General features: G+C 34.0%; 1 protein-coding gene and 2 long non-coding RNA genes across 3 annotated transcripts; 1 reads left to right on the top strand and 2 right to left on the bottom strand.

Moving 5' to 3' along the window:
• The first annotated feature begins 13,301 nt into the window (after positions 1-13,301).
• Positions 13,302-40,690, top strand: LOC141394484 (short-chain dehydrogenase/reductase family 16C member 6). Its single transcript, XM_073968935.1, has 4 exons — positions 13,302-14,231; positions 39,411-39,528; positions 39,587-40,187; positions 40,325-40,690. Exons 1-4 carry the CDS (start codon positions 14,082-14,084, stop codon positions 40,425-40,427), a joined length of 972 nt encoding a protein of 323 aa, XP_073825036.1. The 5' UTR covers positions 13,302-14,081; the 3' UTR covers positions 40,428-40,690.
• On the bottom strand, positions 23,642-24,858 carry LOC141393028 (uncharacterized). Its single transcript, XR_012409981.1, has 3 exons — positions 24,650-24,858; positions 24,459-24,573; positions 23,642-24,382 (listed from the first exon to the last, which is right to left on the bottom strand). It is a non-coding gene; the product is annotated as an uncharacterized lncRNA (long non-coding RNA).
• Positions 33,466-35,330, bottom strand: LOC141393026 (uncharacterized). The gene is made up of 3 exons (XR_012409980.1): positions 35,122-35,330; positions 34,931-35,045; positions 33,466-34,854 (listed from the first exon to the last, which is right to left on the bottom strand). It is a non-coding gene; the product is annotated as an uncharacterized lncRNA (long non-coding RNA).
• Positions 40,691-65,586: the final 24,896 nt, after the last annotated feature.

The raw sequence follows: 65,586 nt of genomic DNA, 5'->3' as shown, positions 1-65,586 counted from the left end.
TAGGGGATAAATAAATATTAAAGACATGAACTGTTATAACTGAACGCATCAATTCGAATGTTTTTTTGGGTTCAGTGAGTGGAATGTACGAGGGCTACTAGAAAAGTTTCCGACCTAATAATGAAAACGCGAATATTTATAAAAAATAGTTTTATTATATTCCAAATATTTATTGCAAATAGTTTTGTTATATTGAAGCGTGTTTGTGGTTATTTCAAAACTAGGTTTAAAATACGAGCTTTAAACCAATTTATTTCCCGCAGGGAAGTGTTAGCTTGTTACAGTTTTAAATTGGTGCGGTACTGATTAAAAAGGGAGGGAGATAGAGAGAGTAACATATTTGCTTTCCTATGGTTAGTTTAAACAAATACTTACATATTATATGTGCCTACAACATCCCGGAAGGGAGAAGGCATACTTCTTCCATATCAATGAGTGCACAGCGATTCATATTGGCACACTGATATGGGACCTACTTTTATCGCCGAGTCCGAACGGAGTATCTTACGACACAACTTGTAAATAAGTTTTCATGGAAGGGAAAAGGGATACTTCTTCCGTATCAAGTCCGAGCCCGAACGGAGCATCTTACGACACGACTTGTAAATAAGTTTTCATGGCTGAAATACTTAGGCCACCACCGCCGAAAATGTTGCTGTTCTGGTCGCGGATTGACCTTAAGAGAATAATACCTTCAAAAGCCCTTAAAACGACGCGTCACTTTGTAAGGTATGGGTTGTTCCAAGCTGAATGGACCTACAATACATTTACCGAAGTATTATCCACTTACATACTTCGGACATTAAAGTCATTTCCACAGAAGTACAGTCATGGGGCTATATCGGTGTAGAAGCAGGCTGATAAAGAACATATACACTTTATATGATCTTAAATTATTATTTCGAGGAGTTACAAACAGAATGACAAACATAATATACCCTCCATACCAAATTAAACGATTTTGTTATTCCTAATGGTTTTCATAATGCAGAATTTGTTATTGGTCCATGGAATGATTCTGAAGAAATTCGAAATTCACATTTTTGATTTGGTTTGTAGTACTCGGTCCAGTAGCACCATGTCTACCCAGATTTTGTATCCTGACTTTCGGGTCAAATAAGTTATAGGTGCATTATATGTGCATATCATTATTATGTGACTTTTAGGAACGCGATATCTTATAGAGAATTTTACGGTCGTTGTCTTTTGCTTTAGTCTCTTTTTGGTAAGGCTCACAGTTTTTGACATATATAAAAAAACCCAAAAATATGACCTATGACCATGAATAAGTTTCTTTGCTCGCATGGGATCAACCGAAATTTTTAGGACCTCATTTGTAATGAAAAATCCTACATTTCCACCAAAATTCAGCTCTGTGGGAATTTTTCTATTTCAATTCCTTTTTTGTTTGGGCTACATACAATAAATACTTATTGTATCACACCAATATCCATTTATATCAGTTTGTACAAACCAGATATAAACAAATATGTTCCTTTTTTTCTGTCTATACCAACTCATATCATACCTGTTTGAAAAAGTATCAGTATCAACTTGTAACTGAAACTACATTCTACATATCCATACTCACTCAATGTTGAAAAATGTCGGAACTGATATATTCAGTTGTATCCATGCAGGTGTTTAATGTAAATCAATGTTTTGCGAAATTGTATTATGAACATACCGGTGTTGGAATTAGTGGCATCACTAAATCTCTTAAATGTGTACGACGTGTGTAAACGTATTTGTTTGAAACCAAAGATAGCTTAATTGTTATTTTTGTATTTTTTGGAATATACAACTTTTTGCCAATGACAATTAGATATATGATGATTCAAACATTTGAACTTAACCACAAGTTAGAGATAAATGTCATTTTTGTAAAAAAAAAATTAAAAAAAAAAAATATTGCTTCATAATTTACATTATTCGCTATATATACGAGTCTGTATTTTGAGATGTTTATATTATGTTTAGAAAGTTACTGGATATTTTGAAACATCTATTTAAATATTGCCGATGGCGTGGTTAATTAAGTGTTGCAAATTTCATTTTTTTTAATCATGGCTTTGAGTGGACAAAGCTTCTTTTTTATACATTTCATTTGTCAGTCGGCTATTAGTCCAGTCAAAATAGACATTAAATAGCAAATATTCCCATACTAAGTTTACGTTCAGATCTTCCAAGAGGAAATGCTAGTCATGTATATTAAAGGCCTTGAAGCTGATACAAATCAACTTAAGTGGTTCTGAGAGGCCGGTAGTTGTATTTGTCGACAGCCCGGATGCACTCTTGTTACCCATATGCTGGTTTATCAAATCCAAGGTTGTTAACATGTGTAGAGATCTGTTAGGAAGGCTACAGAACGAAATCACTTTCCTCCTTTACTTGTGAACATTTTCGTACTATAATTTTACACAACTTTCGACGTGGATTATCACGGCAAGAGTGCATCGTTCAAACTAACTCCTTGTATGCCCATATAGGACCATCCTATAGCTCTATGAAAAACTGGTTTAATGTATTCAATCGTGGCCGGCACTTGCCTAAAAACGAAGGTCGAGAGGGTCGCCCAAAATCGGACGTTGTGCAAGAAAAAAATATGCCGTGCGTGAACGGATAATGCGAGATCGCCATGTTGTATACTGTGGGATAGAGGCATCCTTGGGCATTTCTTCCACCAACTTACACTTGATATTGCATAAACACCTGGCCGCAAAAATGGATTCTCGTTAGATCCAGCAAAATTGGACAATCGGGCCAAAAAAGGCTTTTGTGGATTAGTTTAAAGAAATTGTGCATAAAATCGATCGCGGTGCTCCAAACGACGTTTATAAGATCGTCACAGAATACGAATCTAGGATCTATGTTTAGGAGCCCAAATCAAAGCAGGAATTGGCCGTTTGGGTCTTCTAAAACGAGCCAAATCCAACGCAAGTTGTTCATGTAAGAAGCACTTCGAAGAAAAATGTAGCCTGTTTCTTCTGCAAAACTGACCATGTGGCGACTATACAGCTTCGGAAATGTAGGACGGTTAATTCTGAGTGTTACACTACAATTTGTGTGCCTGAAGTCTCCTGAGAAATTCGAAAAACGAACAAGAGATGACGAATCATTCTGCATCATGACAATATGGGCTCTCACACATCGATTCAAACCAGGGCCTGTTTGACCTAACAAAACGTAGAATTGATGGACCATGTGCCTTACTGCCCTGACTGGGGATCCAATGACTTCATTTGATTCCAGCACATCAAGAAAAAAAGACACATTTATTTGTATGTCAATTTTCATTAAAATCGGGTATATTATATAGCGTGTTTAATGCATAAAATACATGAAATCGGCCGAAATTATATATGGGAGCTATATCCAACTCTGAACCGACTTCAATATAATTTGGCAAATTTATTTCTAGACCAAATTCCTTCACACATCCAAAATTTGGAGACATTATCTTTCACCATTCTATACACGCAGAAAAATATATGTTAGAAATATGTTTGGATCCAAACAAATATTTGTTTGGGACTGGTGACATATCTCAATTTTATTTGTTTGGGTACCAACCTGCGGAATGCTATAATAAAGAGCAGTGTGTATGGTGTAATAGTAGACGAAGAAGCTTTTGTGGTGTGTATACGGCCAAACACGTGTGTTTCGTGCTTTGTTGTTGTTAACCAACGTTTTTTTCAGTTTTCTAAATACAATCATTTAGTAAAGACGGTAAAATGAGTAAATAGATCAGTGTTTTGTGTTTTCTTAAAGAAATTGTGTTTTTTGGTAAATTAAATGCCCAATACATTTCATAATTGGAAATTTTATAATTGAATCAAAAAGATGAATGGAAATATTTTATTGGACAAGGAAGAAATCCCATTTAATATTGGTAATTACGTCAATACATTTTTCACATACATACATATCGACACCTTAAATGCCCAAATACGTAACCCTTTGAGGGTTACGTCTTTGGGCAATTCAGGTGACGATATGTATATTTGAAATATGGATGTACCTATTTATTACTTTATATAATCATTTGATTCCAAATGCCGATTTCTCGTTGATGATTTCAACTTTGAGGAAAGAGTGTTTTATTTCACAACTAAGGAGAAGCGTTCAACGATGTTTCTATATTTTTTTCTTTTTAAAAGTGTGACTTTTTATAAATTATTTCATTCAGTTTTTTTATTAAGGTTTGTTGCATATGTATTTCTTTGGAATTTGTTATGTACCAATGTATCCGTTGTTGCTTTGTGTTTGATATTTCTATGCCTTTCAATAAACCACCACCATTTATAAATGTGTGTATATGTTAGAGACAGCCAGTGAGCGCTTACTGAGATCAAGTGAGCATACACTTCAATGTGGTTTACATTGAAATTTACGCTCCCTTGCCCTATTTCGTGGAATTTAATTTCAAGGAAATTCGTTACCCATTGAACTAAGGAAAAAAAGCAAGTAAGAAAAGGTTATAGTCGGACGTGGCCGACCATGCGATACCCTACACCTTTATCACTGGGAATTAGCTCTTCACAAATCAAAATTTCTTTATGGAACAAATAAACTTATTGTAAGAAATAACTTTGTGGATTCTGGTACCGTATCACACCAAGCTTAAATAATAATATTATAATTGTTTCACAAACATCTCAGAAGGGACAAGGGAGACTTCTCTCATATTAATGAGTGAGTGTACTCCGAATCATATTCGCTCAATGATATAGGACCCACAGCTTATATCCGAGTCCTAACGGCCCTAAGACACCACTTGTAGAGAAGTTTTATGTGGCTGAAATACTCAGAAAATGTGGCAAACCTTACTGCAGGATATTTTGCACCCGTTGAAAATTTGGTTTTGCCTGGCTGGGGAATCGTTTTGCAAAAAGGTGGCAAAGCGACCCATGCTGCAAAACGTTAGGGCACCATGTAATTTGCAATAATGCAAAAACTGGGAATAGGAAAATGTGGTTCTCTAAACACATTATATATTAATGGGTACTTTACACGATATGTTTTTTACATATGAGCTGTCACTTTGCATATATATTTGGTATAGGAGAAGTGACAACTCATATGTAAAAAACATATCGTGTAAAGTACCCATAAGCAGTAGGTCCGTTATCTAGCACACACGTGATTTCAATTTTCATCAGGGGGAAGATTAGTAGTTCAATTTCCATATGTAGTCTACTTTCCCGGCATATGCCCTCCAGGAAATAAAACATTGACCAAAAATATTGTTTTGTATTTTTCATACAAAAGTAATGGTCCATTTCACCCGCTAAATAATATCAGATCATCATATAAATTTGTAAGTATCTTCTTCTACCTAAACTTTTACCTCGTGCAAAATTTCGGGATTATTGGGCTATAATTGTGAACTCTACCGTGTTTATGATAACACTACAAACAAATAACTGGGTATATTAGGCTATAACCCTGTTATCTTATCATGTACGCCAAGACAATTGAAATCAATAGAAAGGTCAAGCGTTCCTCTTCCAAGTATATGTAGCTTACTTGCCCGGAATGTCTCTCCCAGGAAAAAAGATATAAACTGTATATTAAAAACTTTCACAATTTTCACACAAAAGTTGTGGTCCATTTTACTAAATATTATCTGATCGCCATCCTTACCTTATTATTGCGACCTACAGAGCAGCTACAAAATCGGATAAAAATTATGTTTTTGGTCCATTTCACCCGCTAAATATTCCACGATCATCACCAATTAAAATAGCGATCTATTCCGATGTTAAACCGACCTCCATACCAAATTTCGTGACGATCGGTCCATAATTGCGGCTTGGAGTTTGATTACAATTTACAATGGACAGACCGACACACAGACGAACGGACGGACACACATCTCAAAATCGCTTTATCTCGCCGAGATATGAAGATTGGTATACCACATTGGGGGTCTCCGACGAATATTTCGCAGTGTTACATGAATTTTTACCTCCCTCTCTAGAACGCGAAGATCCTTCTTGATGTGCCTGGGTGTATCGGGTCTAACACCCGAGCAAGTATTACAACGATGTTCTTAGGGCGATATTCTGACAAGTTTGAATATTATTCCATTGTGTATCACATAAACTCACGGACCAAACTGGCGCTATATAATTCACCACTGACCGACCTATCGCGTTATATGTGGTCAACAGGGTTTCTTTACCTGCACCCCAAGTTCTGCCGTCTAGTGACTTGAGGCCATGCCACAGATAGCTATGGCATGCGACGATGACGTGTATGTGCTGTAGACCCCTAGAATTTCGGGGCAGGTTGTGGTCGGAATTCTGCTACCATCGACCACGACATTCAACTCTCATCCCACTTGCGCCGTCCAGAGTGGCCGTAGATTTAGTAGCGGATATCTGCATATTCCTCGCGTGGGAAAAAATGGTAAGATGATTGTCCAACGTTTCAGACTTGACCGAAAGGTTGTCTGCTCAATGTCCTCAAACAGATTGGAGTGCCTGAGAGTATCACACGGCTTATCTTGGATTTTTTATATTCTAAATAAGCCCACAAAAATATATGACGATCGGTTAATAGTTTTCGAGCTAGAGTTAAGGGTCATTTGCCACAAAACTACATAATATCTTTCAACAAAAAAATCAGACACTAGATTATGATGTGCCCTTTCAGATGAATAAAAAATCTACCAAAAAATTTTGTAGTTTTCTTGGAAAAAAAATCATGAAAAATTGCCTTGTTTGAGCTTTACAAGTGGGGCTCACCCCTTAATTCAAACATCGTACTTTTGCTGGAGGAGGTTATAAAATGAAGGCAAAATATACCGACGCACAGTGGTCCAGATATGTAAATTTTTAAACGGATAGAGATATTTTCATGTATATATTGTTTTTTTTTTTTTTTTTTTTTTTTTGTTCGACTGCTTACATAATCAGCTTTCCGATGCATTAAAACATTCAAATTCGAGTGTTTTTGAGCTTTCCATTTGTTCGAACTATTTAAATAAAAAATAATTAAATAAAGTTTTGACTCTAAACCACAACATTTTCATTTATTCATAATTTTTGGAACGAAGTTGAAATACGAAATTAATTCGTTCATAAAGTGTCGCTAAAGCTGCCAAAATATCTAACGTTCCATGAGGCAAGATATTACATCTTAATAAAAAACAAATAGTGCAACGTCCTAAAACAAAAACGCAGCATATCCCCACCGCCCCATTTATGTACATTCTATCCGCTAATAATCAATTTTTGCTTATTGGAAAATACGTAATTTTTGCAAATTTCTGGAGAAAGAAATAGCTGAGTTTTTATAAGTTATATGAGTTTCATGAAAATCCAAGGAGGATTTTTTAATTTTAGAAAAAAATTCAATATTCTGAAAAAAATTGTAAAAACTTTTTCCATTTTTATACCCTATACCACAATGTGGAAAAGGGTATTATAAGTTTGTTTTGGTAAAAATTCATGTAACACCGCGAAATATTCGTCGGAGACCCCCAATGTGGAATACCAATCTTCATATCTCGACGAGATAAAGCGATTTTGAGATGTATGTCTGTCCGTCCGTCCGTCTGTCCATTATAAATTGTAAACACGCTCCAGGCCGCAATTATGGACCGATCGTCTCGAAATTTTGTATGGAGGTCGGGTTCAGATCAGAATAGATCCCTATTCTTATTGGTGATGATAATGAAATATTTAGCGGGTGAAATGGACCAAAAACATAATATTTGTCCAATTTTCTAGCGGCTCTGTAGGTCTCAATAATAGTCCGATCAACGCGTAATTTTAAATAAGGTAAGAGTATATCACAAAGGAGAAGCTTGCAATTTGAGATGGCTATGGGATAATATTTAGGGGGTTAAATGGACCAAAACTTTTGTGTGAAAATTGTGAAAATTTTTAATATACAGCTTATATCTTAATTCCTGGAAGTGACAAGTTAGATATACTTGAAAGTGGAACGCTTGAACTTTCAATTGATGCCAATTATGTTGGTGTGCATGATTAGATAACAGAGTTATAGCCTAATATATTCCGTTATTTGTTTGTAGTGTAATAATAAACTCGCTAGAAGTCGCAATTATACATCAATAGTCACGAAATTTTGCACCGGGTAAGAGTATAGGTCGAAAACGATGCCTATAATTTTGAATGATGATCTGATATTCTTTAGCGGGTGAAATGGACCATTACTTTTGTATGAAAAATATAAATATTTAATTTTTGTCGATATTTTAATTCCTTGAGGACATATATAATTCGCAAAGTAGCCTACATATGGAAAAAACTACTGACCTTTCCTCTGATGTAAATTGCAATAAAGTGTTTGCTAGATTACGGGCCTACTGCCTAATATATAATGGGTTCTGTGTAGAGAACTACATTTTTATCCCATGCTACATATTGTCTCTCCAAAAGTTTATGTAACACCACGAAATATTCGTCCTAGACCCCTTATTTGGTATGCCAAAATTCATATCTCGACGAGATAAAGGAGTATGGGTTCGGGCCAGAAATGATTAGTTTTTGGTGATGATCGTGAAACGTTTAGGGGATGAAATGGACCAAAAACAAAATGTTAACCAATTTTGTAGCGGCTCTGTAGGTCAAAATAATAACCCGCAAAATTTTAAACAAAGTTTGAGTTTATGATGAAGAAGAAGCGTACAAACCAACGTGAAGATCAGATAATACTTAGCGGGTTAAATGGACTGAAACTTTTGGGTGAAATTGGTAAAAATTTCAATAACGTAGCGGTTAAACAACGGAAGTAGTAGTACTACATAAGTGGGTTTCATTACATTTTAATTTGTGTGAACTAAATTTTCTTTTCCTGCTACAAAAATGTTTTTGTCATGCTAGATAACTTTTTGGTTTTGGTCATAAGTATTATACATTACATCTCTGATATTTGATAATTAAATTTTCACAATCATTGAAAAGAAGTTCCGTGGAGAGCGATTGTCCAGGGTAGTGGTATAGGGTATCCCATGGTCGGCTCCGTCCGACTATAAACTTTTCTTACTTGTTTTTTTAATTTTTTGTATTTTTATGTTTGGTTTATTGGTGTTTGGCTTTTTTACAGTGTTTTATTTAACTTGCTTTGGTGTGTGTTTAGTTCAAATCTGATAACTCATTTTTACACTGTTTTACAGTGTTTTATCTAATTTGCTTTTCAAATCTAGTAACTAATTTTTCACAAAGTTGCAGTTGACCAATCGAACTTAAAATTTGCAAACATTTCAGATTTGGATGACAATACATGAATATGAAATCAAAACCAATATTGGTCCATTCTTACAGTGTTTTTACGCTGTCTAACTTAACCCCCTTTTCAAATCTGGTAACTGATTTTTAAAACGGTTGCAGTTGACCAATGGAAGTAAAACTTTGCACACTTTTCAGATTTAGATGACAATACGTGAATATGAAACCAAAATCAATATGGGTCCATTTTTTCCTATAGCCCCATATAACGGTACCAAACGATTTCCGGTATTTTGCTTTTCAAATCTGGTAACTCATTTTTCACACAGTTGCAGTTGACCAATCGAACTAAAACTTTGCAACGTTTTCAGATTTTGGTGACAATACATGAATATGAAATCAAAACCAATATTGGTCCATTTTTACAGTGTTGTACAGTGTTCAATTTTACATGCTTTTCAAATCTGGTAACTCATTTTTAACACAGTTGTAATTGACCAAGCGAACTAAAACTTTGCACACTTTTCAGATATGGATGACAATACATGAATATGAAATCAAAACCAATATTGGTCCATTTTTACACTGTTTTACAGTTTTTTATCTAATTTGCTTTTCAACTCTGGTAACTCATTTTTCACACAGTTGTAGTTGACCAATCGAACTAAAACTTTGTAATCTTTTCAGATTTGGATGACAATACATGAATATGGGTCAATTTTTTCCTACAGCCCCCATATAGCTGTACCACCCGATTTCAGATATTTTGAGGATTTTTTCTTCGTTTTTGCCCGAATTAGCAGTCATTCGGCATTTGGGATTTCCAATGATACAGACATTTCCCCACCAAAAATTGTGAACATAGGTCCAGGTTTTGGTATAGCCCCCATATAGCGGTACGGCCCGATTTAAAGTGTTTTAAGGATTTTATCTTCATTTTTAGTCCGAATTGGCTGTACTTTAGCATTTGAAGTCCCCAATGGTACAGAAACTTCTCCAGCAGAAATTTTTGACATAGGTCCAGGTTTTGGTATAGCCCCCATATAGTGGTACCACCCCATTTCGAATGTTTTAAGGATTTTATCTTCATTTTAAGCCATAATTGGCTATAACTTGGCATTTGGAGTTCCCAATGGTACAGAAACTTCCCCACCAAAAATTATGGACATAAGTCCAGGTTTTGGTATAGCCTTTATATAACGGTACTATACGATTTCAGGCATTTTAAAGTTTTTATCTAAATTTTCGGCCTAAATTGGCTATAATTTCGTTCTCAGTGGTCAAAAAATGTATTTACTAAAAAGTTAAAAATAAAAAATAATTAAAAATATTAAGTAACAGTGTTTTATTTATAAATGCACTTAAAAGTAGAAAATAATTTTTCATGATGGAATCTCTCAAATAAAACGCTTGCCGTTCAACATTGTCACAATTTTTAATTCAAATGCAAGCGTTTTATTAGTTACTAGATTTGAAAATCAAATTAGATAAAACACTGTAAAACAGTGTAAAAATGAGTTATCAGATTTGAACTAAACACACACCAAAGCAAGTTAAATAAAACACTGTAAAAAAGCCAAACACCAATAAACCAAACATAAAAATACAAAAAATTAAAAAAACAAGTAAGAAAAGTTTATAGTCGGACGGAGCCGACCATGGGATACCCTATACCACTACCCTGGACAATCGCTCTCCACGGAACTTCTTTTCAATGATTGTGAAAATTTAATTATCAAATATCAGAGATGTAATGTATAATACTTATGACCAAAACCAAAAAGTTATCTAGCATGACAAAAACATTTTTGTAGCAGGAAAAGAAAATTTAGTTCACACAAATTAAAATGTAATGAAACCCACTTATGTAGTACTACTACTTCCGTTGTTTAACCGCTACGTTATTGAAATTTTTACCAATTTCACCCAAAAGTTTCAGTCCATTTAACCCGCTAAGTATTATCTGATCTTCACGTTGGTTTGTACGCTTCTTCTTCATCATAAACTCAAACTTTGTTTAAAATTTTGCGGGTTATTATTTTGACCTACAGAGCCGCTACAAAATTGGTTAACATTTTGTTTTTGGTCCATTTCATCCCCTAAACGTTTCACGATCATCACCAAAAACTAATCATTTCTGGCCCGAACCCATACTCCTTTATCTCGTCGAGATATGAATTTTGGCATACCAAATAAGGGGTCTAGGACGAATATTTCGTGGTGTTACATAAACTTTTGGAGAGACAATATGTAGCATGGGATAAAAATGTAGTTCTCTACACAGAACCCATTATATATTAGGCAGTAGGCCCGTAATCTAGCAAACACTTTATTGCAATTTACATCAGAGGAAAGGTCAGTAGTTTTTTCCATATGTAGGCTACTTTGCGAATTATATATGTCCTCAAGGAATTAAAATATCGACAAAAATTAAATATTTATATTTTTCATACAAAAGTAATGGTCCATTTCACCCGCTAAAGAATATCAGATCATCATTCAAAATTATAGGCATCGTTTTCGACCTATACTCTTACCCGGTGCAAAATTTCGTGACTATTGATGTATAATTGCGACTTCTAGCGAGTTTATTATTACACTACAAACAAATAACGGAATATATTAGGCTATAACTCTGTTATCTAATCATGCACACCAACATAATTGGCATCAATTGAAAGTTCAAGCGTTCCACTTTCAAGTATATCTAACTTGTCCGGAATGTCACTTCCAGGAATTAAGATATAAGCTGTATATTAAAAATTTTCACAATTTTCACACAAAAGTTTTGGTCCATTTAACCCCCTAAATATTATCCCATAGCCATCTCAAATTGCAAGCTTCTCCTTTGTGATATACTCTTACCTTATTTAAAATTACGCGTTGATCGGACTATTATTGAGACCTACAGAGCCGCTAGAAAATTGGATAAATATTATGTTTTTGGTCCATTTCACCCGCTAAATATTTCATTATCATCACCAATTAGAATAGGGATCTATTCTGATCTGAACCCGACCTCCATACAAAATTTCGAGACGATCGGTCCATAATTGCGGCCTGGAGCGTGTTTACAATTTATAATGGACAGACGGACGGACGGACAGGCACACATCTCAAAATCGCTTTATTTCGTCGAGATATGAAGATTGGTATACCACATTGGGGGTCTCCGACGAATATTTCGCGGTGTTACATGAATTTTTACCAAAACAAACTTATAATACCCTTTTCCACACTGTGTTATAGGGTATAAAAATGGAAAAAGTTTTTATAATTTTTTTTTTCAGAATATTGAATTTTTTTCTAAAATTAAAAAATCCTCCTTGGATTTTAATGAAACTCATATAACTTATAAAAACTCAGCTATTTCTTTCTCCAGAAATTTGCAAAAATTACGTATTTTCCAATAAGCAAAAATTGATTATTAGCGGATAGAATGTACATAAATGGGGCGGTGGGGATATGCTGCGTTTTTGTTTTAGGACGTTGCACTATTTGTTTTTTTTTAAGATGTAATATCTTGCCTCATGGAACGTTAGATATTTTGGCAGCTTTAGCGACACTTTATGAACGAATTAATTTCGTATTTCAACTTCGTTCCAAAAAATATGAATAAATGAAAATGTTGTGGTTTAGAGTCCAAACTTTAGAACACATACAACGGCACCACCCGGTTCAATGAATTTTGACGGGTTTTAGTAATTTTGGACAAAAAAATTAAGATTTCTATGTTCAGAAAAAATCTTTCCTACATTTAAAACGCTGAATTTTCAAAATCGCAAACATGTTTACGAAGCCCCAAAGGTCATCAAGCTTTATGAAAATTTACAATGATTAATTATTAAGAGCAAATGTTTCATTTTCTACGACGGCTAGAAGAACTCCAAAAGCAACTCTAGCGAAAGTGAACATTTATAATTAGACCTAATTATCTTCTTACCAAAATTATCAAAATAAAAATTCAACGAAAATGGAATACTCCCCTCTCTCTTGTCATCACTTTTATTGAGAAACCTTATTTCATGACTTAGGCAATTATTCGAGGCTCTTACAAACTTGTGGGGTAGTAGCGAATATCAAAACAAATTCAAGTTTTCATTTCAACTGAACATCGCTTAGCAAACATCTTAAGTTAGTTGAACCGGCTACCATATTGTATGGTATACAATACATACAACATTAATCCGTCACATAGGCTTTTTCATTTGTGACGTCATTATACTACCAAACAGAATCAAGCCGTTTGTCAAGACATTTGTTTTTGTTCCATGTACCAATGTTTATGCATATTGGCCTGCCTCGCTCGATCGATCGCTTTGTAGACTCGTGCTACAACGTTAACTGTTAGTCGTTGACTGGCTTTCATTGTTTAGCGGAAACGTTAGTCTTGTTTGTCGGTTCCAACATTATAGACCAAGGCGAACGCATTAGCGCATAGACGCACATTCGGATAATCAAGCTTGGATTTATTTTATTCGACATAAAATCCAAAAATACTTGTTTACAGCAACTGTTTCGTTTTACATAGTCTTTCAAATTTTTTCCAAACGACTAGTTCGTGTGCTTGTGTCTGTGGAAAATGCAATAAATAACGGAAAATCAACCAAACGGAAAACGAATCCCACGACCGTTCGAAAAAAAAACATTGTTGAATTGCATAAATTATTGTAATAAAAAAATGATAATATTGTAAAGTGAACAAATTGTTGTGCTGTAAAAACGAAACTCCAATGCGACGACATTCCATCCATTGCCCACATTTGAAGTGAAAGTGAAAACTTAAAGCAATAATAAAACAACAACATTACCATTGTTCAACAAAGAAAATAGTTGTGGGTGTGTGGAAACGTGTTTTTTCTTCTTATATCGAATAAAATGGCATCTGATCTTTTGCACATGGAAAACCCAATACGGGCTATACTACTCTTTCTTTTGGATCTATTAATCGTTTCTTTCAAATCGATATACTATATATTGGAATCCATATATTATGGACTGGTACCGGATCGTTTTAGAAAATTAAAGGTTTGTTATAAAATAGTTGTAAAATAAAAAATATGAATCAGTTGCAAATATTTTAAAGGACATTTTCATGAGCATAATACAATACTATTATGCCTGTATGTTTACTCGATAATTTGTAATAATTATTATAAATGTTTCTAATTTAGAAAAGTTGCTTAAAAAGTGTTTCAGCAACATTTAGTAAAAAATTATCAAGTAAATGGCTGCAATAGCAAAATTTGGGCCGATTCAGTACCAAACATCCTACGGGTAATAGAAACTTCTGTACCAAATTATAAAGCTCTATCTTAAATATTGTGAGCTTTTTCTTGATTTTAACAAACGCACGGACAGACGGACATGTTTATATCGACTTATAATTTTACCCTGATCAAGAATATATACATATAAATATATTTTATAGGGTCTCCGATGAATATTTCGATGTGTTACAAACGGTATGACAAATTTAATTACGCACTCCATATTATGGTGGAGGGTATAAAAAGAATGGTTTTATCGACTTATAATTTTATGCTGATCAACATTTCAGTATATTTTCAGATTTATTTACTAATGGTTGCAGAGGTAGATATCGCACCTTGAAAAAGTCGAATTCTGCAAAAACTATATGCAAAGAAATATTCATAACTTCTTAAATATTGGTCCAATTTGAAAAACTATTTTGTGGTATTTTTTGCTTTTTTATCAGCTATTTAATAAAAAGTAGAAAGAAATTTGCATAGTGGGCTTGGATGCAATTTTCGCTATTTAATAATTAAAATCAATTTTTTTATACTTTAATTGTGTTTTTTCGGCTAATTGGTCAACTTTTTATAATAAATTAAAACTGATTTTATACATTTTTCTTCAACATTTCGTCAGCTTATTTCCGACTTCTTCAGGGAATTTAAAATAAATCATTATTCTTTAGTTATATTTATAAAAAAACTGGACTTCACAAACACACATTTTTGTATAAATAAATAATCAAATAATAAATAATTGTATAAAACAAACTTAATCTAGTATCGCAGGGCGTTTCACTTTAAGTTATTGCAACGGAATAATGTCAATTTTTATCAATGATTGTACTCTTCAATTTTCTTGCTTTCCATTTTGTATTAAACTACGACTAATTACAAAAATTTTAAGTCCAATTTGGTTGAGGGTGTCGAATAATTACAATTTTTCTAAATTTTTTTAAAATATGTCAGTAAAATTTTCCCCTTACTAAATGTAAAACATTTGATATTTTACCAACGGGCAAAATTTGATGGTTTGCGAGTAAAATAAACAACAAATGTCTTAAAAATTGCCACATCAGGAGGCCGCACGGGCTACGTCGCACAGTCAAAACTCTGTAACTTTTTAAACGGATAGAGATATTTTCATATTTTTTGTTGAACATTGCAGTTTCAGAATCCGCAAAAACTTCCCAGGTGTAAGCTCCTTTCATTTAAAGTTGGTTCAAGAGCACCGTGATCAATAAACAAACCATTAACAATACAAAAATAAATAAATAAAAAAAATGTGGGAAACATTTTTATAAAAAATGTTTTCAAAAAATTTATATTTTTTCGCAAAATTAAAAAATACTCCTTAGGTTTTCACAAAACACATATAACTTTTATAAAAACTCTTTTAATATATGAGTTTTTATAAAAGTTATATGAATTCCATTTGTGTAAAAAAGCTATAATTTATATGGGAAACGGTATGGAAAAATATACATTTTTACCCATGTAATTTCAAAAAATTTAAAAAAGTGTTAAGCGGACGGAACGAGACTGCTACAAAAGTATATATGGGCAGAAAGAGGACACTCTCGGGCATCATTCTGTGAAAACGGTACTTTGTTTCAAGCTGTCCCCTAAATGTTCTAGTCCACTAAATTTGGAATTTCACTAACATTTAGTACCTGAGGGAAAATAAAATAGATCATTTCGTGTAAACGCTACGGTAATCTATTGAAACGTTTCTTAAAGACAACAATCCTATCAACCTAACAGAAAAAAACAATGAACACAATATCTGTTTAGTTTCCTAGAAATAGCTATTTCTTTCTCCAAGAGTTTGCATAAATGACGTATTCTACAAAATTGCAAGAAATTGTCGACTTTACGAGCACGCCACGACCTAAATGTTTGGTTTTCTTAGTTTCAATATGTTTACTATCGAATCCCATACAGAAATGAAAAAGAAAAAAATAAATATTAAGGTGATATTTTCTCCAGAAGATGATTATTTGAACAGGAAAGATTTGAATTTGAAATATTAAATGACTAAACCTATCGTGGGCACAAAAAACGTAATAACCACTAATTCTGCTACAATAATTTGTAAACCATTTTAAAAATCGAAAAATGAAATAAATGCAATTTTCTATTTTTTGAAAAAATAACAAATGTTTCACCCTGGTATATAGGAAAAAATTTATAGACAAATTTAAAAAAAATGGAAATAAAATTATAATTATTCGAGTCCCACTACTAAATAGGACTTACAATATTTGTAATTGATCGTAGTTTAATACAAATAAAAAAAGCAAATGGTCTGTTTCTTCGGCCAATTCTGAGTGGTAGACCACAATTTATTTGCCAGAAGTCTTCGAAGAAATTCGAAAAAAAAAACGAACAAGAGATGACGAATCATTATGCTAGCTCTCACACATAGTCTCCAACCAGTACTTTTTGACCGGCCAAAATGTGGAATTGATAGGTCCGCCGTAAAACCCTGACTTAGCACCTATTAACTTCTAGATATAGATATTATATAGACACCAGCAGACAAACTACAAGTTAAGATTTCTGTTTGTGAAACCATGCATACATATCTCTTCTATTTTGTGAGTTGTTTCAAAAGTTGCATTTAGTTAAAGGGGATATGTATACATATATGTATAATAAAATGTTAGTTTAGCTGCATTATTTCGATTAGTGCGATTCTGTAACTCAATTTGCCGTTACTCACAAAAATTGTTAAAATCAAAACGCCTTTAATTTCGATAATTAACGAAATTTTCCGCTATTTTAGCTATCAAAATAATGTGGTCGCCAAGCTCTATCGATAGCAATACTCATGCCAAATGTTATTTAAAATTTTCATTGATTTTACCGATTTGTGCCGTTGGCCAGATAATCGAAGTCACAAAAACAAAATCATAAAATCGATGTAACTAAACAAGCACATATTTCTCATAAAAATTCACTTCCGCAAATAAAATGTATGTAAATTACCAAAAAATATTCAAATGTATTCAAATAGTCAATGACACTTTTTAATAACTCAAAGTTGTTTAGGATTTATTGCTTATATAAACATATATACATATATTCAATGGTGTGCTTTATTTATTGAACTTGTTTTGGCACAATTATTGCAAATCTCTATACCACTTTGTGAATATTATATCTTAAGAATAATTTCAAGGAATTTTCAAATTCAATGATAATTTAAATTTGACCTTATTTGTTATAATTTTTAATTGGATTCTCTATGTTGTTTTTTATCTTTAACTACTGAATATCTTAAAATAAAATAAATTTATATTAAAATTAATCAATAGATTTTTAATTACTTTTATACAAATCATTTTATGTAGAAGGTCATTTTTTATTCATATGTGGTTCTTCAAATACATACATACATACGTAACTAATATTTACAAAGTGAGATGTGCAAAGATATCAACTGAAATACTTCTTTCATATTTAATATATTTTTGGGAGAAGTGAAGGTATTGAAATATATTCATTTTTGCATATGATGTATTGAATTCCCTTCTATTCTTCGGTTATTATCACTTTTATTAAAAGTATTTAAAATAAACTTGAACCTCACATTTTAGCATGCTCAAAACATTTGCTACCGATACATTGTGTCCAAAACGTTTATAGATTTATTTTTGTTTGACCAGTAATAATTGTTTAAACCTTCTACGTTATTTTATTCTCTGCAATATTGTGTTTAAGGATGATTCGTAAATTCTTTGTTTTGAGGTAAACATTTCGTTGAGGTCCCTTAAAGCTCTTGATTGGTAGGACCAAATAAGTACAAAAACAAAATTATAAATTATTTATTATTAGACGACTTTAGTTTTTGGATATCATAATTATATCTATTTTATAACACATATATGTAGGTCAGGTCAAGATATATGGTCCTCAACGTCTTAAGGAGGTTAATCGATTCACCACTTGATCTGTGAGTTTGATTTATATTATAATTTCGGAAATTAACGATATTTTTTCAACAAGAATTAGAAGTCGTAAAGTTCTACCGATAGGAAGGTGCTGTCAACTTTTATTTTAACTTACATATACTTTTACTTCGCGTTATATCGTTTTGTTGAAGAAGAGTACTAGGTTCAAAACTTCACTAACAATTCTAAACATGTTTGTTAATAACCGACGCACAGTGAGTCAGAACTCAAATTTGTTTTTTGTCATCACCGATTTCTTATTCACATGTATGTATATGGAACTCGATAGTAAACATATTGCAACTAAGAAAACCAAAAAATAGGTCAATACATTGGAAGGTGTAGGCGTGGCGTGCCACTAAATACGACTATTTTTTATTTTGGAAAATGTGTATTTTCTAAAGGAAGAAATAGCCCTTCTTCGAAAACTATTTTCTATATTACAATACATTTAGTTAAAATTGCCATTTTAATATTTTATTTTAAGGATTCAGTGTTGGTAATACGGTTGGACTAAAATATTTTTCTTTATTTTTCTAAGACATTTGTTTACGAATACGTGGAGCTCCGTTGTAACTGCATTTGTTACATTCCATGATTTACAGAAAACAGATTTAATACATGAATCGAATATTTGCATTTTATGCTGTTTCGAAATTTGCGTTGAATACCATACTTTAGCGTGCTTTATTTATGCGATTTGCTACATCTCCATCCGTCTGTTGAAATTATGCTACCAAACTATTGGCGTCAACAATTTCAGCCCAATTTAGGATTAAAGCCGAAAACAGAATCAATATTTGAGTAAAATTTGCCTCGTTTTGGGCGTTTTTACACTGTTGGGTGTCTCGCCGAAATTTAAAATTCATTTGAAATATATGTATGTATATATGTATATCGCCAAACAGATCAATGTTGGACTTTGAATTAGAAGTTGTTTTGTTTTCTCAATATCCAACGCAAAACTTTACTAATACGTTCGGATTAACTGACAGCTATACCTAACTCTCAGCCCGACGTACAAAAATTATTCACCAACCTACCACAACAACGCTCTTTGAGCGTCCGTATTACCCAAATACGTTGAGTCCAAAATCACATTTACAACACAAAATCCGCGACCGAAACTTACTTAAATGTTTTCATTCGTAAAACAAATAATTTTCCTTTGCAATGAATTGCATTTCATGTTTTGTTGGGCTTTTGTTTCAAAGATGTTAATACATTAAGATTGGAAAACTCAATTGTTAACATTTGTCAATAGATGGAGTTAAGCTCTGTTGTTACGATATCATAACAACATTCTGTTAACTAGTTAACCATTTCAGGCGATTTTAACCGCTAAGTTAATACCCCATGAACTGGAAACTGCTATGGAATACAATCCTGAGTCCAACATTTGCTTTCCTACAATTTATATAAGCCGAATTGTGCTTTAATGTCTTTGAAACAAAGACATAGAACTGTAAAGACTGGAAAAGATGCATAGTGCAAATATGTTTATGAAACAAAGTATATAAAAATTTTATCAACAACAGGGGTATGTTAATGTTAAAAACTCCATTAAAGCGCATTTCGGCTTATACGAATTCTAGGAAAGCAAAAAGCTGAACTTAGGATTGTATTCCATAGCAGTTTCCGGTTCATTGAATATGAACTAAGCGGTTAAAAACGCCTGAAATTGTTAACTGCTTACCAGAATGTTGTTATGATATCGTAACAACAGAGCTTAACTCCATCTATTGACAAATGTTAACAATTGAATTTTCCCATCTTAGTATATTTACATCTTTGTTTGTTTTTAAAACAGGGCTGCTCAGACAACTACAAACATATTTTGTTATTAGGTGTGTCTTTTTACTCACTAAATGTTGCAGAAATATTTTTTTCAGCAACTTTTCCTTTATACAACTGTCAAAATCTGCAACATTAGTAATAATTATGGCTATATAACACCATATGCTTTTTCACATGTATGACATCAGCTGGTCTGTATATTAGTATAACCGAAGTGATATTATCAGTGGAGATTGACTAAAGATGCCCCCACCAGAAAGGCAAATACGAAAAATATATCACATATCATGTTATTAGAAATTGGATGAATTAATTACAAAATCGAGATCATTGATGGATTATTTGAAAAATCAAAAGAGTTTGGATGAAAATAATGTTATTGCATACATACTTTTGAACCGTAAGCAGGAACACCTTCTAAAGATCAACATACAATTTGTGTCGACGGCGAATATATGTGTGGTATGAAATTTGAGTATTACCAGCTATTGGCATAGAGCGGGATGATAGGTACTCCGATTTAACGAAAAATTGACAAATAAATGGACAAAGTGTGATATTCAAAATTGGAGGAAAAGGCAGGAATTAGAGGGATTTCAAATGTTCTGTATTGTACCACCTAAGCAAGTAACCACGAATATGTCTTTAGGGAGGTTGTGAATTTTATTAATATTTAACCTTAAATCAAATATTTCAAAAACTGTAGAAATGGTAGAAGCTTGCACCTCCATTTTGGTTTCTTGGTTTTTTGATGATACCTATATATCCTTGGTATGTCATGCAAATAGAGATTTCATTTCTTTGCTGACTTATAGTACATATTTAGCGGAGAATAACTTTGCCAAAACTCACATGGGGTTCGACCTTAACCCTAAAATGCATATTTCTGGAGTTTAGTTAAGATATAGTGCTTTGGTGTATTCTAGGACCAATAATAAAAATTGATGGCGAACAAATTTGTAGTATATTCTGATCTGATACGATCACACTTTATAGGAGAAGAGACCAAAAATATCCCTTTAATGACCGTCTGAGGGTTAACAAATATTAAAAATGGAACCAGCGACCTGTGCAGTGCCACATAAAAGAGCCATGAAGTATAGAACGTATCATATTATGTCTTGAGTAAAACAGAAACCAATTAAGATTAAATTTTAAATCTTTCTATATATTTTTTGTAGAATTTTCTAATCTATTATTGAACGATCCTGGTATTCAAACATTTTCATTGGCAATTTAGTTTCTATAAAACAATGTTGTTATTGTAAAATTGTTAGTTGTTATAATTCATGCATGCGCCTTACTTCTTACGACATGATTTTCTATAAAATTCATACACACATTCTTAAATTCTCAAAAATTTACACATACAACAACCAATGTTGGCTAGCAAATTTTATAGTAAGTGAACTGCTTTATAAAACCTGAATGTAGAATTTTAGTTGCATATATGGTATATATTAGGGCGATTCGTTTCTTAGCCACTGCAGCTTGTAGCATACAACGAATAAAAATGTGGCAGATGTTGCTGGGATACTCATTGGTAGGAATGCACGCCTGGAACCAGCCTTTTGCTCGTCGGAGGGGGGGTTCGTATACCTACAATGATTCCTTTGCCACTGAGTCTACATTTGAATATAAAAATTATTACGTGCATTTTTGTTTGGGTGTATGGGGAAAAACTATCATATGGAAAGGAAACGGAAACAGCTAAATGAAATAAGGGCCCTGTTAAAGATTAACAGAACGGAAAAGGAAACCGTATGGAAGGTAGAATTTAAATAGTGGAGAAATTCTAGCCATGTTGAAAAAAAAGAGAACTGATGGGAGCAAATGATGTGAGCAACATGATGTTTCGTTGCCAAAAGAGCCCACCCGACCATGACTGCAACATGTAGAATCCGATGCAAGAGTAATTTGTTGTTGCAGTCCCTGAAATGTCCATAACAAACCTTTTAACTACTTTATAGAGAACTCAAACAGATTTGGTTTAATTTACTCTGAGTTCATTTTATTTTCTCTTCATTCAAAAATTCAAAATATAACAATATGATCTCTTAATACTAAGTGAAAAGTATTACTTAATTCTGTCAATCTAGCTAGTATCATTATACAGGATTTCAGTAATCAAAATACGGAAAAATCAAATAATGGAAACAATAAAAAAATTTGGAAGATAATTTCATATAATTTTCCTTATCCTCAGAATGGGGTATTTTAAAGAAAATTTAGGAAATTATTTTTAAAATCATAATCAACGTTATAATAATGGAAATATTATAAAAGAATATTAATGTAACCAATATTCCAACGATGAACTTATAATAGAGAATGTATTAAGGTTAAGGAAAAAAATTAATTAAATAAATTACACGAAGAAAATGTTTCAATTAAGCTTTCATAAGCAAAGTATTCGAATATTAAAAGAAACTAAAATCAAAATAAAATATAACAATTTTTCATCACTGTGATTCGAGTGTTAAAAATCGTAATAAATCAATTTTTTTTTTTTTATATCTGGTTTAAATAACTTCTCTCAAAAACGGAAAAAAAACCAAAAAAATCATTTCAATTTGCATATTTTAATATTTTTATCAAAAATAACGAATATTCTGATCATCTGTTCATGTTGTGTATCAAAACGTTTTAACTTCCCATAAGGCAACCAACAGACAAAGAAAAGGTGACCATATAGCTAATCAGGAATCAATAACAACTTTTAAACTAAGATATAATTGAAAGTTATTGAAAAAATCGATATATTCTAACACCTGGAATATAATTATTTTTTTTTTAATCATATTATAATTATTTATTGTATTCATTATTGAAAATTCAAACCAAAAATTATCAGATAAATAATATCACAAATCATCTGTTTACATGGTCACTCTTTCTTACTCTCTTTTTACCTTATTCAAAAACAAATGTAAATAAAAGAGGTTAATGACTTACTTTGATTCTCGTTGTGTTTTCTCCTTCGTAGAAAGCGCTTTCGACGTCGGCAGAGCAGTGTTGATGATAACAGCAAGAGAACAAAGAGACTGCTGGCAATGGTTTCTCTGTTAATAATTTTCTCAGAGAATGTTGTTCTGTGGTGAGAGAGTGTGGTGAGATCTATCACTGTTGTTTAACAGTGAGAGATATTCAAAACTGGAGATTTATAACATTTTGCACACACATATTGTTAATTTGGTTCATGTTGGTTAGCATTTACAGAAGGAACATCACTTAACAGAGCAAAACAGCAGTAAGTTTTAAACTAGCTTTAATGATCATTAAAGGCCATAAAAATTGTAACAATTTGTATGTGCGAAAATATGTATATTAAGTGATGTTTCTTTCGCAAAAGCCAACGGGAACAATAAAAATGATCACTTCACTTCAATGCAAATTTTTTTGTATGCTTTCTTTCCACTATTTTTCAATATTTTCTTATGCAAATTTTCGTGATTTTTAATTTTTTTGTTGTGATTTCTATTTCTTTTTTTTCTTTCTTAAGAGAGCAATTCATGCAGAAATTGTTTTTAAATAAATAACACTCGAACACACTCGGAAAAATCGAAATATTATTTATAAATTAATTATATAAAAGAAAAAGGATAAACTGATTAAGGATAAATTTGATTTTTATGTACTTTTTTTTTAAAAAGACAATAATTAGGACCGACTCTCGATTTCTACGGCGATTTTTATATTCACAAATTACTTTTATATCTTCTCTCTCGTTTTCTTACACTTTTCCCATATATAGGATGCACACTTCTTTCTTGATAGCTAGGTAGCGAATTTTCTTTCTAAATTGGGCATATTTTTAAATCAAATGACACAAATTCTGAGATTTTCACAAATTCTTTCACTTCGGAATCCGGATTTTGAGGGTATTTGAGGAGGCCTATTGGAGGAAAATTTCCGTGTTTTCTTAATATTTCGGGGATTTAGCACAATTCACTTTAATGAGAAAAACCGATGCGGCAGCCAAACACGACGGTACTATCATTTAGTGATGCGTTCGTTGAGACGGCGAAGAGGAACTGAATTTGCATAGTCGATCACCACGAAATGAGTGGGTTCGGGATAGCAATAGAAGAAAAAAACAATTGGTAGGCGATCGCACATAACCTCTATTCAGCAGCTGGTACAAACATGGAGAGAAATTCAGCCAACAAATCTATAGAACCGAACAACAAAAAAAAATTAAATGAGAAAAAAATATAAATCTGCAGGGCAAAAGAAGAAGCAATTACCAATTTGAATTGATGAAGAATAAAATGGGAACAAAGAAACAAGAAAGCAATTTTATCTGCTCCAAATGATGAGTTCTCCAGAATATCCTGGCCAAAGAAAATCCAAAAATAGTAACTAAAAATGAAAGGAAAATTTTTTTTTTCCTTTAAGTTACCCAATAAGGTTATAAAAATGTGTCTGGCATACTTACAACCAAGGGAAAATTATGGAGCTTAATTGGGGATTAGCAATTGAAAACAAATTTAATTTTGTTTCCTTCACAAGAACTACTGTTCACTTAGATCAAACTTATGACTGATTTTTGTGTAGTGTACTGTAGGAGTTTCAGTTAACCAAATGGACGAGTTGCTGGCAGAAATTTTTGATGAAACCTTGGTAATAGTTTCAGCTAACGTTTCTATTCCAAAAAGTTGGTAGAAGTATAAAAAATAAATTATGGTAGAACGTCAACTGGCTGATAGACCATTTGTATACAGTTAAATATATGGAAAGCAGAGGTCGCTTTATTGAGCCGTTAAAATTCAAAAAATTAAAAAAAAAATAATAAGCAAAAAGATATATTGAAGGAAAAATCATCGGTAATGCAAGCGCCATTACAATTTCCCCCAGCCAAAATCAGCATTGGGGTAAAAATGTTTACACCAAAAGCTGATACCGCTTGCATTTAGAACAACTATTGTCTAATGTCTTTCGCGTGGTATATTCCTACTAAATTCCCCTGTAAATCTTCTAACTCGTAGTTGGAATTACCGACCTTTCGACGAACTCGAGACTTAAGGAAAGTTGGGGCTAATTTCGCACTGTAGCCTTGTGAAAAGTTGCTTTGTTTGAAATTTCGCCTATAAACTTCCTGACCTACATCATAGGACACCTCTTTGCATCGAAGATTATAGGTTCGTTGATTTCTCTCAAACTGCTTTTGCATCAAATCCTTTGCTTTACTTCCTACTACTGCCAGAGAATCATCCTTGCTAAATCTTACGGTCCTATCTTCAAGCATATTGAGTTGGCGTAAAAGCGGATAGGTTGATCCGTTTGTTACCATATGTTGGCCAAAAACTAGATAATATGGTGCTGTTCCTATGGCAGAATGGAACGAGGACCGGAGTGCACAGCAAATTCTACCCAGCATTAGATCCCAGTCCTTCTGGTTCGGAGAAATATATGATTTAATGGCCGCAATGACTGATCGATTTACACGTTCAGAGGCATTAACTTGAGGTGCATGAACCGCTGAAAACATGTGATGGACTTTATAACGCTGTAGAAATTTGCTAAATTGGTTTGATCTAAACTGGGAACCGTTATCGGACACTATAGTTTCTGGGACACCATAAGTATAAAATAGTTCATTTTCTAGGTAATCAATGACTATGTCAGAGGAGAACTTTTTCACTGGCTTTAAAAATGGAAATTTTGTCATATGATCCACAACTACAAATATCCCTACGTTTCCAGCTTTAGATCTGGGATAGGGTCCCAAAAAATCTATATATATTTTCTGAAAGAACCTGTGTGTTTCACTTGTTTTACCCATTGGTGGTCGTAGTGGTTGGTTGGGATGCTTAGTGGACTTGCAAATTTCGCACCCGTTGACATAATTTTTCACATCCACTACCATGTTTGGCCAAAAGAAAAATTTCCTTAAAGTATATAGTGTTTTATTTATACCGCCATGAGCTGATAAGGGGTCATCATGAGCCCTCTTTAATACCTCGGGAACCATTTCCTGTGGAATCCATAATTTCCACGCAAGATCATCTTGAACTTGTTCCCCTGTTGCGTGTTCCATACGTCGATAAAGATACCCATCAACTATTCGCAGATCTGGCATTTTATCCAAAGTCTTCTCTACCTTCCCTAGAAGCTGTTTATAGCTGTCGGATTTAAAACATGGAGAACTTAAGTCCACAAACATACCACTAGAATCTTGAGAATCGCCCGTCACTTCAAAAGTCGAAAGACTACTCACTTTAAAAGCCGATAAGTCCTCGGAGTTGGTTCGGGAAAGTGCATCAGGCACTACGTTCTGACTACCACGCCTATGTTGTATTGAGAATTTGTAGCCTTGAAGCTTCAAAGCCCATCGAGCAAGCCGCGTGCTGAGGTCTGTTTGGGACATGAGCCACTTCAATGACGCATGGTCAGTGATGACAGTAAACTCATGTCCTTCCACATACGCTCGAAATTTTTTAATGCTAAGCATTGCTGCCAAGCATTCTTGTTCGGTCACCGAATAGTTACGTTGGGCTTGGTTGAGTTTCTTTGACATAAAGGCAATTGGAAACTCTTCACCCTCCGCATCTTTCTGGACCAGTACACCTCCTATACCAGTTCTACTAGCATCACAGTGTATGTAAAACGGCTGTGAGAAATCTGGACTATGTAGAACTGGGGCGGTGCTCAGATGGGTCTTTAAAGTCTCAAACGCTTTTTGAGCATCATCGTTCCAAATAAACTTGCGTTTTGTTTTAGTGAGATCTGTCAAGGGCGTGGCAATAGAAGCGTAGTCCCTGATGAATTTCCTATACCACCCCGTCATCCCTAGGAATCTCCTTATTTGCTTTACAGAATTCGGCACAGGAAAGTCAGTGATAGCTGACACTTTTTCGGGGTCAGTCTTTATAACACCACCTCCAACTAAATGGCCAAGATATTTCACCTCTGCCACGCAGAAGTTACTTTTCTCCACATTGATGGTTAGCCCTGATTCGCGTATCTTACCAGCCACTAGCCTTAGAACTTCCAGATGTCTTTCGAAAGATTCCGAAACGATCAGCAAGTCATCAAGATAAACAAACACTTCCGTCCTGAGAGCCGGTGGAATGACCTTATCCATGAGACGCGACATGGTCTGAGGCGCATTACACAAGCCGAATGGCATGACCGTGTAATGGTACAACGGTCTCCCAGGAACGGTGAAGGCTGTTTTCTCTTTTGACTGCTGATCCAACGGAATCTGCCAAAAGGCATCCTTCAGATCTAAGGCAGTAATATACTCGGCTTTTGGCAGACGGCTTAAAATACCATCAATGTGGGGTAACGGATAAGCATCGCCTACAGTAACCGAATTTAACTTCCGACTGTCCAAACACAATCTATTTTTCCCCGGTTTCCTGTGAAGGACAACAGGAGACGACCATGGACTATTTGATTCTTCGATTACCCCAAGTTCAAGCATTCTATCTAGTTCATCGTATATTAATTTTTCAATAGCCGGAGAGACCGGAAAATGTCGTTGCTTAATAGGCTTGACAGAACCAGTGTCTATAACATGTTCAAGGACACGAGTTCTCCCTAATCCTTCCTTAGCAAACGACGGAAAAAGCGCAACAACTTTATTTAGTTTTTGCCTTTGTATCTCAGAAAGCTGAACTTGTGGGGTAACCTCGGATATCATAGCCATATTATCTGACAGGTAATCCTTGCAAATTAATCCAGTAGGAAGCAAATCAAACAGGTTCCAAAAATCTACCCCTAAAAAGAGGTCCCTGTCTAAACTAGGTATAATAAAGATTGTAATATCCTTTTCTAATCCTTTAAACGTTATCCTTGTGTCCACGAAGCCCACAATATCCTGGGTCTTGCCATCTGCTGTTTTGACAAACGATTTCAATTTTTTATAGAATTTCCCAGACTCTAAGTATTTCCTAGCAGCACCTGCACCAACACAACTTAAAGAAGCTCCTGTATCCATCAACCCTAACATCTTCTCCCCAAAGAGGATGACCTCAGCATATGGTCGAATATCGGAGGGCTTATCTAAAACCGAGCACACAAATTTCTTACTGAAACTTTTCACCCTCTTCCAGAAGTCTCGAATACGCCTAGCCGACCTAGATATCTTTGGAACTTCGCTAAATATCCTTTCTCGTGCTTCGTAATACTCCTTTACACGTACATGCAAAGGTTTGAATGTGTGTGTGGTTGGAACAGACCTATCCGAATCAGGTTCATTAAATTTTTTGGTACTAGTTTTGTTATTGTCACATTTGGGTATGGTATCATTTGTAGGTGTTTTTCGTCTGGGCAGTAGCTTTACTCCAGATCCGGTTTCTTTCTCGGTGCACTCGTTTGTGCACCCAAACGACAGTTTTTTGGGTTACATCTTTTGCACTGAGGTTTATAAGTATCAGGAGCACCGCAACCATAACAAAATATTGTCCTTTCGGACAGACAGTCCTGGTAGCGATGTCCTTCCTGATGACAATTCCAACAATTAAACGATAGGGCAGAGATTTGATCATTTTCGACAGCTGATGATTCAACTTCATCGTCCACTAGAACTTCATCTATTCCATAAACCTTTTTCCCTACCATTGCTGGTTTAGAAAATCCACTTCCATGCTTTCGTCGAATGTCCTGGAGAAAAAACTCCCTCCTCCTACATGTATCCCTTAGCTCTTGTATCGATGTAATTTTCAAATTCAAAATCTCGTGTTGGATTTCTGGTAATAAATTTCTCCTCAAAACTTCTACTAACATCTCATTCGATAAAGGCTCTTTCAACCTATCTGTTAATTCCACTACAGAGTCATAAAAGTTGTCGAAGCTTTCGCCTTGTTTTTGTTTACGGTCTCTAATAAGTTCCCTAATGTCAACATCAGATCGGGAATCGCCATATTGTTGTCGCAAGGCCCTGCACAAGTCACTCCAGGATACCATGGAGACCGAACGATGGTAGCGCCAAAACCAATCGGCGGCCTTTCCTTCGAAAAGTGAACTTGCGTTTCGACAAAGCAAATCGAAATCTCCATGCAGTGTTTGCACGGTGAGAGATTCAATCCTATAAATAAAATTTTCAACACTTAGACCACATGAATTACCCGTGAATTTTATCCTCCAGTTAGCAATGATGTGAAGGACTTTGTCGGGTCTTGATGACAAATCAGAGGAGGATGACTGTTGAGTGCCGGGAGGTACAGAATTACTTGTATTCAAGCGACCATTGTGCTGGGAATTATTGAGAGGATTTCCGAACATTTCATGAAATGTGCGTTCAATCTCCTCTGCAGTACGCATTCGGTTTGGAGGCGTTGGCTGGTTAGCGCCAGGCACAGCAGAAGCTGAGGTGCTTTGCCCGTTTAAGTTCAATCTGGAAAAATGTGACTCGACATTGCTCTGAACTAAACGAGTGATTTGGTTGTTAATGCTAGCAAGCAGTTGAGCCTGTTGTTCGGAAACAATCGAACTGATCATTCGGTGAAGATCGCTAGAACGTATATTAAGAGTGTTATCTGCAGTATTGATATTCGTTGGCACCGCTGAAGCAGAGCCAGACTGGTCGTCATTTGGTACACTGCCTGCTGGTTGAACAGAGGCTGCCTTGGATTGAGACCTAGTACAAGCACCGGACGAACTGGGGGTTGAAGGCTCGCTATACAATCTTAAATTGCAGACAGGACAGTATGGTCTTAATTTCTCACATTTTGCCAGACAGGATTTATGGAATGTATGCCCACAATTGGTCTTGACAAATGTAGTTTTGTTCCTAATCAATGTCGCGCATCCTCCGCATACAGGAGATTCCTCTGAAGGATCGTTAATCGCCTCATCATTACCTTGCACAAATGCCATAGTGGAAAAAATATATTGAATTTAGGTAAGCACAAATGATCTATCAGGGAATGGAAAATTCTCCTAACACTAACTACTAACCAGCAACCCAAATAAAAAAATAGGGACTAGAAGCAGTATTAATTTAAATAATTTAAGCGATTTGCTGTCAACTCCTATCAGCAGGAATGTCGAATTGAAACTAACAGAATATAAAAATTATGGAAAGAAAAATTCAAAAAAAACTTTGATCCAAAACTTGGCTTGATTCGGTTATCTTCTGAATACGTTGTTCCAAAAATACTCCTATACTGATGTCCAGAAAATAAACAAAGAATTACGTTTCTTTATTGAATACCAAATATTCGAAAAGGGAAAAAACCAGTGCAAACGTTATCTAGACTGTGTGGTATCCTCTTCACGACCTATAATCAAGTTCAATATTGAATAATGGAAACTGAGGAAGGAAGTAATTATTTTTATTTTTTCCTCTGTATAACCCTGGGCATTAAATTATATTAAAAAGGATTAGAAAACACTCAAAAAATTAGGGAAACAAAATGTTGATCCAAAATGTCGTTGATTTTAACCAATACAGGCAACTACAACGATGAATTTAATTTCTCTGTTCAATAACTTTGAAAACAATAAAATAAATCAAAACTGACTTTCAGAATCGATTCCAAAATCTCGTATCAGAATGATTTTAAATTTTCAAGTGTTTTTTTTTTCAAAATTAAGAAAATTGTTTAATAATCTTAATATCCGCTTGGTATTATAGAAATCGATTCCAGTATAAAAAATGGAAACTGAGTGAAAATTGGATGGAGTCAAAATTGGATGATGGAAAACATCAACGTAAACCACTAGAAAAAAAATAAACCGATTCAAAAAGAAAACTATCTCTCCAGACGTGAATACTTTTTTCGTAATTCGGAAAACAAACAGCGTTTAACTATATTTCAAATCACTCATTCCGAATGATTTCCAAAACAAAAAGAATTTTCATTAATCTCAGTATGCTTTTATTTCTCTTTCTTTTTCCTTTAGGAATTGATTTCAATATTGTAAAACAGTCACTTGTTCAATAGAAAAGTTCAAAAATGCAACAAAGATCAATACCATAGGGAAAAGTCTACATTTTGTTTATAAACTTAAAGAGTAAAGGTATTCAAATTTTTCACGAAAATATTGTGTTCAATTTATCCGACAAATTATCTTGTGTAATTAGTATGGTTCTGCTGCTATAATAATACGAATTTTCCACTATGGAATTAATAATAAAAAATTAACCAGTACTATCGATGACTAGATAACAATCAACTGGAAAAAAATTAATACACAGGCCTCAAAGTCTTGAGTGCTAGCGTTATCAAAAAAACTTAAAAAGGGTTATTTTGAAGAATTTTAAGAAAGAAGCAAAACCATTTGTGGATCCCTATCCAAATTCCTTGTGTATATATTGTATACAAAAATTAATGATCAAATCGTTAATGTTTTACACTCGAAGAAAAACTTTCGTATTAATGAAAAGAAAATTCAAGGATTTTAAAATAAAAGAAAAATAATAAAAAAATGTATATATTTCCAATCAAGAAAACGGGATACCTGATTTCTTATATCAATGTTAATCTGTTTGAGAACCCCATGGTAGCAAAGGTTTGTTATTGAGGACATCATTTGACTCAAGGAAAGAAAATAGAAAGTAGAAAGGGATAGAAAGAAAAACCAATACTCTGGTATGGAGATGCTACTCCATATTTCCAGAAGAATGATAAGGACTATGGCTATATTGATATAAAGTGTTGTCGGGTCAGATCTAGCTATAATAAAGTCCAGAAGCAGAATTCCACACCAACATCTAGTACCAATAACACCATAGGATAATTGGAAGGAAAGTATTGTAAACTAATGGCCATTTAGGGATGACTCATTGACCCAAAATGTATTCCGATTAGTTACTCAATACCTTAAAGGGGAGGAAAATGAAAAATGAGATAGAATGATAGTGTGTGAATAACTAAAAAAAGTTTGAAATTTTTTTTTTTTTTTTTTTTTTTGGTGAAGCCGAATAACGGTGGCAAACTGCCAGATGGTGATTTTTGAAGGATACTATTCTTATTCGGGCCCCACGTTGGGCGCCATTTTATATTATATACTGTAGCATACAACGAATAAAAATGTGGCAGATGTTGCTGGGATACTCATTGGTAGGAATGCACGCCTGGAACCAGCCTTTTGCTCGTCGGAGGGGGGGTTCGTATACCTACAATGATTCCTTTGCCACTGAGTCTACATTTGAATATAAAAATTATTACGTGCATTTTTGTTTGGGTGTATGGGGAAAAACTATCATATGGAAAGGAAACGGAAACAGCTAAATGAAATAAGGGCCCTGTTAAAGATTAACAGAACGGAAAAGGAAACCGTATGGAAGGTAGAATTTAAATAGTGGAGAAATTCTAGCCATGTTGAAAAAAAAGAGAACTGATGGGAGCAAATGATGTGAGCAACATGATGTTTCGTTGCCAAAAGAGCCCACCCGACCATGACTGCAACATGTAGAATCCGATGCAAGAGTAATTTGTTGTTGCAGTCCCTGAAATGTCCATAACAAACCTTTTAACTACTTTATAGAGAACTCAAACAGATTTGGTTTAATTTACTCTGAGTTCATTTTATTTTCTCTTCATTCAAAAATTCAAAATATAACAATATGATCTCTTAATACTAAGTGAAAAGTATTACTTAATTCTGTCAATCTAGCTAGTATCATTATACAGGATTTCAGTAATCAAAATACGGAAAAATCAAATAATGGAAACAATAAAAAAATTTGGAAGATAATTTCATATAATTTTCCTTATCCTCAGAATGGGGTATTTTAAAGAAAATTTAGGAAATTATTTTTAAAATCATAATCAACGTTATAATAATGGAAATATTATAAAAGAATATTAATGTAACCAATATTCCAACGATGAACTTATAATAGAGAATGTATTAAGGTTAAGGAAAAAAATTAATTAAATAAATTACACGAAGAAAATGTTTCAATTAAGCTTTCATAAGCAAAGTATTCGAATATTAAAAGAAACTAAAATCAAAATAAAATATAACAATTTTTCATCACTGTGATTCGAGTGTTAAAAATCGTAATAAATCAATTTTTTTTTTTATATCTGGTTTAAATAACTTCTCTCAAAAACGGAAAAAAAACCAAAAAAATCATTTCAATTTGCATATTTTAATATTTTTATCAAAAATAACGAATATTCTGATCATCTGTTCATGTTGTGTATCAAAACGTTTTAACTTCCCATAAGGCAACCAACAGACAAAGAAAAGGTGACCATATAGCTAATCAGGAATCAATAACAACTTTTAAACTAAGATATAATTGAAAGTTATTGAAAAAATCGATATATTCTAACACCTGGAATATAATTATTTTTTTTTTTTAATCATATTATAATTATTTATTGTATTCATTATTGAAAATTCAAACCAAAAATTATCAGATAAATAATATCACAAATCATCTGTTTACATGGTCACTCTTTCTTACTCTCTTTTTACCTTATTCAAAAACAAATGTAAATAAAAGAGGTTAATGACTTACTTTGATTCTCGTTGTGTTTTCTCCTTCGTAGAAAGCGCTTTCGACGTCGGCAGAGCAGTGTTGATGATAACAGCAAGAGAACAAAGAGACTGCTGGCAATGGTTTCTCTGTTAATAATTTTCTCAGAGAATGTTGTTCTGTGGTGAGAGAGTGTGGTGAGATCTATCACTGTTGTTTAACAGTGAGAGATATTCAAAACTGGAGATTTATAACATTTTGCACACACATATTGTTAATTTGGTTCATGTTGGTTAGCATTTACAGAAGGAACATCACTTAACAGAGCAAAACAGCAGTAAGTTTTAAACTAGCTTTAATGATCATTAAAGGCCATAAAAATTGTAACAATTTGTATGTGCGAAAATATGTATATTAAGTGATGTTTCTTTCGCAAAAGCCAACGGGAACAATAAAAATGATCACTTCACTTCAATGCAAATTTTTTTGTATGCTTTCTTTCCACTATTTTTCAATATTTTCTTATGCAAATTTTCGTGATTTTTAATTTTTTTGTTGTGATTTCTATTTCTTTTTTTTCTTTCTTAAGAGAGCAATTCATGCAGAAATTGTTTTTAAATAAATAACACTCGAACACACTCGGAAAAATCGAAATATTATTTATAAATTAATTATATAAAAGAAAAAGGATAAACTGATTAAGGATAAATTTGATTTTTATGTACTTTTTTTTTTAAAAAGACAATAATTAGGACCGACTCTCGATTTCTACGGCGATTTTTATATTCACAAATTACTTTTATATCTTCTCTCTCGTTTTCTTACACTTTTCCCATATATAGGATGCACACTTCTTTCTTGATAGCTAGGTAGCGAATTTTCTTTCTAAATTGGGCATATTTTTAAATCAAATGACACAAATTCTGAGATTTTCACAAATTCTTTCACTTCGGAATCCGGATTTTGAGGGTATTTGAGGAGGCCTATTGGAGGAAAATTTCCGTGTTTTCTTAATATTTCGGGGATTTAGCACAATTCACTTTAATGAGAAAAACCGATGCGGCAGCCAAACACGACGGTACTATCATTTAGTGATGCGTTCGTTGAGACGGCGAAGAGGAACTGAATTTGCATAGTCGATCACCACGAAATGAGTGGGTTCGGGATAGCAATAGAAGAAAAAAACAATTGGTAGGCGATCGCACATAACCTCTATTCAGCAGCTGGTACAAACATGGAGAGAAATTCAGCCAACAAATCTATAGAACCGAACAACAAAAAAAAATTAAATGAGAAAAAAATATAAATCTGCAGGGCAAAAGAAGAAGCAATTACCAATTTGAATTGATGAAGAATAAAATGGGAACAAAGAAACAAGAAAGCAATTTTATCTGCTCCAAATGATGAGTTCTCCAGAATATCCTGGCCAAAGAAAATCCAAAAATAGTAACTAAAAATGAAAGGAAAATTTTTTTTTTCCTTTAAGTTACCCAATAAGGTTATAAAAATGTGTCTGGCATACTTACAACCAAGGGAAAATTATGGAGCTTAATTGGGGATTAGCAATTGAAAACAAATTTAATTTTGTTTCCTTCACAAGAACTACTGTTCACTTAGATCAAACTTATGACTGATTTTTGTGTAGTGTACTGTAGGAGTTTCAGTTAACCAAATGGACGAGTTGCTGGCAGAAATTTTTGATGAAACCTTGGTAATAGTTTCAGCTAACGTTTCTATTCCAAAAAGTTGGTAGAAGTATAAAAAATAAATTATGGTAGAACGTCAACTGGCTGATAGACCATTTGTATACAGTTAAATATATGGAAAGCAGAGGTCGCTTTATTGAGCCGTTAAAATTCAAAAAATTAAAAAAAAAATAATAAGCAAAAAGATATATTGAAGGAAAAATCATCGGTAATGCAAGCGCCATTACAAGCTTTGGCTCCATAAAAATTACTATGTAAACAAAGAGCGCTCGGGTGGCACGGGTTAGAGTTCACCGAACACCGTAAAATTTTATATATAAGGGTTTTTGATCAAATGGAAAAAATTAGGGTTTTTGAGTCGCCCTAATATACCTTCATAAACAAAACTAGAAAAGAAGTTTCACTATAGAAGACTAAAAAGTTTTTAGGACCTGTTTTTAGGACCTGCAATCATAAGAAACGCTATTATGTAAAACAACTATACATGTCCACAGAAGTTCTTCGCGCAATATCTTTGAATTAAACGAGCTTCAGAAGCTTGCGTCCAAAATCGAAATTGAAAATGCAATCACAAAACGAAATCATATTTATATTCTATATCAGTTTGAATATCTTCATTAAGAAATTTAAACTAAAAGAATTAAATTTAAAATTTAGATGTTCTATTTGCAGTTCGAAATATTTTCATTTGTAATTAATTTAATTTTATAAAAAAGTTTTCATTTTAAAACGTTTTTTGCTTGATTTTTGCCAAACTTCAAGTAAAATAGCGTTGACTCATTGAATTTTCAAGATATCACTATGAAATTCTGACACAATATAAATTAGATGGATGTCTCCATAAGGACCCACTAAGCCTTACGAAATAAAAAACTAGTTTTCTCACTTTTAACCCTTAATCAGATGTTTATTGATATAAATACTAGTAAATATGTTCTAATTCAGTGAAATACAATGGGATTATAAGCCTAAGGATGCTTGTAGCAAGACCGTTGATAAGGGCGATTGGTTGCAATGGAAGCTCGGCTGATGATGATCGGGTACGACAATTGCAATGACTTGTTAATACTACATACTATAATTACTGCTCCGATCCCGTAAAAACTACTAGGTACGTTTTTGAACAGGGAACCCTCATTCCTATGAGGGAAAGTAGAACAGAAAGCCGAATTCTGTTTGTGTGACAAAAAAATCCGAAGTACGAGTATCTGCTTTGGCACAAATTTGTCAACACAACTTCTCACCCAGGATTGACATGGCGGTAGCAATATCATTTCAAGGGCGAAATTTGAAATAATAAACCCACGTATTATTTGACTTCAACTAGTTGATTTCTTCATTCATCGCAGATTTCCAATTTTCCGCATGCTCTGAATACATTGCTTCTTTGAAACTTCCTGGATCAGTTGAAACAAACTCCATTGCACAAAAACTTGATGACGGTTGATTTCTGTTTGCGATTCGTTCAGATCTGCGTATATACTCGGTTGGTTGTTATGTATATCCGGTGACCATGTGCTATCAGTTCGTCTTTCAGCATTATCACAATTCGAAGGCCAATCAGTGTCCAATACTATGATTTGATGGGACATCAATTGCTCCTAATGGGACAATAACTTCACTCTCCCCTGAATCGACACCACCGTAATGAACTAAATCAGGATAGTAGAAATATTGCACAATATTTTCTGTTGCCTTTACTTCCACGAAACAACATCTCGACTTATTATTATTTTGCCATCATGAGTGTTGTATATGGTAACATGGGGAGCCTTCGCCACGTTTTTGTTCAAAATGTTCTCATATGGACATCATTAAAGTTTTTCCAAATATTATTTTTGGTAGGAATATTAGCACGTCTTGACTATAAGTTTTGATATATAAATGATTATAATTTTGTTTTTAAAATATTATTTTTGAGAATTTACAAAATGCCTAAAAAGTGGCGAAGCCTCCCCACCCAAGGGGTAGCTTCGCCATCGACATAGGACATATATCAACGGACTCTAAAACTGGCATTTATCATACTTCCTCCCCAAATATCAACATTATGCATAAAAAGAACATGTTTTATATTTAATAATCAAAAATGATTCTAAAATGTACAAGAAGAAGCATATTCTAGCCGTTAATTTAAGTAGGTACCTTGAATTTAGGCATAGAAATTAAAATTTTGCCAAATTAGATAGGTTTATCACAATATTTGATTTCAACTTCACATTATAGCGTGGTATATCAATTTAAATTAAACCCGACATATTTCTCACATTAACCCACAACACCCCTATCATGACGTAGCCGTCCCACCCCCTACATAGTTCATAATATTGACATTTATAATTACTTTTATCATGCAAATTATCTGGATTTATATTCTTTAGTAGTTGGCGAAGGCGCCCCATGTTACCATAAATGATAACCTTTGCTTTCACTGTTGTATCCCAACATGATGCACTCGTTCTTTTGGAATGTGCACTAACGCCGGACAACCAAAAACTCTCAACATTTTTAAATTTTGTTTGCGTCCTGTCCATAATTCTTCTGGGCAAGGTATTAATTAAAAATGCGGACGTGGCTGCGGCTTCCGCCCAGAAACGATGATCGAGACCACTATCTAGAAGAATGCATCGAACTCTTTCTATAATGGTTCGATTCATCCGATCTGCAACGCCGTTCTGTTCGGGAGAATAGACACAAGTTCTTTGATGAATTATTCCATGTTCCTTGAAGAAATTTGAAAACTGCATATTCACGAATTTTCCTCCACTGTCTGTTCGAATAATTTCTTCTTTATTAGCCACAATTACCTTCTTAGATTCCACGTTTCTAATGTTGTGCATATCCCAGTTGCTATTGGTCATGTGGTTACTTGCTCCGCTATCTATAAACCAATAATTTGAATTTGCATTTACTTCAGTTCCAGCATTTGCACATGATGTTGCGCCTTTCGTTGTGAACAAAACTTTCGATATTTTCTGATTATTTCCATGACCACTTTGACGTCTTTGCTTGAAGTGCAGCTTGGTTTTCTGATACTGAATCAAATTTTGCATCCTAGAGTAAAAGGTTCTTTAACATATCGACAGTCAATTTTTTTTTTTTTTTTTTTTGAGTTCTCCGCAACCCTTACCAGGGGTTTGATGTCTTCAGTTAAACCGACCAACATCAATGAAGCCGTTAGTTCGTCATCTATATTCAAGCCAGCGTTCTTGACTTTTATTGCAATAATTACCAATTCGTTAACGTAGTCTTCAATCGTCCTGTAATTTTACATTTTTATGTTAACCAACAGCTTCAGAAGTTCAACCTTAGAAGTTAAGGCCTCGTCACATAAGAGGATTTCTAGCCTAATTCATTAACTTGTATGTTCTTCCGGCTTTAAATCAAAAGTCAAAGCATGCGAAAATCGTGTTTCAGCACACATTCAGCCGCGTAGAGTTGCCGCATCTTAATGAATTAAGCCAGAAATCCTCTTATGTGACGAGGCCTTTAGACCCGTATCTTCGTACGCCTTTGGCAAAGCCGTCCAACTTCCAGCTTCTTTTGCCGTTGTCGCTGCTGCTATGTGTCCATAATTATTTGGATCAACCATAAGCGTAATCTCCGCCAGCGCACGTTCATTCAAGTCCGTATTGGACATCGCCTCGTTAACTGCTTTCCAGCATCCTTTAATTACGAGCAAGGATTTCGCCTGCCTTTTCCAGACATCGAAATTTTATCTACCCCTCAGTCTCTCCACAGGACAAGATAGTTGAGCGCTTGTCATATTTTTAACATTTTTCAACAGCACAAAAAAACGATTTGAAAAAAATATTCCGTGTCTATAGCCCATAATCTACTGTGTTTAAGGTTTTTATTGAGACTGAAAAAATGTATACTAGTTTTGGAAAAAAACTTATACAATAAAATTCATGGCATACTATATCGAGAATAGTGTTTTAACAGCAAAGTGAACAATTGATTAAAACATTCTAATTACAACAGAATTCGAGCGAGAATTTTGAAGCTCTGTTTGGGAGCTACCAAATAATTGATTTTCATTTCTTGAAATTTTGCCAATTGCAGTTTTCATTAATTTTAATTGGATATAAAATACTTTTTCGTTTCAGGATGTTTCAGGCAAGATAGTTCTGATAACGGGAGGCGGTGGTGGGGTTGGCAGACTAATAGCTTTGAACTTTGCAAAATTAAACGCACGTGTAATTATATGGGATATTAACCAAGAAGGTAATATTTAAATCATTCATTTTTAAAGCCGTTTAACAAATAACCCTTTTTATTACAGCTATTAAAACCACAGTTGATCTGTTGGCACAAAATGGTCTGCACAATTGCAAGGGTTACGTTGTTGATATCTCTGACCGTGACGAAGTATATCAAAAGGCAGCTCAAATCGTTAATGATGTTGGTCAAGTTGATATACTGATCAACAATGCTGGTATAGTGTGTTGTAAACCTTTCTGGGACTTACCCGAACGAGTTATACAGAACACTTACAACATTAACATTATCTCTCACTACTGGACTGTTAAAGCATTCCTACCACACATGATGCAAAACAACAGTGGTCACATCGTTACTGTGGGTTCAGTAACAGGCATGCTCGGCACCTATGGCTGTTCGGATTACAGTGCAACGAAATACGCCTGCATTGGCTTTCATGAAAGTCTTTACACAGACCTTAGAACGCATGGATATGATAACATTGGCATGACATTAATTTGTCCATATTATATAAATACTGGCATGTTCTCCGGTGTAAAGCCCCGTATGATTCCAATGTTGGAACCACAATATGTGGCAGACAAAATTGTAGCAGCAATGCGTAAGAACGAAGTTTGGTGTGTATTGCCGAATTCGATAAGGATGTTAACACCCCTCAAATGGTAAGTTTTGGAACTTTTTTCAATTTGCCTTCGGTATTCACAAATTAAGGTTGCTTTACTGAAGCTGTCATAAAAACATGATTTATTTTGTTTATTGATTTTATTTCAATATGTATTTTTCTGTTTCTTTATTACAGCTTGTTGCCGGCTAAAATGTGTTGGGAATTAATGTCACGAGTCGTCCGTGGTCCAGAATCAATGATGATGTTCAAAGGACGTGGTCGTGTCGCTGCCGGTTAATAAATACGATGTATTCAACTTCTTATACATATGTTCAGAGGAACACATCATGCAATATCTATTGCCCTATAGAATTGAAATATTGGAAACAAAGGCCTTTATTTACATATAGAGAAAATGCACATTCCGATGAAATCGAGGCAATATTCGACGTTAATTAAAACTGCAATTTATTGAATTTGCCAAAAACCTTAGAATAGCACTTAAACTTAGATAACTATTTAAAAAATACATAATAAAATTTTAAAATAACAAATACAAAATATTCCTACATTTCACAGTGTAAGAAATCTCAAATTTAGCGGGCAAAATGTATATCTTCCAAACTAGTCGAATTAGAAGGGTAAAATTTTAATTTCAGAAATAACGCTAATTTTTTCGACATATGTAAGTACCGCCTCTTTTAACATATTTTTAAAAACATATGGTAAAAACCACTGTGTTGGCATCAGTGTAGAAAATGAGTTGAAGCCAACAATTTTTTATGTCTCCTTCCGATTTCTGGCTTAACCTTACATTTTATAGACCTACGCCCAAAGAAGGACTCAAAGAATACTCCATGGGTAACATGATACTAGTCTATGATTTTTCGATATATCCACTGAACCCATCTAAAATTTATGCTGACAATTTGAAGGCGGAATTTCGGGGGTTTTTGATTTTTTTTTTTAATAATCCGGACGCGCAACTTTTAATTTTCATATTTTTTGAATGATTGTAATTTCAATATTACTCTTAATTTCCTATTCTTATAACTTATCACTGTAAGCAACTAAGCCTTCGTGATTTTATACCATATTTCTTGGTTAAGTTTTAGCAGAATACATTTATTATTGTATGGGATTTTAGCGAAATAGTTGGAGAACTACCAAATATTTTTGTCTATTTTTTTCTAATCAAACAAAAAATATACATATGTATGTATGTACCCAGTTGTTCAATAAATAGCAACTGTATATTTTGACATAGGCATGTAACTACTTATTGATCCTAGTTATTTTACACCCAAAAACATAATACAATAAGAAGGTAGCATTATCAGCCCAGCTGATGGTAACATAATGTGTGAATTGCATTGAATTTACGTCAAATTTTGATATCTTATGTTACCAAAAACAGCAGTTGCTGCTACCTTCTTATTGTATTATTAGTTCCCTTTCGTTCATTAAAGTGCTAAGCTCTTTCGCCGCGTTCACTTTCTTCTTTCTCCGAAATACTAAGTTACAGTCACTACCTTAAGTCGTGGTCCTACACTGACAAATTTCTGGGGGAAAGTTCCGTAGCCTCCATATTATGGTGGAGGGTATAAAAATTGCCGTCCATATAACGGTACCACACGATTGCAGGCATTTGGAAGTGATCTGACACATTTTCGGCCTAATGTGGCTGTAGTTTAACATTTAGGGTTCCTAATGGAAACTTCTCCATTCAAAAATTGTGGTCATACATAGATGAACGTTTTGGTATAATTCTCATATAACGGGTTTATTGCATTTTTCACACTTCATTCATAAAAACATTGCCATAAAAAATATTTCTTTTAAAGCAAAAAAAACTAGATATCCGTTATGAAAAAAATTTTGTCCGTTTGAAAATCTATGAAACCCCGTTTTTTCATTACGATGAAAGTTTCATTAATCAATTTGCTGTCCGAAAGGCAACTGAAGCTGGGCTGCTATCCATAATCGACCCCTTAATATTTTGGGAACCACTTCAAGAACGGCAATTAATATTGAAATTTAAGATCTTATGACTACCATTTATTTAATACCAATAAAGAATTATATTCGGGCAGGTCGACTATATGATACCCTACGCCACCACGATTTCAATATAATTTGGTAACTGCCACATTTTCCAAATTTTATCAAAATGTCTATCATCCAATTCTGTGTTTGGTGCGTCAAATACCTAAAATCAAATATCAAAAATATTTATAGAAGCTAAATCCAAATCTGAACCGACTTCAATATATTTTGGCAAATTTATTTCTAGACTAAATTTCTTCACACATACTTATGTTAAAACCCAAATTTCATTTGCAATTCCATTTGAACAAATTTAAAAAAAAATTCCGAGCACAACAACGGTTTTTGGTATACAGGATAAGGAAAAATTGTAGGTTTCAAATTCGTTCTCGTTCACAAAATCGGCCAATGAGCAATAGTTATAGCGGATTTGTTCTCATTCATATGAGAATACTAGACACTTAAAGAGTTCGGTTTTTCGCTAAAAAGGCATCATTTCAAAAACTGAGAAGCCAATTGATAATTCCCTTCGCCAGGATGAAATCATGATATTGGTAGCGATCAGTAAAATTTTGCAACACTGTCAGTTCGTTTTGAAAAACATTACTCTCTGTAATAGAGAGTAATGATGAAGTTTAAGCCATTGGGGGTAACACTCCAGACTTAAAAACAATCAAATGAGATTGAAACTTCAACAAAAAACAAAACAAACAAAAAACAGCGAATGGCACGCGTCGGGGAGCTTTGTTTAAAAATAAAAACAAAACTCCAACAACAACCTCACAGGCAATTGTGTTGGTGTTCTTTTCAACTCACAGAATTCGAAGAATTCTTAGTTGATACGTGCTGACATGTTGCAAAATATTTTGATTTTGGTGTTTCTTGGGAAAAGCCGAAAAGTGAGTGTGATTCTCATTCATATAAGAATACTAGACACTTAAAGAGTTCGGTTTTTCGCTAAAAAGGCACCATTTCAAAAACTGAGAAGCCAATTGATAATGTTGACATGAAGCGTTCGGCGGTGGAATTTTCTTTATTTTTTGGACCTGTAGATGTCCACAGCCAACGAAACTGGGTGGAACCCATCGATTTGCATTCACTTTCCTGTGATAAAATATCAATTTTTGGATTGGAAAGGTAGAATTTTGAATTATCTTTACCATATTTCCTCTGTTTCGGACTCATAAACCTATCAAATGTGCCTTTTTTGTAATTTTATTGTAGTATAGAAAATTTTAAATATAATTCAGTATAAAATTTTGACTTTATAAATTGTTTCTACCGATTTCTTCATAAATATATTTTTTGGAGCTCTAAGCATCGATTTTCATCAAATTTCAAGACCCTAATACACATTTTTGCACAATATTTGATAGCAATTAACACTCACGGCATTTATTTATAATTATAAATAGCTTTTTGTTAAAGTTTACCACATCAAACAAAGGATTTGTGTAAATTCTTAGGGTGGTTCTATCCTGGTGAACCATTAAAACATGCTAATATTTTGACATTTTTTAATAAAGCGAGTAAAAAGTACCGTTATGACGCATATGTGAAACATGTTAGGTATTGAAAATATCGGCTACTATATACTCTACATGTCCACAAAATTATAATTTACAATTCCTCTCCTTTCGTCAGATGTAACGGTATTTGTAGAGAAGTATTGGCTGGTTCTATTCATATGAACCGGAGTGTATATTAGGATGTGCAAAGTATTTTTTACATCAGTCACTCCCCTCAAGAGTTGTCGTGCGCACAATTTTTCCGAACATTTTTGAACTTTTGTGGGGGAGGTACCTGAAGGAGTGGACCGATATGGCTTATCTTTAAACTATGTTTGGACAAAATATTACGAAGGCCAATTGCGCTCCAAACACTACACACGGTGTCATAGGGGCTCTTTGCAACTTTTAGGCTATTTTCTCAGGAAGTATGGACTTGCCCTTGATGAAACTTGTACCGTCGTATAGGGGGAAGGGAATACAAGTTATTAATCCGAAATTTTGTGTGGGAGGTACCCGAAGGCGTGGACCGATTGAGTCCATATTGGAACCTCATCTAAGCTTGGTAGAAACATCACGATGTGCAAAGTATGGACCAAGTCGGTTATTCCCTTCAAGAGTTATCGTGCGCACAAATTTTCCGAACATTTTCGAATTTTTGTGGGGGAGGTACTGGAAGGAGTGGACCGTTATTTTCCATCTTCGAACTTAAACTAAGTTTGGACAAAATATTGCGATAGCCAACTTTTGAACCAAATCGGTTCATCCGTTCGAGAGTTATCGTGCGCACCAGCCAGACAGACAGACGGACGGACATTGCTAAATCGACTCCAAATTGTCTGAAACACATTTCGTCCAAACATACTTGGGGTCTAAAACCATTATTTCGATGAGGCACATTTTGCCCGTATGAAAGTGTATATACCCTCGTTAGCATAAATGCTGAGGGTATAAAAATATCTACAGAATTTCGACAAAATGTATAGATTGGGTATGGTAACATGGGGCGGCTGTGCCACTGCAGATTTTCTTGAAAACTACAAATGCTTCAAAACACACGTTAAAAGGAAAATTGTGAGTTTAGGGAAGATCTATCATATCCCAAAATCTGGCATTTGTATCAAAGACATGATTGAGGATGCAAGCACTTTTGTGTTTTTCAGGGTATTGCGAAAAAAAAGTTCTATGCCAGGATGGGTTAATTTGAGATATTTGTCGGGTTTAACTTATATTGTTTATCTTATAGATATACCACACTTTAATGTGAAGTCAAAATCAAATATTGTTAACGTATCGTATTGATGTAATCTATACTTATAAAAGAGTTGAGTAATGATGACTCACTGACTGACTGACTGATTCATAATCAACGCCCAGGCTAAACGGCTGGAGCTAGAATCTTGAAATTTTGGGTGAGTGTCACTCTTGGTCCGAAGGTGTCAGATCTGGGTTTTTGGAAATTCGAACTAGAACGGTACGAAAAGTACTAAAAGGTACTAAATATGGTACCCTTAGTATTAGGCAAACGCGAAGAGTTAGAATTCTGAAATTTGGAATGAGGTTCACTGATGGAGAGTTAAAAAGGTGTACCAAAGGGTTTTTGGAAATTCGAGCTATAAGTGTACAAAAAGTACTAATAATTACTAAATTTAGTACCATTTGGTATTACTTGAACGGATAGAGCTAAAATCTTGAAATTTGGAATGAAAATCAAGGTTTAGAAGATGAGTTGATATAAGGAGGAGGTTTTGAAAATATGTACTCATGTGTACGAATAGTACTATGTCTATGATTTTTCGATATATCCACTGAACCCATCTAAAATTTATGCTGACAATTTGAAGGCGGAATTTCGGGGGTTTTTGATTTTTTTTTTTTTAATAATCCGGACGCGCAACTTTTAATTTTCATATTTTTTGAATGATTGTAATTTCAATATTACTCTTAATTTCCTATTCTTATAACTTATCACTGTAAGCAACTAAGCCTTCGTGATTTTATACCATATTTCTTGGTTAAGTTTTAGCAGAATACATTTATTATTGTATGGGATTTTAGCGAAATAGTTGGAGAACTACCAAATATTTTTGTCTATTTTTTTCTAATCAAACAAAAAATATACATATGTATGTATGTACCCAGTTGTTCAATAAATAGCAACTGTATATTTTGACATAGGCATGTAACTACTTATTGATCCTAGTTATTTTACACCCAAAAACATAATACAATAAGAAGGTAGCATTATCAGCCCAGCTGATGGTAACATAATGTGTGAATTGCATTGAATTTACGTCAAATTTTGATATCTTATGTTACCAAAAACAACAGTTGCTGCTACCTTCTTATTGTATTATTAGTTCCCTTTCGTTCATTAAAGTGCTAAGCTCTTTCGCCGCGTTCACTTTCTTCTTTCTCCGAAATACTAAGTTACAGTCACTACCTTAAGTCGTGGTCCTACACTGACAAATTTCTGGGGGAAAGTTCCGTAGCCTCCATATTATGGTGGAGGGTATAAAAATTGCCGTCCATATAACGGTACCACACGATTGCAGGCATTTGGAAGTGATCTGACACATTTTCGGCCTAATGTGGCTGTAGTTTAACATTTAGGGTTCCTAATGGAAACTTCTCCATTCAAAAATTGTGGTCATACATAGATGAACGTTTTGGTATAATTCTCATATAACGGGTTTATTGCATTTTTCACACTTCATTCATAAAAACATTGCCATAAAAAATATTTCTTTTAAAGCAAAAAAAACTAGATATCCGTTATGAAAAAAATTTTGTCCGTTTGAAAATCTATGAAACCCCGTTTTTTCATTACGATGAAAGTTTCATTAATCAATTTGCTGTCCGAAAGGCAACTGAAGCTGGGCTGCTATCCATAATCGACCCCTTAATATTTTGGGAACCACTTCAAGAACGGCAATTAATATTGAAATTTAAGATCTTATGACTACCATTTATTTAATACCAATAAAGAATTATATTCGGGCAGGTCGACTATATGATACCCTACGCCACCACGATTTCAATATAATTTGGTAACTGCCACATTTTCCAAATTTTATCAAAATGTCTATCATCCAATTCTGTGTTTGGTGCGTCAAATACCTAAAATCAAATATCAAAAATATTTATAGAAGCTAAATCCAAATCTGAACCGACTTCAATATATTTTGGCAAATTTATTTCTAGACCAAATTTCTTCACACATACTTATGTTAAAACCCAAATTTCATTTGCAATTCCATTTGAACAAATTTAAAAAAAAATTCCGAGCACAACAACGGTTTTTGGTATACAGGATAAGGAAAAATTGTAGGTTTCAAATTCGTTCTCGTTCACAAAATCGGCCAATGAGCAATAGTTATAGCGGATTTGTTCTCATTCATATAAGAATACTAGACACTTAAAGAGTTCGGTTTTTCGCTAAAAAGGCATCATTTCAAAAACTGAGAAGCCAATTGATAATTCCCTTCGCCAGGATGAAATCATGATATTGGTAGCGATCAGTAAAATTTTGCCACACTGTCAGTTCGTTTTGAAAAACATTACTCTCTGTAATAGAGAGTAATGATGAAGTTTAAGCCATTGGGGGTAACACTCCAGACTTAAAAACAATCAAATGAGATTGAAACTTCAACAAAAAACAAAACAAACAAAAAACAGCGAATGGCACGCGTCGGGGAGCTTTGTTTAAAAATAAAAACAAAACTCCAACAACAACCTCACAGGCAATTGTGTTGGTGTTCTTTTCAACTCACAGAATTCGAAGAATTCTTAGTTGATACGTGCTGACATGTTGCAAAATATTTTGATTTTGGTGTTTCTTGGGAAAAGCCGAAAAGTGAGTGTGATTCTCATTCATATAAGAATACTAGACACTTAAAGAGTTCGGTTTTTCGCTAAAAAGGCACCATTTCAAAAACTGAGAAGCCAATTGATAATGTTGACATGAAGCGTTCGGCGGTGGAATTTTCTTTATTTTTTGGACCTGTAGATGTCCACAGCCAACGAAACTGGGTGGAACCCATCGATTTGCATTCACTTTCCTGTGATAAAATATCAATTTTTGGATTGGAAAGGTAGAATTTTGAATTATCTTTACCATATTTCCTCTGTTTCGGACTCATAAACCTATCAAATGTGCCTTTTTTGTAATTTTATTGTAGTATAGAAAATTTTAAATATAATTCAGTATAAAATTTTGACTTTATAAATTGTTTCTACCGATTTCTTCATAAATATATTTTTTGGAGCTCTAAGCATCGATTTTCATCAAATTTCAAGACCCTAATACACATTTTTGCACAATATTTGATAGCAATTAACACTCACGGCATTTATTTATAATTATAAATAGCTTTTTGTTAAAGTTTACCACATCAAACAAAGGATTTGTGTAAATTCTTAGGGTGGTTCTATCCTGGTGAACCATTAAAACATGCTAATATTTTGACATTTTTTAATAAAGCGAGTAAAAAGTACCGTTATGACGCATATGTGAAACATGTTAGGTATTGAAAATATCGGCTACTATATACTCTACATGTCCACAAAATTATAATTTACAATTCCTCTCCTTTCGTCAGATGTAACGGTATTTGTAGAGAAGTATTGGCTGGTTCTATTCATATGAACCGGAGTGTATATTAGGATGTGCAAAGTATTTTTTACATCAGTCACTCCCCTCAAGAGTTGTCGTGCGCACAATTTTTCCGAACATTTTTGAACTTTTGTGGGGGAGGTACCTGAAGGAGTGGACCGATATGGCTTATCTTTAAACTATGTTTGGACAAAATATTACGAAGGCCAATTGCGCTCCAAACACTACACACGGTGTCATAGGGGCTCTTTGCAACTTTTAGGCTATTTTCTCAGGAAGTATGGACTTGCCCTTGATGAAACTTGTACCGTCGTATAGGGGGAAGGGAATACAAGTTATTAATCCGAAATTTTGTGTGGGAGGTACCCGAAGGCGTGGACCGATTGAGTCCATATTGGAACCTCATCTAAGCTTGGTAGAAACATCACGATGTGCAAAGTATGGACCAAGTCGGTTATTCCCTTCAAGAGTTATCGTGCGCACAAATTTTCCGAACATTTTCGAATTTTTGTGGGGGAGGTACTGGAAGGAGTGGACCGTTATTTTCCATCTTCGAACTTAAACTAAGTTTGGACAAAATATTGCGATAGCCAACTTTTGAACCAAATCGGTTCATCCGTTCGAGAGTTATCGTGCGCACCAGCCAGACAGACAGACGGACGGACATTGCTAAATCGACTCCAAATTGTCTGAAACACATTTCGTCCAAACATACTTGGGGTCTAAAACCATTATTTCGATGAGGCACATTTTGCCCGTATGAAAGTGTATATACCCTCGTTAGCATAAATGCTGAGGGTATAAAAGAATTTCGACAAAATGTATAGATTGGGTATGGTAACATGGGGCGGCTGTGCCACTGCAGATTTTCTTGAAAACTACAAATGCTTCAAAACACACGTTAAAAGGAAAATTGTGAGTTTAGGGAAGATCTATCATATCCCAAAATCTGGCATTTGTATCAAAGACATGATTGAGGATGCAAGCACTTTTGTGTTTTTCAGGGTATTGCGAAAAAAAAGTTCTATGCCAGGATGGGTTAATTTGAGATATTTGTCGGGTTTAACTTATATTGTTTATCTTATAGATATACCACACTTTAATGTGAAGTCAAAATCAAATATTGTTAACGTATCGTATTGATGTAATCTATACTTATAAAAGAGTTGAGTAATGATGACTCACTGACTGACTGACTGATTCATAATCAACGCCCAGGCTAAACGGCTGGAGCTAGAATCTTGAAATTTTGGGTGAGTGTCACTCTTGGTCCGAAGGTGTCAGATCTGGGTTTTTGGAAATTCGAACTAGAACGGTACGAAAAGTACTAAAAGGTACTAAATATGGTACCCTTAGTATTAGGCAAACGCGAAGAGTTAGAATTCTGAAATTTGGAATGAGGTTCACTGATGGAGAGTTAAAAAGGTGTACCAAAGGGTTTTTGGAAATTCGAGCTATAAGTGTACAAAAAGTACTAATAATTACTAAATTTAGTACCATTTGGTATTACTTGAACGGATAGAGCTAAAATCTTGAAATTTGGAATGAAAATCAAGGTTTAGAAGATGAGTTGATATAAGGAGGAGGTTTTGAAAATATGTACTCATGTGTACGAATAGTACTAAATGGTACTAAATTTGGTACAATTTGAATTTGGGCGAACTGATAAAGTTGGAATTCTGAAATTTGGAATTACTATTACTGTTGGAGGTAGTTTTCGAAATTTGTATATATGGGTACGAAAGGTACTAAATAGTACCAAATAAGGTACAATTTGGATTTGGGAGAACGGATGGAGCTGAAATCCTGAAATTTAGAACTAGGATTATTGTCGGAGTGTAAGATTGCTATTGGAGTGTGGGATTGGGATTCTTTTGGAAAATCGTACTTATGGCAACGAAAAGTACTAAATTCGTACTTGTGGGTACAAAAAGTACTGAGTGGTACTAAATTTTGTACAATTTGGATTTGAGTGATCGGATATAGCAGGAATTATGAAATTTGGACTTAAAATTACTGTTGGAGTGTAGGATTGAGGTAGTTTTGGAAATTTTTGGTTATGGATGCGAAAAGTACCTAATAATACCAAATCTTGTACAATTTGGATTTGGGTGATCGGATACATTTGGAATCCTGAAATTCGAAATTAAGATTACTGTTGGAATGTTGGATAGAGGTAGGTTTGGAAATTTGGACCTATGGCCACAAAAAGTACTAAATGGTACTAAATTTGGTACAATTATGATTTGTGCGAACAGATAGGGCTGGAATCCTGAAAATTTGCAGTAAGGCTACTGTTGGAGAGTAGAATGGACGTAGTTTTGAAAATTAGTACTTATGGGTGCGAAAAGTACTAAATGGTACTAAATTCGGTACACTTATGATTTGGGCGAACGGATAGAGTTGGAATCCTGAAATTTTGAACTAAGCCTACTGTTGGAGAGTAAAATGGAAGTAGTTTTGAAAATTTGTACTTATGGGTACGAAAAGTACTAAATGGTACTAAATTTGGTACAATTTGGATATAGGTTGAACGCATAGAGCTGGAATCCTGAAATTTTTGAATTAAGGCTACAGTTGGAGGGTAGCATGGAAGTAGTTTTGAAAATTCGTACTTATGGGTACGAAAAGTACTAAATTTTGTGCAATTATGAGTCAGAAGAACGGATAGAGCTGGAATCCTGAAATTTGAATTAAGGCTGATGATAGAGACTAGAAAGGAAGTAGTTTTGAAAATTCGTGCATATGAGTACGAAAAGTACTAAATGGTATTAAATTTGGTACACTTATGATTTGGGCGAACGGATAGAGTTGGAATCCTGAAATTTTGAACTAAGCCTACTGTTAGAGGGTAGAATGGAAGCAGTTTCGAAAATTCGTACTTATGGATACGACAAGTACTAAATGGCACTCAATTTTGTACAATTTGGATTTAGGCTGAGCGGATAGAGCTGGAATCTTGAAATTTTAAATTAAGGCTGCCGTGGAAGAGTAAAATGGAATTAGTTTTGAAAATTCGTACTAATGGGTACGAAAAGTACTAAATGGTACTAAATTTGGTACAAATACGATTTGGGCGAAAGGACAGAGCTGGAATCCTGAAATTTTGAACTAAGGCTACTGTTGGAGAGTAGCATGGAAGTAGTTTTCGTACTTATCGGTACGAAAAGTACTAAATGGTACTAAATTTGGTACAATTATGATAGAGCTGGAATCCTAAAATTTTGAATTAAGGATACAATTGGAGTGTAGGATGGAAGTAGTTTTGAAAATTCGTACTTATGACTACGAAGAGTACTAAGTGGTACTAAATTTGGTACATTTACGATTTAGGCGAACGGATAGAGCTGGAATCCTGAAATTTTAATTAAGGCTGATGTAGAGATTAGTGAGTTTTGAAAATTCGTACTTATGTGTACGAAAAGTACTAAATGGTACTAAATTTGGTACAATTACGATTTGGGCGAACGGATACAGCTAGAATCCTGAAATTTTGCATTAAGGCTACAGTTGGAGGGTAGCTAGAATCTTGAAATTTTGGGTGAGTGTCACTCTTGGTCCGAAGGTGTCAGATCTGGGTTTTTGGAAATTCGAACTAGAACGGTACGAAAAGAACTAAAAGGTACTAAATATGGTACCCTTAGTATTAGGCAAACGCGAAGAGTTAGAATTCTGAAATTTGGAATGAGGTTCACTGATGGAGAGTTAAAAAGGTGTACCAAAGGGTTTTTGGAAATTCGAGCTATAAGTGTACAAAAAGTACTAATAATTACTAAATTTAGTACCATTTGGTATTACTTGAACGGATAGAGCTAAAATCTTGAAATTTGGAATGAAAATCAAGGTTTAGAAGATGAGTTGATATAAGGAGGAGGTTTTGAAAATATGTACTCATGTGTACGAATAGTACTAAATGGTACTAAATTTGGTACAATTTGAATTTGGGCGAACTGATAAAGTTGGAATTCTGAAATTTGGAATTACTATTACTGTTGGAGGTAGTTTTCGAAATTTGTATATATGGGTACGAAAGGTACTAAATAGTACCAAATAAGGTACAATTTGGATTTGGGAGAACGGATGGAGCTGAAATCCTGAAATTTAGAACTAGGATTATTGTCGGAGTGTAAGATTGCTATTGGAGTGTGGGATTGGGATTCTTTTGGAAAATCGTACTTATGGCAACGAAAAGTACTAAATTCGTACTTGTGGGTACAAAAAGTACTGAGTGGTACTAAATTTTGTACAATTTGGATTTGAGTGATCGGATATAGCAGGAATTATGAAATTTGGACTTAAAATTACTGTTGGAGTGTAGGATTGAGGTAGTTTTGGAAATTTTTGGTTATGGATGCGAAAAGTACCTAATAATACCAAATCTTGTACAATTTGGATTTGGGTGATCGGATACATTTGGAATCCTGAAATTCGAAATTAAGATTACTGTTGGAATGTTGGATAGAGGTAGGTTTGGAAATTTGGACCTATGGCCACAAAAAGTACTAAATGGTACTAAATTTGGTACAATTATGATTTGTGCGAACAGATAGGGCTGGAATCCTGAAAATTTGCAGTAAGGCTACTGTTGGAGAGTAGAATGGACGTAGTTTTGAAAATTAGTACTTATGGGTGCGAAAAGTACTAAATGGTACTAAATTCGGTACACTTATGATTTGGGCGAACGGATAGAGTTGGAATCCTGAAATTTTGAACTAAGCCTACTGTTGGAGAGTAAAATGGAAGTAGTTTTGAAAATTTGTACTTATGGGTACGAAAAGTACTAAATGGTACTAAATTTGGTACAATTTGGATATAGGTTGAACGCATAGAGCTGGAATCCTGAAATTTTTGAATTAAGGCTACAGTTGGAGGGTAGCATGGAAGTAGTTTTGAAAATTCGTACTTATGGGTACGAAAAGTACTAAATTTTGTGCAATTATGAGTCAGAAGAACGGATAGAGCTGGAATCCTGAAATTTGAATTAAGGCTGATGATAGAGACTAGAAAGGAAGTAGTTTTGAAAATTCGTGCATATGAGTACGAAAAGTACTAAATGGTATTAAATTTGGTACACTTATGATTTGGGCGAACGGATAGAGTTGGAATCCTGAAATTTTGAACTAAGCCTACTGTTAGAGGGTAGAATGGAAGCAGTTTCGAAAATTCGTACTTATGGATACGACAAGTACTAAATGGCACTCAATTTTGTACAATTTGGATTTAGGCTGAGCGGATAGAGCTGGAATCTTGAAATTTTAAATTAAGGCTGCCGTGGAAGAGTAAAATGGAATTAGTTTTGAAAATTCGTACTAATGGGTACGAAAAGTACTAAATGGTACTAAATTTGGTACAATTACGATTTGGGCGAAAGGACAGAGCTGGAATCCTGAAATTTTGAACTAAGGCTACTGTTGGAGAGTAGCATGGAAGTAGTTTTCGTACTTATCGGTACGAAAAGTACTAAATGGTACTAAATTTGGTACAATTATGATAGAGCTGGAATCCTAAAATTTTGAATTAAGGATACAATTGGAGTGTAGGATGGAAGTAGTTTTGAAAATTCGTACTTATGACTACGAAGAGTACTAAGTGGTACTAAATTTGGTACATTTACGATTTAGGCGAACGGATAGAGCTGGAATCCTGAAATTTTAATTAAGGCTGATGTAGAGATTAGTGAGTTTTGAAAATTCGTACTTATGTGTACGAAAAGTACTAAATGGTACTAAATTTGGTACAATTACGATTTGGGCGAACGGATACAGCTAGAATCCTGAAATTTTGCATTAAGGCTACAGTTGGAGGGTAGCATGAAAGTAGTTTTGAAAATTCGTACTTATGGATACGAAAAGTACTAAATTGTATTAAATTCGGTACAATTACGATTTGGGCGAACGGATGGAGCAGGAATCCTGAAATTTTGAACTTAGGCTACTGTTGGAGAGTAGAACGAAAGTAGTTTTGAAAATTCGTACTTATGGGTACGAAAAGTAATAAATGGTACTAAATTTGGTACAATTTGGGTGAACGGATAGAGCTGGAATCCTGAAATTGGGAATTGACATTACTGTTGGAGTGTAGAACTAAGGAGTTTTGGAAATTCGTACTTAGAGTACAAAAAGTACTAAATTTGGTACAATTGGGATTTGGAATCCTGAAATTTGGAATTGAGAGTATTGTTGTAGAATTGAGGTAGTTTTGGAAATTCGTACTTATGTTTACGAAAAGTACTAAATGGTATTACATTTTTTACAATTTGGATTTGAGTGAACGAATAGACATGGAATCCTTAAATTTGGAATTGAGATTACTGTTGGAGTATAGGATTAAGGTAGTTTTTGAAATTCGTACTTATTGGAACGAAAAGTACTAAATTTGGTACAGTGGGTTTTTGAGGGAGCGGATAGAGCTTGAATACTGGAATTTGGTATTACTACGGTTGGAGTGTAGTATTGATACGTGGAGGCAGTTTTTGAAATTCGTACTTATGGACACGAAATATACCAAATGGTAGAATTTGGATTTGAGTGCACCGATTGCGCTGGAATCCTGTTTTTTGGAATTTAGGTTACTGTTGAAGTGAAGGATTAAGGTAGTTTTGGAAAATCGTACTTATGGGTACGAAAAGTACTTAATGGCACTCAATTTGTTGTTGGGTGTAGAGACAGTGCTGGAATCAGTATTCTTTGGATTTAGGATGAATATTGGTGTGCAAATTTGGTCTCGCTGTTAATATGTAAGGGTGAGATACTGCTTATCTTTTTGAAAATCGAACTAAAGAGGTACGAACAGTACTAAAATAACAATAAATATTGATTAAAATTGGTATTAGTGCAATCAAATTGTCAGTGTTCGCCATTTTTAATTTTATATTGTTTATTTGTTTTTTATATCCTTTCCGCATACGAAGTAGCGGGCACTTTGCTAGTATTATATATTTTGTATCTAAATTCAACATTCAATTGAATGCTAGGATCTGTTTCTTTTTGTCAATTTTAGTATATTTTTTGATTATTCAATAGATAAAACGTCAATTTATTGTAAAATTTTGATATGTAAAGAAGAAGTTAATGAAGTTTTAGGGTCCCTTGACGTAGGCATCCACGTCGGTGGCAAAGCTGCTCCATGGGTGGGCGGCTTTGCCACTTTTTAGACATTTTGTGAAAGTTATATTTTAAAAACAAAATTATAAACATTTATATATCAAAACTGATAGACAAGATATGCTTATATTTTTTCCAAAAATAATATTTGAAAAAACTTAAACGGTGTTGATATTATAGTACGTTTATATATAACCGGATTTAACAAACCCACTGGGTTTCAAATGCCAATTCCTTTGCGTATACGTCAAATAAATCATCATTAAGAAGGTTAACCCTGCAAAAGGCTATAATATAAACATGACCTTAGAACTTTTTGAACAAAAACGTGGCACACCCTCCCGACGTTACCATATATGGTAAAATTCAAATTTCTTTTATAATTCCATTGGAAAAAAATTAAAAAAATTTTTTGCAAACACATCTCCAGTTTTTTGTAGATGTGTTAAGAAAAAAAATCGTGGTTCCAAATCTGTTCGCTTACACAAAATTGCAAGCTGCACCCAAAAGTTATGGCGAGTTTTATTCTCTTATAAAGAAAAAATATTTAAAAATTCCCTTTGGGTTGTAATAAGAAAATATAAGTAAACGTCGTTAAAAGAATTTGATATCCATCCACGGATGTCTAAATATTTCCTAAATTTGTTCTTATTTTCGCGGAAAATCAAAAAAATAATGAAAAATCTTTGAGTACATTTTATTTATTCTAACTCAGAGTCGATATAAATCTCTAAAAAAATAATTTAAAAATACGTACACAATCTAGATAACGCGTAAAAAATGTGACACAAAAATTATAAAGATTGGGTTAATAATTTGCACATTACTGCAACAACAAAAGAGGAAAACTTATTGTTGGAATATTATTTCAAAAATTTATGTTTCGGTTTAATACAAAAAATCTGAGAAAATTTTCTGGGAGTTATTCTACTATTTCGCTAATGTACTTTGCTAAAACATATTCAAGGAAAATAGTTCATCACCGTGAAAATATAGCTGTGTTCCTTTACGTGCAAGAATCTTCCAGTTTTACCACTTGTTACTCGAAAAGCGTTCCTTTACTTCAGGCACAATACAATTCATATAGGAGCAGTTTACAACTTATACTACTTTTACCGGTTTTACCATTTTCAAAAGTAAAGGAACAGACCAAATATTTGCTTACTGTGATAAGCAATACATGCCCTGTTCCTTTACTTTTGAAAATGGTAAAACCGGCAAAAGTAGTAAAACTTGTAAACTGCTACCATATGAATTGTATGGTGTCTGAAGTAAAGGAACGCTTTTCGAGTAAAAAGTTGTAAAACTTGAAGATTCTTGCACGTAAAGGAACAGAGCTATAATTAAGAAATAGAGAGTAATATTGAAATTCCCTGCAAGCAAAAACTGTAGTGGGAGCAGTGTTGTCGAATTTGACGATTTATCGTCATTTTGACGATTTTTTGGCCCAAAATTGAAAAATGACGATTTGACGATTTTATGGTCCAAAATGACGATTTTTCACTTAAGCCAGAAATGCATGAAATAAAAGACGATAACTACATTTTGACCAAAATTTCACGAATGATTTTAAGGAAAACAATGTTCCAAACTCGATTTTTGAGCATTTTTAATGTTTTATAGCAATTTCCAGACGGAGTAGCTATATGGCCTGTTCCCGTACTTTATAAAGTGGTAAAAGTCGTAAAAGTTGTAAAAGTCGTAAACGATTTTCATATAAATTTTGTGTACGGGAACGCAAAATGTGTTAAAGTGGTAAAAATTGTAAAAACTTTTTAGTTCTGGAACAGAGCTATATTTAGGCACATATCTGGAATACAGGTATTTTCATAGTTTTTGCCCCACATTCAAATTACATCAGCTGAAAATTTTCGTTTAGTTTTGTTAATGGATGAAAAGTTTTCGAGATAAAATATTAATTGTATATATTTTGTTGTAAAAAATATGAGTCCAGCTTTATTAACTTCCTATTAATGCCCCCCTTTAAGCTGCCAGCCAGTTTTGAATGACATTTTTTATCGATTTCCGACTGCCCAACAACCAAAATGTACGTGTACCGAGAAACATGAGCGGTCACACTGCCAAGAAAGCGATATTTGAGCTAAGCTGTCATTCAAAATGACCATGTGTACCCAGCTTTACCATGCTGCATTACTGCAAACTCGATAACCATAGGAAACTATCATCTACTGAGTGCTGTTTTTATAGCGGTATTTAAGTGATATTGGGTTAAATTTATTGCTGGGGGTTGTATATCTTATGTTGCCAGTCTCATTCACAAAAATATCAGCGACAAATCGCTTTAAACGGTAACCAAACCGAGTTTTGACTATGTTGACGATTTTTTGACGATTTTCCAAATTTTGATGACGATTTGACGATTTTTTTGACGATTTCCGATCAAAAACTGTCGGCAACGCTGAGTGGGAGTGACTTAGGCGTGTCGCCCAGGGCGATAAAAACTGTCGCGGCGATAGTCGCGGAAGTCACCCTGAAGTGACCTTAGTTGTGAAGAAATGAACCACGCCGGCGTGTCGTCTTGGAAGTCACTCCAGCGACACTTCTAGAAGATCATTTCCGCGATAGTTCTTGGAATTAAAAAAACATATATATTTTTATTTTTTTTCTATTTATTTTTATTTAAATTTTTTATTTTTATTTATTTCTTTTTTAATTTTTTTATTTTTATTTTATTATTCTTTGCAAATTCCGGCTGCATTAATTTTGTCATTTTAAAAATGTGATGTTTTGTTGCCTGACTAGGAAAGCGAACCCGGGCCTTCAGAGTACAATGCGAGTATGCTTACCACTGCACCGCCGTCTCATATAATCATCAGATAGAAAAATGTTCTATATTTGTTCAATTGTGTTGAATCAATAAACAAATGTAAACAATCGCCTTGGAAGTCACTCCGAAGTGTCGGCATACGCGATAAAAGGCAATCACAATAAGGCTATAGAAATTGTTTGTGTAATTCTCCAACGATCTTCCTTGGCGTGTCTCCGGAGTGACTTCCTTGGCGAGGGAGTGAGAAACTCACTTCCAAATGCTAGCAGGGTTACAACCAAAGAAAAAACATACAAATTAAATTGCAACAACAACATCTGATATGCCTGAGGATGTTAGCCTAACCAGCTAACGAAACGATCGTCGCATAGCGGTTGATGTGTATGTAGGACTTCGCTAGATATCAATTTTTCAATGTAATCTCCTTAGGTCATAGAGCTCGATTAATTAAATTAATTAAAATCTCACAAATAATGGCTTTCGCGAGCGAGTGCATCTCTATCAATATGTATAGATTTTCCCATGTTTCATTTAGCGGCCAAAGTGTGCCATCAGTTGCATCTTACTAATCCAAAAATCTTCAGGTGGGCATAAATTCCGCGATGTGCATGTGATTATAAGGTGCATCCGATTTCAGTGAGGGCATATTAAAATATATCAATATAACATATTTTAGACAGATTCGTCAAGAACTGCGGATGTGCCACTACATTCTATTTTGGGATAAATACGGATATTACTACAGAATCTCTGTAATTTATGACATACATTTTAGGCAAATATTATAATCGCGTATAAAGGAAAAGAAACACATCAATTAACAGAAAAATATTTATATTTCATAAAATATATTTACAGTTCGCGATTTATTAAATGGTAAACCTCAACTTCAACGATTGCAAAATTATTTTGAATACTACCATATACATATGTATGTAAATTGCATACACACGGTGCTCTTGAATCAAATTTAAATGGAAGGTGCTTACACCTGGGAAATTTTTGCGGATTCTGAAACTACAATGTTCATAGATGAGAAAAATCAAAAAAATCGACGGAGCGCGTTTTAAATAAATCGCGATTCAAGTTGACATTTTTAGGGGTTGTTTAAGTTTTTGCGATTTTGCTTGGAACCAGCAAGTCCTATCAAAATGAGAATAAAGAAAATGTTGTAACTATCAAAATTCTCTACAAGATTGACCTTAATGATATTTTCCTAGGTTTTACATTTTTTGAGATATATAACTTGAAATTGGGACAATTCAAATTCAATTCTGTATCGTCTCCTTATAAAACAATGTCATGACTGCAATTTCCCAACTTAAACTTATATATCTAAAAAAATGGTACAACCTAGGAAAAATTACATAAGCTAGTCTTGTAGAGAATTTTCACAGCTATAAGATTTTCTCAGGTCCAATGCCGATAAGACTTGACGTATTCAAGCAAAATCGCGAAACCCTAACAAAAAAACTTAAAAATGTAAACTGAGCTTCTTTATCTCAAAAATGGTACAGCCTGAGAACAAATCGCAAACGTCAATCCTGTAGAGAATTTTCACAGCTACAACATTTTCTTAGCTCCATTTCGATTGGACTTGCGGTTTCCAAACAAAAACGTGAAAACCTAAAAAACACCTAAAAATGTGAATTTTGACCGTGATTTCTTTAAAAATCCCTACAGCGATTTTTTTCTTGTTTTTGGATTTTTCTCGTCTATGAACATTGCTGTTTCAAAATTCACAAAAACGTCCGCTGTGGGCTTAACTCTAGTTTAGTAAAAACTCTTCGATTTTTCTGAAATTTTTTTCCAGAGGTAGATATTGTCGCGCTGATTACGGAAATGTATGATTTTCTTGGGGGACAGACCCGGTTACTCGGTTATTGGACCCGAAAGTCCGGGTAAAAAACCGAGGCTCTACTGAACCGGTTGCTACAAAATGGATATCCTAGGAAAGCTTATAGAAATACCTATCTAACAAGTGGTTATATGATTGGGTTAGTTTCAGGTGTTCAGGTGATATAACCCAAAAACTGATTTTTGGACCCGGATTTTTCCATAAAACCTTAAAAAAGTCGAAAATGGGCCCATTATGGGTTCCCATTTAATATAAGCCATATTGTAGCATACACTTTAACCTTTCCAAAATGGTGCTATATGTTGTAATACCTTCCCTGGATCGAGAGATATGATTTGCACCTGTCCGGTCCCTAGATTTGCACCTGTCCATAGGGGAAAGTCTTAAATCCCCGGCCGAAGCCCGGCTGTTTAAAGAAAAATTTATAATTTAAAAGAAAATTTTGTTCCCGTTCCCGAGATTTGGGCCTGTCCATTGGAGAAAGTCTTAAATCCCCTGCCGGAGGCCGGCTATTTAGAGAAATAATATAATTTAAAAGGAAATTTTGTTCAATTTAGAACTTCAAATTTTTCCATAGACACCTATAATGTAAAGAAATAAGCCCTACAGAACCAAGTTCTCTGGATCCAGAGAAGGTATTACAAAATATAGCACCATTTTGGAAAGGTGAAAGTACGAGCTATAATCTGACATACATTAAGCGGGCACCCATAATGGACCCATTTTCGACTTTTTGAGGGTTTTATGGAAAAATCCGTGTCCAAAAATCAGTTTTTGGGTTATATCACCTGATCACCTCAAAATAACCACATCATATTACCACTTTTTGAATAGGTATTTCCATAAGTTTTCCAATGATACCCATTTCTTTCGGTTCAGTAGAGCCGGGTCTAACTCGGGTTTTGTACCCGGACTTTCGGGTCCAATAACCGGATCCGTCCCCCAAGAAAATTTTACATTCCCATGATCAGCGAAACAACATCTACCTGTGGAAAAAAATTTCAAAAAAATCGAAGAGTTTTTACTAGACTAGAGTTGTTCCCCTCTGTGTAAGCGGTTTTCATTAAAAGTTAGTTAAGGCGCACCACGGTGGTCAAAATCACTGATCTAGCGGCGCGAAATTAATAATTTGCAAACGAGTTGAGATACCTTACTGAAACTTTGCACAAACTCAGGCTGTATCTGTGGGTAATAAAGGGCCAAATATGAACAATATCGGCTAATGTTTTGGTATAGCCCGCATATAACGGTACCTTCCGATTTTCGGTATTTTGAGAATTTATGCCACATTTTCGTAGCAAATTAGCTGTAATTTGGTACTTAGGGTTCCTAGTGGTCACAAAATATTTCCACCAAAAATTATGGACATAGGTGCACGTTTTGATATAGCCCCCATGTAACCGTACCTCCCGATTTAAGTTATTTTGAATATCATCACCACATTTTTAAACCGATTTGACTGTAATTTGGCATTCCGTGTTCTCACTGCGTATAAAATCTTCTTACAAAACATTTTCAATACGAATTTATGTTTCGATGTAGCCCCTCTTATGTTACCCCAGATTCGTTGAATTTGTATTTGTTATCCCATATTTATTAACATATTTATCTATAATATGGTATTATAGTGTCTCCGGTGGTAGAACTCCTCCTCGCAAACATTTCTCAAGATAGGTCCATATTTTGATATAGCTCCCATACAAATGCACAGCTAAATTTGTATGAATTTCATGCAAAACCCCTTATTTTAAAAGTGCAGTCATCAGAAGATTTGCAAATATTTGCAGCCCTAATGTGGTTACTCCGTATCCAGAGAGCCCAATTTAATTCCCCAAAAAATAATCGAAACCAAGTTCGGCCAAGTTTAAAAGATGCACTCTATGGAACAAGCGCGTCCAACCCATAAAAACACTAAAAAATTGAATTTTTTTTAAAAATTTATTGCTATATAACTAAGAACCTCCAGACCACAAAATATTTTTTGTAATTTAAATCTCACCCTCTGCTATTAATTAAAAATAAATGTTGTCCAGTTTTATTACGAATTTATTTAATATTTAAACAAATATGAAGACAATTTTTTAGCAACATTTTTTTTTTAAATCTGATGCAAAAAAAAATCTTGTATTTGATAGTGAATAACTGAGTGAATATTTACAACAACAAAAATGAAAAAACAAAATCTTTGTCTGCAATGTGTCTGTAATCGATACAAAGGAAAATATTTCGCAATTTTATAGTTCGATTTTTTTACTTTCGCGCCACTAGATCAGTGGTTTCGACCAGTGTGCGCACCCTTCATGACATTGTTTTAAAAGGGGCGATACAGTCAGTGCATTGTCCCAATTTGAACTTCAAATGGTAAAACCTACGAAAATACTGTAAAACTGAATCTTGTAGAGAATTTTCATAGCTACAACATTTTCTTCAGTCTCATTTTGATAGGACTTACGGTTTCTAAACAAAATCGTGAAAACCTAAATAACCCCTAAAAATGTCCACTTGAATCGCGATTTGTTTAAAAAGCGCTCAAGCGATTTTTTTTTTGTTTTTTGATTTTTCTCATCTACGAACATTGTTGTTTCAGAATCCGCAAAAACTTCCCAGGTGTAAGCACCTTTCATTTAATTTGTACAACAAAAGAGAAAAAACTTATTGTTGGAATATTGTTCCAAATATATTTTTTGGTTTGATTAGAAAACTTAGAAACAAATATTTTGGGATTTCTCCAGTTATTTCCCTTAGTTAAAAGTCGCGCAATGTGTATACGATTTTGGTGCGCATCCGATTTCAGTAGCACGCATGAAAAATGCATCAATATACACCTGACGTTAACTAGAATGTTAAGATAATTATAATGTCCGCAAATATGTATATGAAAATTTACTTGCGCCAGCAAAAAAGTCCTCCCAAAATAATGTGTTTTTATAGCACTTTTTGGTAGTCTCAACTACTTACAAAACCCCCTACACTAACCCATTATTTTAACAAAGGCATGTCGCACTGAATGACTAGTTATTCTATGACCAATATAACCACTAGAATAACTAGTTATTTCATGGCCACTGGAAGTTGAAAAATAAGCTATAAGTTAAAAAAATTATATTTTCTATTTTTAGAACAGTTGAGGTGGAATTTGTTTTCAATTTCAACACACTTCATATTATTTATTTTATCTTTTTTTACTTCGCCCTCTCCCGGATTTGAACACACGAACTTCTGCTTTGTAGCTGAACACACTGCACACTCGGCCACACACACGATCATAAAGGGTTGTTTAATGACTTATATATGCTTAGATGTGTACCAACAACTCTTCTTTGTGTTTTTTTTTTTAACAAAAAACACACGGCCGGCGTTGAGCGTTGAACACGAAACCCTCGGATTTGTAGTCGGACACACAAGCTCTGTGCCACAGTATTCATTACTTAGTAATGAGTAATATAAGTAGTTATTTTTGTATACATTACATTGTAATGGGTTACATAATGACTAACGGGGGGAAGCCAACCCAGCAAAAAAAGTCATTACCAAATAATGACTTTATTCAGTAAATTTTTGCAGTTGTAACTACTTACTGATTAACCGTAAAAGTCATTAATTTTACGTGGGGATGTCATAGGAAGGAAGTACTTCCTTAAATGTGTTGTTTAAGTACCTATTTAACCACTTACCAGTAGTAAAAAAAAAACTAAAAAGCGTATGTTCTATTTTTAGAACAATTGTGGTGAAATTAGATTCAAATTCAACACTCCAATTATTTTTTGTTTTTATTTTATTCTGCTCCCTGCTGGTGTCGAACACATGAACTTCTAATTTCTAGCCAAACACACTACACACTAGGCCACTTGTACAAATAGTTAGGGTTGTTTAAAAACATCCATGTACATCAACATTTCTTCGTAATTTTGTCAACAAAAAACTCCCATGCACAATGGTCCCAAATCCAAATTTTCTGGCCAAAACTATTTCAACGTCCATTTTATATTGAAATTAATTATTACTTATAATAAATGTGTACAAACAGCAATTCTTACGTTTTATCGACCAAAATGACCAAAAACTGCCAAAATTTATTGAACAGGGTGGTCCCGTTATGTGGGGTCTAAACCAAAACATTGAACTATGTTAATAATTTTTGGTACGAAGGATTCATATCTTCCAAGAGGTCAAAATACCAAATTTCCGGTCATAAAGTCATAAAGTGTCGGCCATAAAGTCATAAAGTGTCAAAAAAATTATACATACTTGTTTTCTACACTCTGAAACCCTTAAATATGAATTTTAAGGAAAATTGGTTGATAGATGTGGGTATTACCGTTCTATTTCAATTGGATACTGCGTACAGTCACAACAGGTATTTACAAAAAATTCTCCCATCTTAAAATAGAAAAATCCACTTTATTTTAACTGTGGCAAATTTGAGCACGATTTGACTTCTGAGTTTAATAGTACAGATCCCCGACTATCTTTCAAATTCGATTTGGAGGTGGACATATTTGGAAATTTTTTTAAAAGTATATTTAAAAAATATTTGTAAAAAATAATTTTTAATATATATAAAAACATTGATTTTATTACGCTAATTTTACAAATTTCATCGTTTTTTTGTAAATTTTATGAAAGTACTCATTAAAAGCTTCCCGATTCATAATAACTTTGGTCTCACTTCTGTATATTTATGCAGCGACGCAATACAACAAAAATTGTATATTTTACAGCACAAAGTCTGTTTTATTTTTACATAAAAAAGTGTCAACTTTGGTACTGCGCCAATCAACTAATACTTACGATATTTACAAAAACTAATTATTTTCAGATGGCTTGATGTATTTTTTATTATTCTGTGCAAAAAAAAATTAAAATTTCGAAACTTCAAAAATAGGGGTTTTTGGCCAAAAATTTCCTGATTGAAACCTATGTACGACGGTGAGCTTCACGATAACTCTTGAAGGGAATGACCGATGTAATTCATACTTTGCACATCCTAATATATCTACCAGATATACATATATCAGGTTCGAATATGGATTATACTTGTCTACTCCTTCTCGTACCTCTCACACAAAATTTCGGATAAGTTCACTTTAAGACCTGCTCTCGAATCACTTTGATTTTTGTTGAAGCGATTTGCATTCGCTACCTCCACTACGACGGTAAAAATTTTTTCAGGGGCAAGTCCATATTTCTCGGGAAAACAGCCCGAAAGGTGTAAAAACCCCCTATGTCACCATATGTGGCGGTCGGAAAGCACGATAACTCTCGAACTGTTCAACCGAGTTGGTCCAACATTTGGTCTTCGTCACATCATATCCAAACTTAGTTTCATGGGGCAATACCGGTCCACAACTTCCGCTACTTCTCCCCAATATTAAAAAAATGTGACTAAAATGCTAGGACGATATCACTTGAATGGGGCAACCAATTTGGTCTAAACTTTGGATCTCCAAATATTTTGTCAAAATTTAGTTTAACTTCTAAAATGGCCCATATCGGTCCTCTCCCACAAAAGTTCAACATTTGTGTCTTAGTGCAGTTA

This window comes from Musca autumnalis, unplaced genomic scaffold (assembly GCF_047663935.1).
Source record: "Musca autumnalis isolate F117 unplaced genomic scaffold, ASM4766393v1 scaffold_2, whole genome shotgun sequence".
Taxonomy (NCBI): Eukaryota; Metazoa; Arthropoda; class Insecta; order Diptera; family Muscidae; genus Musca; species Musca autumnalis.
Note: the sequence above shows the minus strand (reverse complement) of the source record. Positions and strands in the feature narration are given on the sequence as shown.

Excerpts from the sequence above, each read along its gene's own strand:
- LOC141394484 (XM_073968935.1), top strand. The coding sequence starts at position 14,082 with ATGGCATCTGATCTTTTGCACATGGAAAACCCAATACGGGCTATACTA. Across the intron at positions 39,529-39,586 it reads ATGGGATATTAACCAAGAAG|CTATTAAAACCACAGTTGAT; the intron begins GTAATATTTAAA and ends TTTTTATTACAG. Across the intron at positions 40,188-40,324 it reads ATGTTAACACCCCTCAAATG|CTTGTTGCCGGCTAAAATGT; the intron begins GTAAGTTTTGGA and ends TCTTTATTACAG.